Genomic DNA, 70,744 nt, shown 5'->3' with positions numbered 1-70,744 from the left:
TCCTTGGTGTGAGTCCTCCCAGAGTCCACCATAAGCCCCACCAAACAGCCGGGTGGGCTCTAGTGCTGGGTCGCCTCAGGCCAAACAACCAACGGGGGGGAACCCAGCATCACCCATCAGCATACAAGCAGATTCAAGTTTTACTGAGCTCTGCCCACCTGAGTAACACCCAGCTCTACTCACCACCAGTCCCTTCCATCAGGAAGCTTGCACAAGCCTCTTAGATAGCCTCATCCACGAGAGGGCAGACAGCAGAAGCAAGAAGAACTACAATTCTGCAGCCTGTGGAACAAAAACCACATTCACAGAAAGATAGACAAAATGAAAAGGCAGAGGAATTTGTACAAGATGAAGGAAGAAGATAAAACCCCAGAAAAACAACTAAATGAAGTAGAGAGAGGAAACGTTCCAGAAAAATAATTCAGAATGATGATAGTGAAGATGCTCTGGGACCTCCGAAAAAGAATGGAGGCAAAGATCGGGAAGATGCAAGAAATGTTTAACAAAGACCTAGAAGAATTAAAGAACAAACAAAAAGAGATGAACAATACTATAACTGAAATGAAAAATACACTAGAAGGAATCAATAGAAGAGTAACTGAGGCAGAAGAACGGATAAGTGATCTGGAAGACAGAATGATGGAATTCACTGCTGTGGAACAGAATAAAGAAAAAAGAATGAAAAAAAAAGAAGAAGACAGCCTAAGAGACCTCTGGGACAACATTAAATGCACCAACATTCACATTATAGTGGTCCCAGAAGGAGAAGGAGAGAGAAAGGACCTGAGAAAATACTTGAAGATATTATAGTCGAAAACTTCCCTAACATGGGAAAGGAAATAGTCATCCAAGTCCAGGAAGCTCAGAGAGTCCCAGGGAGGATAAACCCAAGGGCAAACATGCCAAGACACATAGTGATCAAATTGACAAAAATTAAAGACAAAGAAAAATTGTTGAAAGCAACAAGGGAAAAACCACAAATAACATTCAAGGGAACTCCCATAAGGTTAACAGCTGATTTCTCAGCAGGAACTCTACAAGCCAGAAGGGAGTGGCATGATATACTTAAAGTGATGAAAGGGAAGAACCTACAACCAAGATTACTCTACCTGGCAAGGATCTCATTCAGATTCGACGGAGAAATCAAAAGCTTTACAGACAAGCAAAATCTAAGAGAATTCACCACCACCAAACCAGCTCTACAACAAATGCTAAAGGAACTTCTCTAAGTGGGAAACACAAGAGAAGAAAAGGACCTAGAAAAACACACCCATATCAATTAAGAAAATAGTAATAGAAACATACATATCGATAATTACCTTAAACGTGAATGGATTAAATGTTCCAACCAAAAGACACAGGCTCACTGAATGGATACAAAAACAAAACCCATCTATATGCTGTCTACAAGAGACCCACTTCAGACCTAGGGACACATATAGACTGAAAGGGAGGGGATGGAAAAAGATATTCCATGTAAATTGAAATCAAAAGAAAGCTGGAGTAACAATACTCATATCAGATAGAATAGACTTTAAAATAAAGATTGTTACAAGAGACAAAGAAGGACACTTCACAGTGATCAAGAGATCAATCCAAGAAGAAGATATAACAATTATAAATATATATGCACCCAACATAGGAGCACCTCAATACAGAAGGCAACTGCTAACAGCTATAAAAGAAGAAATCAACAGTAACACAATAATAGAGGGGGACTTTAACACCTCAGTTATACCAATGGACAGATCATCCAGACAGAAAATTAATAAGGAAACACAAGCTTTAAGTGATGCAGTAGACCAGAGAGATTTAAGTGATATTTATAGGACATTCCATCCAAAAACAGCAGATTACACTTTCTTCTCAAGTGCACATGGAACATACTCCAGGATAGATCACATTTTGGATCACAAATCAAGTCTCAGTAAATTTAAGAAAATTGAAATCATATCAGGCAACTTGTCTGACCACAACACTATGAGATTAGAAATCAATCACAGGGAAAAAATCATAAAAAACACAAACACATGGAGGCTAAACAATACATTACTAAATAACCAAGAGATCACTGAAAAAATCAAAGAGGAAATCAAAAAATACCTAGAGGGCTTCCCTGGTGGTGCAGTTGTTGAGAGTCCACCTGCCGATGCAGGGGACACGGGTTTGTGCCCCAGTCCAGGAAGGTCCCACATGCCGCGGAGCGGCTGGGCCCCTGAGCCATGGCCGCTGAGCCTGCACGTCCGGAGTCTGTGCTCCGCAATGGGAGGGGCCACAGCGGTGAGAGGCCTGCAAACCGCAAAAAAAAAAAAACCTAGAGATTATTTACAATGAAAACACGATGACCCAAAACCTGTGGGATGCAGCAAAAGCAGTTCTAAGAGGGAAGTTTATAGCAATACGATCCTACCTCAAGAAACAAGAAAAATCTCAAATAAACAATCTAACCTTACACCTAAAGGAAATAGAGAAAGAAGAACAAACTAAACCTAAAGTTAGTAGAAGAAAAGAAATCATAAATATCAGAGCAGAAATAAATGAAATAGAAACAAAGAAAACAATAGCAAAGATCCATAAAACTAAAAGCTGGTTCTTTGAGATGATAAACAAAATTGATAAGCCATTAGCCAGACTCAACAAGAAAAGAAGGGAGAGGACTCAAATCAATAAAATTAGAAATGAAAAAGGAGACATTACAATGGACACCATAGAAATACAAAGCATCCTAAGAGACTACTACAAGCAACTCTATGCCAATAAAATGGACAACCTGGAAGAAATGGACAAATGCTTAGAAAGGTATAAACTTCCAAGACTGAACCAGGAAGAAATAGAAAATATGAACAAACCAATCACAAGTAATGAAACTGAAACTATGATTAAAAATCTTCTAACAGGGGCTTCCCTGGTGGCGCAGCGGTTAAGAGTCCGCCTGCCGATGCAGGGGATACGGGTTCGTGCCCCGGTCCGGGAGGATCCCACATGCCGCGGAGCAGCTGGGCCCGTGAGCCATGGCCGCTGAGCCTGCGCGTCCGGAGCCTGTGTTCCGCAACGGGAGAGGCCACAACAGTGAGAGGCCCGCGTACCGCAAAAAAAAAAAAAAAAATCTTCTAACAAACAAAAGTCCAGGACCAGATGGCTTCACAGGTGAATTCTATCAAACATTTAGAGAAGAGCTAACACCCATCCTTCTCAAACTCTTCCAAAAAATTTCAGAGGAAGGAATACTCCCAAACTCATTCTATGAAGCTGCCACCATCACCCTGATACCAAAACCAGACAAAGATACTACAAAAAAAGAAAATTACAAATCACTGATGAATATAGATGCAAAAATCCTCAACAAAATACTAGCAAACAGAATCCAACAGCACACTAAAAGGATCATACACCATGATCAAATGGGATTTATCCCAGGGATGCAAAGATTCTTCAATATATGCAAATCAATCAATGTGATACACCATATTAACAAACTGAAGAATAAAAACCATATGATCATCTCAATAGATACAGAAAAAGCTTTTGACAAAATTCAACACCCATTTATGATAAAAACTCTCCAGAAGGTGGGCATAGAGGGAACCTATCTCAACATAATAAAGGCCATATATGACAAACCCACAGCAAACATCATTTTCAGTGGTGAAAAACTGAAAGCATTTCCTCTAAGATCAGGAAAAATACAAGGATGTCCACTCTTGCCAGTATTATTCAACAGAGTTTTGGAAGTCCTAGCCACAGCAATCAGAGAAGAAAAAGAAATAAAAGGAATGAAAATTGGAAAGGAAGCAGTAAAACTGTCACTGTTTACAGATGACATGATACTATACATAGAGAATCCTAAAGATGCCACCAGAAAACTACTAGAGCTAATCAATGAATTTGGTAAAGTTGCAGGATACAAAATCAATGCACAGAAATCTCTTGCATTCCTATACACTAACAACGAAAGATCAGAAAGAGAAATTAAGGAAACAATCCCATTCACCATTGCAGCAAAAAGAATAAACTACCTAGGAATAAATCTACCTAAGGAGGTAAAAGACCTGTACTCAGAAAACTATAAGACACTGATGAAAGAAATTAAAGATGACACAAACAGATGGAGAGATATACCATGTTCTTGGATTTGAAGAATCAATATTGTGAAAATGACTATACTACCCAAAGCAATCTACAGATTCAATGCAATCCCTATCGAATTACCAGTGGCATTTTTTACAGAACTAGAACCAAAAATCTTAAAATTTGTATGGAGACACAAAAGACTCCGAATAGCCAAAACAGTCTTGAGGGAAAAAAATGGAGCTGGAGGACTCAGACTCCCTGACATCAGACTATACTACAATGCTACAGCAATCAAGACAATATGGTACTGGCACAAAAACAGAAATATAGATCAGTGGAACAGGATAGAAAGCCCAGAGATAAACCCCCACACCTATGGTCAACTAATCTATGACAAAGGAGGCAAGGATATACAATGGAGGAAAAATCTTCTCTTCAATAAGTGGTGCTGGGAAAACTGGACAGCTACATGTAAAAGAATGAAATTAGAACACTCCCTAACACCATACACAAAAATAAACTCAAAATGGATTAGAGACCTAAATGTAAGACCAGACAGTATAAAACTCTTAGAGGAAAACATAAGAAGAACACTCTTTAACATAAATCACAGCAAGATTTTTTCTGATCCACCTCCTAGAGTAATGGAAATAAAAACAAAAATAAACAAATGGGACCTAATGAAACTTAAAAGCTTTTGCAAAGCAAAGGAAACTACAAACAAGAAGAAAAGACAACCCAACCCTCAGAATGGGAGAATATATTTACAAATGAATCAACTGACAAACGATTACCCTCCAAAATATATAAACAGCTCAAGCAGCTCAATATTAAAAAAAAACAAACAACCCAATCCAAAAATGGGCAGAAGACCTAAAGAGACATCTGTCCAAAGAAGACATACAGATGGCCAAGTAGAACATGAAAAGCTGCTCAACCTCAGTAATTATTAGAGAAATGCAAATCAAAACTACAATGAGGTATCACCGCACACAAGTTAGAATGGTCATCATCAGAAAATCTACAAACAACAAATGCTGGAGAGGGTGTGGAGAAAAGGGAACCCTCTTGCACTGTTGGTAGGAATGTAAATAGATACAGCCACTATGGAGAACAGTATGGAGTTTCCTTAAAAAACTAAAAATAGTATTACCATATGACCCAGCAATCCCACTACTGAGCATATACCCAGAGAAAACCATAATTCAAAAAGACACACACATCCCAATGTTTACTGCAGCACTACTTACAATAGCCAGGTCATGGAAGCAACCTAAATGCACATTGACACATGAGCAGATAAAGAAGATGTGGTACATATATACAATGGAATATTACTCAGGCAAAAAAAAGAACGAAATTGGGTCATTTGTAGAGATGTGGATGGATTTGGAGACTGTCATACAGAATGAAGTAAGTCAGAAAGAGAAAAACAAATATCGTATATTAACGCATATATCTGGAACCTAGAAAAATGGTATAGATGAACCGGTTTGCTGGGCAGAAATAGAGACACAGATGTGGAGAACAAACGTATGGACGCCAAGCGGGGAGAGCGGTGGTGGTGGTGGTGGTGGTGTGATGAATTGGGAGACTGGGATTGACATATTTACACTAATATGTATAAAATAGATAACTAATAAGAACCTGCTGTATAAAAAATAAATAAAATAAGATTCAAAAATTCAAAGAAAATACTTTATTGCTAAAAAAATGTCATTTGAGCCTTCAGCAGGTTGTAGTAGTAACATCAAAGATCACTGATCACAGATCACTATAACAAATATAATAATAATAGAAAAATATGATATATTGTGAGAATTAGTAAAATGTGACACAGAGACACAAAGTGAGTAAATGCTGTTGGAAAAAATGGTGCTGGCAGACTTGCTTGACGCGGGTTTGCCACAAATTTTCAATTTGTAAAAAACTGCAATAAAGCGAAGCACAATAAAACAATAAAACTCACTTCTAAAAGTGAGTCCCTCAAAATTTGCCATTATATTAGGTATAGGACAGAAAATGGTATAATATTGGGAATGAAATCATTAACATCTAAAATAAATTTTATAGTCATATTTCTTTTTAAGTCTTTTAAGCTCTTACACCATTTTGAAGAAATCATTAACTATGCATTGCTAGCATGGTTCATGCAAGAAAGTCATCTTGGAATCCAACCAGCAAACCTAGAGGCCTGGCCTTACATCAAAAGATTGACCTAAACACGTACTTCTAGCTATTTTAAGTTGAAATGTTTAAAGTAAATATGTACTGTTTTTTAATGATTTCTTGCTTTAACTGAACTTTTTTTTTTTTTTTTTTTTTTTTTTCTTTTTGCGGTATGTGGGCCTCTCACTGCTGTGGCCTCTCCCGTTGTGGAGCACAGGCTCCGGACACGCAGGCCCAGCGGCCATGGCTCACGGGCCCAGCTGCTCCGCTGCATATGGGATCCTCCCAGACCGGGGCACGAACCCGTATCCCCTGCATCGGCAGGCGGACTCTCAACCACTGCGCCACCAGGGAGGCCCTAACTGAACTTTTGAGATAACCTGCTTTCCACTAGTCCCAATCAATCCCATTGAATGAGAGGTCTTCCAGTGTTCAACCATTTTTCAAATGAGAAAACTGAGGTTCAGGAGGTAAGGCGACTTCACAAATCTCCAAAGCAAGTGGCAGAGCTAGAATCCACCTCCAGACTCCCAAACTCTCCACTGTTACTCCATGTGGTGGCTCTCCTTCCTCTTGGGAGCTCTGACACTGCTGAGCCAGACACAGGCCACCATCTCTGTATCTGATGGAGAAGCCAGTGTGGCTTTCAGAGGCTTATTACAAACAAACAATGAGTTGCAAATGTTCCCATGGAAGTTGATCATTTGGCAAATGCTTTAGTTTATGGAGGTATTTAACTGTATGAAAAATGGAGCCAAGCCGCACAGCCCTGGCTGCATGTCAGTTCTGCCCAGAGCCCTTAGCAGAGGCTCCCCCTCAGTGCAGCTGGTGTCCTGTGCCTGCAGGGCTGTGGCTGCCAGACCTTGGGAGATGCTCTTGAGTCCCAGGCTCCCTCTCACTGACACAGAACTTTCTTTACAGTTTACAAACAGATTTCTGACATGTTACTTTTCTTTTTTGGCATGGCTTGCAGGATATCAGTTCAGTTCCCAGACCAGATGTTTCATCTCAACATTTCAGGCTAAAGTGCCCTTATCACCAGGGCCACGGCAGTGAAAGCTCAGAATCCTAATGACTAGGCCACCACGGAACTCCGCCTGACGTGTTATCTTGGTTGAGCCTCTCAACCGTCTTTAAGGTCAGTGGGACAGATTTTACCTCTTTTTACAGAAAATTGAGCTGAGAGAGGTTAAGTAAGTTCCCTAAGTCCCATGGCTACTATGTGTCAGGGATAGAGCTGAGGTATAAACCCAGGTGCGTGCGTTCAGCTCCGTGTTCCTTCTGCCACACCACATGACCTTCTCCTGCTGCCCTGCCAAATCCCATCACCCCAAAGCCTGGTGCCTCTTTAGTGGAACAGCTTGGTGTCCCAGTGAGGGAACACCTTTGAAGGCGAGCAGCCTCAGTTTGAGTCAGGGCTCTGACTCTTATCAGCCTGAGCTGCAGTTTTCTCATCTTTTGCATGGGAAAGGATAACCATACCAACTCACACAGGAGTGGTGAGGATAATGCGTGCATTTGGTGAAAGCCACGATCACAGTGTCTGGCTCACAGTAGGGCTTCAGTCCCCACCCATTGTCTGTACCTGAGTGTTGATGTCTGTGCTCTGCACCGGTGCCTTTCATTCCACCCTCACAATGGGCTATGTGTAGGGCCTTCCAGCCTGGCTGGGAATTTCCCAAGAGCAGGGACCATGTCCCTTTTATGAAAAATACTTGGAAGTGGGCTTTGCTGTCCGATCCCAGCCTGCCCCGAGGGCTCCAGTCATCATCACTACTCATTGGCACACAGACGCTGATCATTTGGAACTTCCTGCTCTCATTCCCATCCCTAGCCCCAGTCTTCCAGCATGCTTGAAAGCCTCTGCAACCCCCATGATTTGCTTGACCTGTTTAGGTACAATCCAGTCACATTTCATTTTCTTATTTCATCTCAACATTTCAGGCTAAAGTGCCCTTATCACCAGGAATTCCAGAATCTTCCTTTCCTCTCTCATTCCCTGCTATTCCACTGTACTCAATTGCCTAGCAACCTGGGCGCTACTCAGTCCAAAGAGATTAGAGTGTGAGAAAAGTCAACGTATAAGAAAGATCAGAGTCATGCAAGATAAACCAGGACGGGTTGCCTGGAAACAGAGAACTTTCATCAGGATTTAGAATGTACGAGAACTTTGGCAGGTAGATGTGTTGGCAATGGGGAAGGGAGGACCCCTGAAGTATGGGATCAGTAGCCAAGGGGTGGAAAAAAGCAGCGCCTCTGGCTCAGAATGCAGTGACTTCACTTGATAAATTCCAGTCTGGTAAGGCTTTCAGAAAATGGGTGAGCTCATTCAATGCTGATATTGTTCCAAATTGGTATAGTCCTTGAGAGCCATAAAATATGTTCATGTCTTTGACAAGTAATCCTGACCATGAAAATTTATGCTTTAAGGAAATAATTCAATGGAACACCAAATGCTCTTTGAACAATAGTGTTCATAGAGACATTCTATATAGTAGAGAACATTTGGAAGAAATCAACAGTGCAACAGTAGGAGCTGGTTAAATAAAATATGAAATGTCTAGATAATGAAGTGTTAGGAAGATATTAAAAGTGATCATTAAAGTTTGTACTATTCAATTCTGAATTAACAATTCAGCAAATATGGATGGAGGGTGCTGTATTAGTTTGTTAGGGCTGCTGTAACTAAGTACCACAGACTGGGTTGCTTAAACACCAGAAATTTATTTTCCCGCAGTTCTGGAGGCTGGAAGTCTGAGATCAAGGTGTCAGCAGGGTTGGTTTCTTCTGAGCCCTCTCTCCTTGGCTCGTAGATGTGTCTTCTCCCTTTGTCTGCACATGATCTTCCCTCTGTGTGTGTCTGTGTCCTAATTTCCTCTTATAAGGACACCAGTCCTATTGGATTAGGCCCGTCCTAATGACTTCTTTTTAACTTAATTAATTACCTCTTTAAATATCCTATTTCCATATACAGTCACATTCTGAGGTATAGTGAATTAAGACTTCAACATATGAATACTGGGGGGACATGATGGCTTTTTCTGTATCTGAGACTGCACCTTGGGTTTGGGGGACTGATATGAAAAAGACACAGTCTCTGGTTGCCAAACATCTATAGGCAAGAAAAAGTCTGGCTTTGATGGAAGGATAGAACTCTGACAAGGCAAGAGGGTGGGGTGGGCAGGGAACAATTAGGGCAAAGGCGGGGAAACAGAGCACAGTTTGCACTTGACCTCTGTGAAGTTATTCTTGGGTGCTGTACACACAGGACTCAAAGGCTATAATCGCAAAGTGATTTTATCTTGTCTCCTACTTCCCTTTCAAATTTATTCAGCTGGGAAATTTCCCCCTCTGCTCCTGCACAAAAACTCACACAGTCTTAGGACTTTCTGGTTCCTCTTAGGTAATAAGCCTTTTGGGTCATGTTAAGTTCTTATACTCTGTCCCAGTTTAGAAATTAATAATTTAAATAATCAAATTGATTAAATAAAAGCTTCCAACTTAAGTTACAGCCCCTTGTCTGGCTGGGCCACTTGCTGCAGATGGGCTATCTGGGGCAGGGAGCTGGGTGATGTTAACCTTTTCCCTCTATTCATCCTCCTTCTCTCTGCCTCTGTTTCTGGCCCCTTCTGGATTGGGGTTGAGGGAGGGAGAAGAAGACAGACTATTCCTATATGCATATTATCTCCATGGCTAGAACAGGATCCTCTTGGCTGGGGAAGATTTTTGCCAGGTGTGGACTGGTCAGCCAAGAGCAGGGAGAATAGGACCCAAGACCTCTCAGCTGCCAAAGGGGTGATGCAGCCCGGTTTGTGGTTTCTCAAATCTTAACTTCAATCAGCTCCGATCATTAATGATCTTATGACTGCAGCTGGCTCTTTTGAGAACCTCTCAGGCCAAGAAACAAAGTCAACTCCAACGGAAACTGCAATGCAAATTGAGCTTCTGGGACCATATTTAACTTTACATTCTCCATGGAAGTGGTAGGAGAGATCAGAGGCAGTGAACCTCATGGAAGAGAAACAAGGTCAGAGCTTGTCTGGGGTCTCACAGTGGAGAGGTGCTGTGTCCTGGATCTGCAGACCTCTGGCCCTAGAGGTGTTGCATTACTTGCTTGAATGAGGCAGTGTGATGTTAAAAACATAGGCTTTGGGGCCACATAGATGATTCTATCTCTATATTAATTAACTCTGTGGCCTTGAATAAGTCACTTAGCTTCTCAGTTTTATCTAGTTTTCAGAGTTGTCATGAGGAGTACAACATATAAAATACACAAAAACATCTACCTGGTACCTGGTATATGAAAGGTCATAAATTAATTTTATTTGTTTCCCCTCCTCTCATTAATGCTGAAATGCAGCCTTTTCCTGAGTCAGTGAAAGACTACAGTCATGAGATGTGGTTGGGCTGATTCCCCAGGATGTGGGACCTTGTTGAGAGTTTCCAGGACCTGAGGGTAACCCAGGTAACAACATGGGGAAGGATATAGTTAGAGCTGTCCAGGCAGCAAGCATACTCGGACAATCTGTTTCCCTTCCTGAATCTCGAGCTACTCCTAGTGCCCTGATCTCACCCAGCCCCAGGCCCAGAAGGCTCACTCTCTAGGCAAATGGATTCCTAATAGCCATTGGCCGAGACTTCAGGGTTGTGGTCCTCATGGTCTCACTGGGAGAGGTCCACTTCCTGCCTTTCTCCATTGGCCACCAGCCAAGTGGCCAGTTTCCCATCAGGCTGTGGCTGTTCCTCCTGTGGGCCCAGTTTGGTAGGGACACAGTCTCCACTCTTCCTGTTTCCATGAGCAAGGGCTTCTCTGGGGTATCACTCCTGGTTTCTCTCATTCCACCCGAGGAACAAGGGATCAACTTACTCGATGAATGATTTTGAGGAAGGAACTGAATATAAGTAGGGAGTCCTCCTGGATTCTGTCTTGAGATCTGCACTCTGAACTGTTCTGTCTACTCTGTGTGAGCTTAGAGAGCATGACCTGGATCTTCAGAACAGGCTTATTTCTGGGTAGGGAGTGGGGTGTGGTGGGGGGACGGAGAGTGGGACAAAGTATAATTTCCAAAAACGTTAAAAAACATTACTTCTATACAAATATGGAAGAATATATGTCAAAGCTCTGTTTAACTCATTAATAAGAAAATGTTGAAGCTGGGTCTTAAAAGCATTTGATGAAATTTATATAGTTAGAAAAGGAATGCTGAAATAAGTTTATTAAATTAGATGCAAAATATCCTCCCATGCGATAAAATGATAGTCTTTGCAGTCATCTTCTCTATCAAACAGATATCGCTTGGGTCTCTATCAGACAAAAATCTACATATTAACATGTAATATTAATGAATGTTAACAAATCTGGACCCTAATACATAGTCAATAAAAGTCAAGCAAAGACTAATTTCTCTTGGAGAATTAAATAAATCTTGGTGGGGCTGTTAGACAGTGATCCAGTATAATATTGAGACAACAAGTAGTCATGTTTTTGCATTATTTCCAAGATTTTGATAACTCTGGGTAATTCTTTGTTTGTTTGTTTGTTTGTTTATTTATTTTTGGCTGCATTGGGTCTTCGTTGCTGCGCGCGGGCTTTCTCTAGTTGCAGCCAGCTGGGGCTACTCTTCGTTGCGGTGCATGGGCTTCTCATTGCAGTGGTTTCTCTTGTTGCAGAGCACAGCCTCTAGGTGCGTGGACTTCAGTAGTTGTGACTCGTGGGCTCTAGAGCTCAAGCTCAGTAGTTGTGGCATATGGGCTTAGTTGCTCCACTGCATGTGGGATCTTCCCAGACCAGGGTTTGAACCCGTGTCTCCTGCATTGGCAGGTGGATTCTTTTTTTTTTTGTGGTACACAGGCCTCTCACTGTTGTGGCCTCTCCCATTGCAGAGCACAGGCTCCGGACGCGCAGGCTCAGCGGCCATGGCTCACGGGCCCAGCCGCTCCACGGCATGTGGGATCTTCCTGGACCAGGGCACAAACCTGTGTCCCCTGCATTGGCAGGTGGACTCTCAACCACTGCGCCACCAGGGAAGCCCAGGCAGGTGGATTCTTAACCACTGCATCATCAGGGAATTCCTGGGTAATTCTTAATAAGGGATAAATTCAGTACCGGGGAGGGGATATTAGCAAGCACAGCACATCTGAATATTTTGTTAAAATATGTTTTTTTTACTATCTCCATCTTTGTGATTACTGGGTCTATCTCTCCTTTGCTTTTTTTTGTTTTTGTTTTTTAATATTTATTTATTTATTTAGTGTGTGCCAGGTCTTAGTTGAGGCACTTGGGATATTTGTTGTGGCGTGCAGGATCTTTACTTGTGGCATGTGGGATCTAGTTCCCTAACCAGGGATTGAACCACCAGGGAAGTCCCCTCTCCTTTCGTTTTGTTTTTTCACTTGGGTAGAGAAAAGAGGGGTGTTATTTGTTGAGCCTCCCAAACTCCAGTGGGCATCCTCTCCCTTTGGTGAATCCCATCTCTGCCGTAGGAGCTGCTCCAGGGTAACTCTGGTTGGGTGATGGCCCAGATCTCTTTTTCCTTCTGACTGTCAGGTTAGGAGGCACCATCAATTCAACTCTCATACTGTGAAAGCACGGGAGGAAACAGACTTATTCATTTTTCTGCTATGAATTTGCCAAGATGTCAGTTTAATAAACAAAATAAATATCTCTTGTCAGTGTTTTCTTTGGGAAGAACTTTGGGAAGAGGCAGGCTTCTGAGGATAACTCCTGGATTTAGGGCCCCCTAGACAGAGAATTGCAGAGGGCCTGTGTGCCCTCTTCTTTAACCCCCCCACCCTTCCACCCTTATACTGGGCCTCTGAATATGTTTAGGAGGAAATGAGATTGGGTGAATAGCCATATCAATAAACACTCAGTGAATGCCTATTGTTTGACAATCACAAAGATAGGACCAAGATGTATAGACTAAAACGACCAAAATGTATAGTCTCAGTCCTTCACAAGTCCATGGTCTTCTAGGAGAAAAATGTATAGACAAACAAATTACAAATGCAATGTGGTAAACATGGCAATGGAAGCATGTGTGTGGTGTAGGCTTTTGCTAGGGTAGAGAAAAAATATAGACTGTGCAAGAAGACACACCTAGGTTCCAATTTCCGCTCTACCATTTAGTTGAATGTCTTGGACAACTTATTTATAAAATGAGGTCCGTGCCCTCCTTACTGGTTTTGTGAGTTTTGGAAATAATAATTTAAATCGCTAAATGTAGTAAGTAGCACCTAGTTGGCACTCAATAAATTATAACTATTAATAAGGGGCATTTTAAAAATTCTTTCTTTCTTTCCTTCTTTTTCTTCCTTTCTTTCCTTCTTTCTTTTTTCCTTCCTTCCTTCCTTCCTTCCTTCCTTCCTTCCTTCCTTTCTTTCTTTTCTTTCTTCCTTTCTTTCCTTTCTTTCTTTCTTTCTTTCTTTCTTTCTTTCTTTCTTTCTTTCTTTCTTTCTTTCTTTCTTTCTTTCTTTCTTCTTAGCTACAAAAAATAACTCATGGTAGAATTGCCCTTTGTAATGTATAAGGCACATTCTTTTTTTAAAGATCAATCTCAATTACTTTTTAAAAAGATTTTTCTTAATTTTATTTTTTTAATTTTTACTTTAGGCTGTGTTCAGTCTTCATTGCTGCGCGTGGGCTTTCTCTAGTTGTGGCAAGCCGGGACTACCCTTCATTGCGGTACACTAGCTTCTCTCATTCAGTGGCTTCTCTTGTTCCATATGTGATGGAGGGGCTCAGTGGCAGAAGACGGCTGGGAGCTTTCGGAGAAGTTCTGAGAAAGGTCAAATAGTTGGACATTGGCTGGATCTGCTGCTGGACTAAGAGAGGAGGAAAGCTGGGGAAGATGGCCTAGAGGTTGTCCAGCTCGAAGGCTCCCTGAGGCATGTGCAGAAACCCTCTCAGGCAGCAAGACTGGGAAAGTGCCGCATTGTGGGGAGTGGCCTGAGTCCTGGCCCCAGCACTGCCACTAATCTATGCTACTCATTCATACAACTTCCGGTGCCGCAATGTCTTCACTTGTAAAATGGGGACAAATAATTCCAGCCCTAACCATTTCATAGTATTCTGAACAAGGAACAAGAACCAACTGCAGTTAACAGATATAAAAGAGCACTGAAAATTGTAACAAATTCTGAAGGACTAGGAGAGAATTTTGTGTGTTTTTGTTTTTAATTGATTAATTAATTTTTAGAACACTAACCCACTAGTGTGGCAATATGTCATTTATTGTGGACTTGGAGCTCTCTGATCCTGGGTGCTCCGGGTGTATGTCCCCATCTAGACTACATGGTGGCAGAGAAGACTAAAAATCATACTTTTCCATTTTTCTCCCACCCCGTCCCACCCCCTCATTCCCCCATCCCCCACCTCCAGCTGCTCAGCAGGGCAGCTGTGCCACAGCATCTGCTGAGTGGCTGACTGGTTGATAGCTTGACTGCATGTATGTGGTAATAACCAGTTTTTCTACGGATTCATAGTCACTGCCCTTTTTCGGGGGGCCTGGGGCGGGGGTTGGGTACAAGTGAGCAGCCAGTTTCCATGACAGCGAAAGTTAGAACAGAATGGTACATGCTTCATTTGCAACAACATGGATTTAGGCTAGACGTTAGATAGATTAGGTTAGCTCGAAGGCCCAAGGAAAGAAAAGGGAGAGACTGTGATGTTTTGAGAATTCTCTTCTAAGATTTTTTTTTGATCTTTTTTTTCTGAAGCATTTTACAGTAGATTACAGATATTATGATTTTTCATCCTTTGTTACTTCAGTTTGCATCTCTAAAAATTTAGGGCATTTTTGATGATGAAGGTGGGGTGTGTGTGTGTGTGTGTGCAAGTGCAGGCAGCTAATTTTGAGAGGATTTGGACACCGCCCTACACAGAGTCAGGAGAATGGACCATATATATTCTCCTCACATCCCTCCTGGATTTCAGTGGCTGCCACCTCATGCTCAGCCTGGGTTTCCCCAAGCTCTCAGGGACGGGAGGCACCTGGAGCTGGAGACGGGAGCAGACAGGGAAAGCTGACTCAAGGGAAAGTCCCCTGTTTCTCTGTCTCCCATCACAGCCTTTCCCTGAGGCACTAAGTATCCATTGCCAGTGACTCCATAATTATCTCTCACTGAGAAACCTGAACAAAATCGAGTGCTGAGTGTGGTACCCAAATTGCAAATCAATGAATTCTGAATTAAATATTGATTTGCCCCATTTTCTTTCAGGGAAGATTCTTTAGAGTAATTGCCTTGCTTGTTTTGTTTTTTTTACCTTTAAATTATCATTCTGATCTTGAAACACTCTAGTGCTGAAAGACTAATAATCCCGTAAGGCAGAGCCCCATCCTCTCCACTGCCATCCCACCCTCCTCCTGACCCACCTCCCTCCCCCTCTGGTAACTTTCCTCTTCAAAAATGGAATGTCAGGAAGTGGGAGATGTGGCTCATTACGAAGGACTGTGCACATCAGCCCACAAGGCTGTGCTGGGCAAAGGGCAGCCGCCCCCACCCCCAGGGGCCCCTGGCATGGACACCTAGTCCCAGAAGGAAGAGCAAGGCATCATCCCTGTAATGTATAAGATGTAATATATAAACTCTAAAATCCTTTAGGGGCATTTGTCCAGAGAAGAAGAAGCTGGACAGTTTGGGGCTTTGGAGGAAGAGAAATTGGCTGCTTGCTGTGGAACTTACCTCAGAATCTATTTGGCTTCACCAGCTCCTGCAACTTGGGGTTTTGGTTTGCATCCTCAGTGCTTGGATTGGCTGTGAGTGAAATCCCGAGAAAGACTCCTGGCGACTGAGGTGTTGACAATGGAGCCTCTGGAATCAGTGACGTTTGAAGATGTAGCAATCAACTTCACCCAGGAAGAGTGGGCCCTGCTGGACACATCCCAGAAAACCCTGTCCAGAAATGTGATGCTGGAAAACATCACCCACCTGGTCTCCGTAGGGTATCAGATCAGCAAATCAGATGTGATTTTCCAGCTAGAACAAGGAAAAGAGCTGTGGAGTGAAGCAACAGGATGCCTCCAAGGCCAGAGTCCAGACGGTGAAAGTCTGCTTAGACAACAAGAAATGATATTCATGCAAAGTGTCTACAGGAAGCACATATCTGCCACCATGCCAATGGTTCCTCACATGCAAGGGGATCCTGTTGGATGGACTGATTTGAGTGATGAATTTACTCCTAGATCTTCACCTAAACATTTATCAATTCACTTAAGGAGGAAACGTAATGTCAGCAAACAGTGTGGAAATTCACTTAGTCAAGGGTCATTCCTTGACGGACAGGATCACATTCACACTAGAGGTAAATCATGTGAATGTCCCCTGTGTGGGAAAGCCTTTAGTAATTCCTCTAGACTCAGAAGACACAAGATGATTCATACTGGAGAGAAACCATATAAATGTCATCTCTGTGGAAGTGGCTTTTTGCAAAGTTCTGACCTTAGAAATCACAAGCGGATCCACACTGGAGAGAAACCATATAAATGTCATGTGTGTGGGAAAGTCTTCAGTCACAGTTCCTACCTGAAAGAACATGAGAAAACTCACACAGGAGAGAAGCCATATAAATGCCATCTATGTGAGAAAACTTTTAATCAAATCTCTTACCTTAGAAAACATAAGAAAGTCCATTCCAGAGAGAAGCACTATGAATGTCATCAGTGTGGGAAAGCCTTTAGTCAGAGCTCTGGACTTAGTCAGCACAAGAGAATCCACACTGGAGAGAAACCACACGTATGTCTTCTGTGTGGTAAGGCCTTCAGTCAGAGTTCTGAATTGACTCGGCACAAAAGGACCCACACAGGAGAGAAACCCTATAAATGTCAGCAGTGTGGGAATGCTTTCAGTCAATATGCAAATCTGAGAAGACATGAGAGAACCCACACTGGAGAGCAGCCCTATGAATGTCAGTGGTGTGGGAAATGCTTCAGTCAGGGCTCTTTCCTTAGACGACATAAGGGAACTTATCACTGGAGAGAAAGTCAGGAGGGCCCTCAGTAGACGTTCTGACCTGAGGTGACATGGCATCATACATGTGACGAATGTGGATGGAACACTAGCCATAGCTGTAGCATTTAACCACACCAAGGTTCACACCCACTAAAGCAACTCTGTCTGAAATCAACATGGACACTTGTTCAGGCATCACACTCCTCAGTCCAGACAGGCATCACCTGTGGACGTGGATTCATATGTGCCCTGTCTCTGTGACAAAGCCTTTAGTCATTGGCCTGACCTCAGGTAACTTAGCAGAACTCACTCTGTAAATACAGTATGGGTGTTTTTAGCAACAGCTCCCAACTCTAAAGACCCTAGAGTGGTGGTCCCCAGCCTTCCTGGCACCAGGGACCACTTTCGTGGAAGACAATTTTTCCATGGATGGGGGCCACGGGGATGGTTCAGGTGGTGATGCGAGCTATGGGGGGCAGCAGATGAACCTTTGCTTGCTTGCCCGCCGCTCACCTCCTGCTGTGCAGCCTAGTTCCTAACAGGCCACAGACCAGTACTGGTCCATGGTCTGGGGGTTGGGGACCCCTGCCCCAGAGGGCTTGAGCAGAGGATAACCAACCCCTAGTTCTTCTTTGATGATTATGGTCAACATGAGCCAACTCCCAGTGGAGAACCACTAAGACTATAATAACTGTTAATAAACATTCAGCCAAGCACCAGGCTTGATGTGCACAAGAAACTCAGCGAAAGAATAAACACTAAATCAAGAACAAAGATGAAGACTCTTGAGAAATAGGAAAGTTTGCTGAGCAACACCGAAGCAAACTTATAAATAATTCATACTGGAGAAGTGATTCAATGTAAGGTCATGAGAAATTCTTTATTCATAGAGCAACCTCTCTGGTACATGCGTGCTCAGACTGTACATCACACCTTCAGTGTTCTGAAGGAAGGGAAGTTTTCAGTGGTCACTTATTTCTTAGTCAACATTCAATTCTCACACTGAGGATGCAGCAATCCTAAAAATCAAAATGGAGCTATAGCTAGATTTTATATCAGAAAAAAATGACTTGAGTATGGGGAAGAAGGAGCCTCTAAAAGAATCTTTTAACACACATTCAGGCAAATTGTGATCTGCGGAAATACCTCTTCATGAAAATGTGGCATAAAAAGGAGAGTGAAGTGATCTAGCAATATAGAATGTAGAGTTTGGAAGAAATTAAAAATTGTGTATAGAATAATAGTTGCAAATATTCAAACAATAAAGTCTGTAGCTAAAGGAAAAAAAATAAAATCCTTTAGGATAACTGACAATATATATCAAAAACATAAATATGTTTAAACTATTTTTTCCCTAGTAATTCTCTATTTTGATAATCAAACCCAAGGTAATAATCCTAAATACACATGCACAAAAGCTTGTTGCAAGAGCAAGGCATCATCCCCAAGGCCAAATAAGAGATGCAAACTAAGCCTCAAGGGGGCTTAACTTCAGTGAGATCCACCTAGACTGCTCTCTTCACACTCCTTCAGGAAGTCTTTCTTGATCTGTCCCTCCTAAATCTCAGGGTTCTCATCTTCAGATGTGGACCTGCCAGAGCTGGAGGAAAATATTCAGGAAGTCCTGAGCCTTAAAAAGATTATGGTGCTTTCTCAACTGCCCCGACACCCTGATATAGCAGAAAATGAAACATGAATTAAAGCAAGAAACTCCCAAAGAGTTCTGACTTTCCCATAATGCTAACTAGAATGTCAAGCATGAAGTCATTCGAACTGTTTTTCCTGTGTCTGCTTTACTGGGTGTCCCGTAAGCATTGGAGCACTGGGTATGGTGAGAGGGTCAGCTTGTTTCTGAGCAGAGGCTGGAATCCCTGCACCGTTGCCTGGTGGCCTGCGATCCTGGGGGCTTCCCCAGCCTCCCTGGAGAAGCTGCCAGTCCCAGGCTCTAGGCAACAGGGAGAGCTCCACCACCTCCAGATCCACTTTCTCTCCCCGTGTGTGTCAGCAGTTTCCTGGGCCTCCAGCACTTCCAGTCAGCCACTGGCTCTGGCTGCAGAAAAAGAAAACAGTCAGGTCTCTATTCCTAGAGGACCGGTCTGGAGGCGAGGCTGTTCCAGGATGAGCATGTTAGCAGAGAAATTTAATTACTGCCCTCTCACCAGGCCGAAGGTTCTGTGTTCGCACAGTGCTTCCCTCTTGAGCCCTCAATGTTGGTTATGAGCAGGTCTGAGTGTCAAGGCGCAGGTGTGGAGAATGGGAAGATGGTGCCAGCCCAGGGGCTTTCAAAGTTCCCCCAGGAGGAGAATCCAGCCTATGTGCTTCCTCCTGCCCTGTTTCATTCACCTTTGCTGGAAATTCCTCAGACTTCAGAATGGGCCAAATCTGGGTTTGCATGGCAGCGAATGCATTCATTCACTAAACTCTTATTGAGTACCAGGACTCAGGTAAAAGAATATGGAGATAAAATAACACAGCCTGTGATCTTAGACACCTGGCTAGGGAGACAGACGCATATGCAATTACAATATAGCGTGGTAAGCGCTGTGATAGGTTTATCCACTGATGCTCGTAAGAGGGACACCAATCCCCATGTGGGGTCAGGTGGGGTGGAGGTACTGGGGGTCAGGGCTGATTCTGAGCTGATTCTTATGAATGGGTTAGACAAACAGAAAAGATTGGGGGACGTGGATGGGTGTTCCAAGGTTCCAAGAAGAGGAAATGGCATGGAGTGAAAAAAGGGAGATTTTCAGGAGCTATGCGTTGTCTGGAATGAAGTGCCTGGTGCTGAGAGATGATGGGACATGCAGGTAGGCTTGGGGGGTGAGTCACACTGTAGGACCAGGCATCGAGGTTCTGTGATCTTAGGAAGTCTATTAAATGGGACCAAGTGGGACCAGCTTTGTGGGGATTTGGGAAGGTAATGAATAAATGAGCACTATATAAAGCACTATACAGATTGCCAACAAACACATGAAAGGATGCTCAACATCACTAATCATTAGAGAAATGCAAATCAAAACTACAATGAGGTATCACCTCACACCAGTCAGAATGGCCATCATCAAAAAATCTGTAAACAACAAATGCCTCCATACTGTTCTCCATAGTGGCTGTATCAATTTACATTCCCACCAACAGTGCAAGAGGGTGTGGAGAAAAGGGAACCCTCTTGCACTGTTGGTGGGAATGTAAATTGATACAGCCACTATGGAGAACAGTATGGAGGTTCCTTAAAAAACTAAAAATAAAACTACCATATGACCCAGCAATCCCACTCCTGGGCATATACCCTGAGAAAACCATAACTCAAAAAGAGTCATGTACCACAATGTTCATTGCAGCTCTATTTACAATAGCCAGGACACAGAAGCAACCTACATTTTCCATCGACAGATGAATGGATAAAGAAGATGTGGCACATATATACAATGGAATATTATGCAGCCATAAAAAGAAATGAAATTTAGTTATTTGTAGTGAGGTGGATGGACCTAGAGTCTGTCATACGGAGTGAAGTAAGTCAGAAAGAGAAAAACAAATACCGTATGCTAACACACATATATGGAACCTAAAGAAAAAAAAAAGAAAAAAAATGGTTCTGAAGAACCTAGGGGCAGGACAGGAGTAAAGATGCAGACGTAGAGAATGGACTTGAGGATACGGGGAGTGGGAAGGGGAAGCTGGGACAAAGTGAGAGAGTGGCATGGACATATATACACTCGCAAATGTAAAATAGATAGCTAGTGGGAAGCAGCCACATAGCACAGGGAGAGCAGTTTGGTGCTTTGTGACCACCTAGAGGGGTGGAATAGGGAGGGTGGGAGGGAGACACAAGAGGGAGGAGATATGGGGATACATGTATATGTATAGCTGATTCACTTTGTTATAAAGCAGAAACTAACACACCATTGTAAAGCAATTATACTCCAATAAAGATGTTAAAAAACACTATATAAAGTGCTTAACACAGTGTCTAGTATGTGGTTAGCCATGTATATATTTTAGTTGCTATTATTATTGATGAGTTGTATGACCTTGCAAAAGGTATTTTAACAGCTAACTCTCATCTTTAGTTTTCACTTCTGTAAAATGGAATTTAAAAATTCTATTCAGTTGTCAGCAGAGAGGGGGACTGTCTTCTTGACTTGGACCCCCAGGTGCTACAGCAGTGCCCGGTATACAGATGCTGGTTTCTCTTCCTGATGCGGGTTTTTCTTCCTTCCCTTGCTTTTCCTTCTGCCAGCTCCACTTAGGGCCTAAACACTTGAAAACGGTGGCAGCTATTCGTTTTCCTTTCAGTTCAGCGTACATTTTGCTTTATACTCACCTTCCAAAAATAGATCTGATTCTAAGTTCATCCATCTTTCCACTAAACTCCAGTTGCCATGACATATTTTTAGTCTAACAATGACGTATAGGTTTTTGCCTAACAAATTAGCAATGCATTTAAAAAAAATCCAGTGGAGGTAGGAATACAAAGAAATGGGCCCATTTTTATGTTGCTGGTGTAATGTTTAAGATGTAATACATTAACTCTAAAATCCTTTAGGATAAGCTGACAATATATATCAAAAACAAAAATATGTTTAAGCTATTTTTTTCCTCAGTAATTCTCGATTTTGACAATCAAACCCAAGGTAATAATCCTAAATATACACACACAAAAGCTAGTTGCCCAAATATTCAATCTACTCGTTGCTGCATTATTGTTAGGGAAAGACTGGAAACAATCTGTATGATCAATCCTAAGGGAATGGTTAACTAAATTATGACAGAGCCATCTACCCAAACTTGTGCAATTATGAGGGCCCTATAGCAGTAAAATTCACGGAGGCTGAAATTAGAATGGTGGTTCCTAGGAGCTGTGCGGGGGAGGGAATAGGGAGTTATTGTTAAATGGGTATGGAGTTTTAGTTTGGGAAGATGAAAAGAATCTGGAGATGAATGGAGTTGATGATTGTACGACAATGTGAATGTCCTCAATGCTATTGAACTATACACTTAAAATGGTTAAAACAGTCAATTTTATGTTATGTAGACCTTACACAATAAAAAAAAATGTGCATAGATCTTCCGTGGTGGTGCAGTGGTTGAGAGTCCGCCTGCCGATGCAGGGGACATGGTTCGTGCCCTGGCCCGGGAGGATCCCACATGCCACGGAGCGGCTGGGCCCGTGAGCCACGGCCGCTGAGCCTGCGCGACCGGAGCCTGTGCTCCGCAACGGGAGAGGCCACAACAGTGAGAGGCCCGTGTACTGCAAAAAAAAAAAAAAAAAAAAAAAGAAAGAAAAAAAAGAAAAAAAAAAGAAAAATTGTGCATTGAAAAAAACTAAAAAGACGTTAAAAATTCTCTTTCCTAAAACCCAATTCATTTAAGTAGAACTTGTTTGGAGTTTGGAGTATGAAATAGTGAATGAGGACAAGGAGAAAACTTGTTCATTCATTTGTTCTTTCGTATCATGAAACGCACACCTATGCACCAAGCACCGTGCTCCGAACAGGGCGCACAGTGGGACAAACATGACAGAGCTGGATGCTGACCTATTTTCTCCTCAATAATGATCAGAACTAGGGGAATGGCAGTTCTAGGGGAGCCAGTTAAACTATCGGAGATAATATAAACTGTGATGTCTCATGTGCCCTGATTTTGCATGTTGGGGCTGGAGAGGGGACTAGGTCCCAGGTGGACGAGGTGGGCATGGACATTTCCAACAAACCCCTCTGTATTGTCCCATTTCCAAGAAAACTCTGCTTCTGGAAGATGGCAGCTTCCAGCTCACTTAGCTTTAGGTTTTGAGTGCAGGTGAGATACATGAATGTTACTCTAGAGGGTTTCTGGGTTGGTGTCGTTGTCCCACAGCCATGAGGAGGGCATGGTCAGTGTTCATGACTTAGCCAGAGTTGGGGAGAAGGGATGAGGCAGTGCTCTCCCACAGGCCTCGCTCCTGTTCACCAATGCTGCTAGAAAACATTTTAGAACGTGCCCAGACTCTGGGATGGGGTTAGATACAATAAAAGCACGGGGCAAGTAGTGCTAATATCACAACTGAGAGGGACTGGGGGTAGCTTAATGCTCCAGACAGCCAATGAGTTTGGTGTCTACTATGTGTCAGGCACAGGGGTTACAGAGGCCACATAGAAAAAGGGTTCAGGGCACAGAGAGTAAAGCTGGGCCATCTAGTTCAAGTCCTGGATCTGGCACTTCCGGCTTAGTCACCCTGGGCAAATTATTTCACCAACTCTGTGACTCAGTTTCCTCATCTGCAAAGTGAGGCCAATAAGAACATCTACTCTGTGGGTCGTTATGAGGATTAAATGAGTTTACATTTGCAAAATGCTTAAACTAATGTGTGGTGCCTGGTAAGCACTCTGCAAGTTTCTATTAAATGAGATTCAATAAATTACCAGCCCCGTGGAGCAAGAAATTTTTTTTTCTTTTTTTTTGTGGTACGCGGGCCTTTCACTGCTGTGGCCTCTCCCTGTGCTCCAGACGCACAGGCTCAGCGGCCATAGCTCACGGGCCCAGCTGCTCCGCGGCATGTGGGACCTTCCCAGACCGGGACACGAACTCATGTCCCCTAGCATCAGCAGGCAGACTCTCAACCACTGCGCCACCAGGGAAGCCCGCAAGTTCTCAAAGCCTGAACAGACTCACACCTATTAGCAGTCCTGGCCTCTCAGTGAGGAGTTCTCCATGTCCTCTCTTTCCCTCCCCTCCCTGCTGAGATTCACTTTGCCTCCTCCCATCTAGGCAGGAAGCTTTTCTCCAGATCAGTGAATAAAGTGGGTGTTGGGGGCTGCGGTGCCCCCAGAGGCTGGGAACAGGGTGAAGCCAGGCTGCCTGCTTGGGCTGGCATCCCTTGGCCCTCCTGACTGGCTCCTGGCAGGGGCACGCCGACAGCAGGAGGATGCAGAGGGGGATGGAGTCCGATTCCTGTAATCGCTGTATTACCAGCCCCCCTCACTCCCCCCCCTCTTTCCCTTAATGGTGATTGTTATACTTATTAGAGGCGCAGCTGCCAATGGTTATTGATTCTCCCTGCTGTAGCATTTTAATCAGGGATTTGCAGCTATTATTAGTAATACAAGCCTCTGTGGATCCCAGGACAGAGGCAGAGCTGGGCACTGGGACCTTTTCAGTCAGGCAGGCGGGATCCCCAGGGTTCCAGAGTCATGCAGAGCACTTAACCCAGAAACATCCTGACTCAGTCTGGTGGCAGGGAAGTGGGGGATGGGGCCACCCTGGGCTTCCAGTCATAGATGCTGGTAGGCAGTTCTTTCCAGCCGGGGCCTGGCTGTGCCTGGCTCTGCTGGATATGCCACCAGCGCCCTCCCCTAATCAGAGGGCTCTCTCTTCCCTGCCTCCCTCCATGGCCATGCAGCTTCCTCACCCACACTCCTCCCAGATGGCGTGGGGGGTGAACTGAATAGTGTCTGGGTGTCTGCAGAGCCAGGAAGAAGCAGTGATGGGGGTGAGGGGTGTGTGGCCACGACACCCTGACCATTTCCCAGGGTTAGAGGTGAGGGTGAGAGTGAATGAACGTTTGTTGTACTCCCACTATGTGTCAGGCATAGCCTTAGGAGCTTTGCCCATGGTATTCCCTTTAAGCCTCACATCAGCCTTTCCAATGGCACATTATTAAAGCCATTTTATAGAGGAAACTAAGCTCGGAGAATCAGAGTGACTTGCCAAAGGTCACTCAGCTAGGAAAGGGCAGAGCTGGGATCAGACTCAGGTCTTGTACTTTGTAGGTGAGGAACACTCCGCTTCAGAGATAGGTGGTGGCAGAATCTTCTAGATCTTTGATGATGCCAGTCCTGCACAGCTCGACCCTGTCCTGTCCAGGCACTGAGGATGCTCAGTGAGCTTCAGGCTTATCATACACTTGAGCCCAGGAGAGTGAAACCTGTCCCATGTGAGAGCCACCTGCCTAGGCTCGGAGGTTGGGCAACAGCCCTGAGTGGCCGGGAAGAGCCCCCATGGCCCCTGCCCTGGGCTTCAGCTCTGGCTCCTGGTGTGCACCCGAGTGCCCCTCCCCCACTGGTGTGCTGAGGGGAAGGCCATTCTGGTTGGCTGAAGCCTTTGTCCATTACTGCCCTGAGAGTTCTCATGGTCCCAGGGTCCTGCTGCAGGCTGGCACCTGGCACTCTCTCACTACCCAGGATGCCATCCTCTCTCCTGGCTGAATTTGTACAAACAATTACCCTGCTCTGTGAAGCTCTTGTAGCAAGTGTAGCGGGGGAGAGTGGCCAATAAAAGTCAAGTGAAAATCCAATAAATCCAAAAATATTAAACATTATGAAAATGGATTTCCTACACCCGCAAACAATGGATGTCTAACGTGAACATGTTTCAGTTCTCCTGAAAATATTAAGCAGGTTAGGTGTTAGCAGTTAAAAATGATTGCAGGCCTTTGTGGTTGACACTGGTGAAATCTGAGTTCTTCTGGTGGCCCACCCACTGGCCTGCTTGTGGCAGAGGGACCAGGAGGACAGTGTCCTAGACACACTGCTGCTGAGTGTCTGTCCTAGGAACGTCATAGAAATCCTATAGTGGGGATTTGTCCCTCCACAGAGTTGTGCTCTAGGGATCTTTTGACACCCAGGCTCCTCTACTTTCAGAGAGGACAGGACGGGGGAGGCAACATAAATGCCTCCAGGGGCACTCCCTCCACCCCGACCCGGGAGGGGCTCCCTTTCCTCCTCAGGGTGCAGGAGAGTTCCAGCTCTCCTCTCTGTTTCCCTAGCTTTCCTTTCCCTTCCCCTTTCCCTGTGTCCTCTGAGTTGCCTCAGGGCCTAGTGCAAGGCTGGTTTTGCTGTTATCTCTGAGGTCACACTGGGAGAGCTGCAGGGGGGGCTCCAGTGCTTTCAGCAGGATGGCCCACATCCCTGTTACTGCGGCTCCCTCTCCAGCAGGGGCGGCCCCGGCCACAGCCAGACTTCCCAGCCCCAGACCCCAAGGCTGGGTCTCTTTTGGCATTGGAGCCAGCCCTATTTATTTATTTATTTATTTTTGGCTGTGTTGGCTCTTCGTTGCTGTGCGCGGGCTTTCCCTAGCTGTGGCCAACTGGGGGCTGCTCTTCATTGCGGTGCACGGGCTTCTCATTGTGGTGGCTTCTCTTGTTGCAGAGCATGGGCTCTAGGTGTGTGGGCTTCAGTAGTTGCAGCACGCAGGCTCAGTAGTTGCAGCACATGGGCCCTAGAGGGCAGGCTCAGTAGTTGTGACGCAGGGGCTCAGTTGCTCCGTGGCATGTTGGATCTTCCTGGAGCAGGGCTCAAACCCGTGTCCCATGCATTGGCAGGCAGATTCTTAACCACCGCGCCACCAGGGAAGTCCCTTTTTTAAAAAAAATTGGTTGACCATTTTTTCTGCCACTCCCACCACCCCCATCTTTCAGAGAACCACATGGCGCTCTGGGCCTAGCTCCCTACCCAAGGGGCCTCTGGTGCTGATTGTCCCCAGCCCCCAGCTCCCAACCTGTGTGCTGCTCAGGGCCCCTTCCATTCAGGCCCAGCCACCACCAGCCCCACCAGCTCACCAAGCTTCCCCGTGCTCTTGCCCACTGACCTCCATCACTCCCTGCTTGAGCTCGCAGATGCAGCCACCCAGCCGCCCAACATGCTCTTGGTGAGGAAGTATTCCTCCCTAGGAGGATGCAGCTTGGGCAAGTGGAGGAGTAGGGCTGGAACCCCGCTGATTAGCTGTCTGTCATGTAGCAAACATATCACGCTTCTGAGCCTTAGATTTTTCTTATCTGTAAAATGGAGATACAGATGATTGAAGGTATGGATCAGATTAGATAGTGGGGGCTTCCCTGGTGACGCAGTGGTTGAGAGTCCGCCTGCCGATGCAGGGGATACGGGTTCGTGCCCCGGTCTGGGAGGATCCCACATGCCGCGGAGCGGCTGGGCCCGTGAGCCATGGCCGCTGAGCCTGCGCGTCCGGAGCCTGTGCTCCGCAACGGGAGAGGCCACAACAGTGAGAGGCCCGCGTACCGCAAAAAAAAAAAAAAAAATTAGATAGTGGGTATACACTGCCTAACCCAACATCTGGCACACAGGGGGAGTTCATCGGTCTTAGTTCTCCATTTCCCTTTCCTTTTTTTAGCTTATTTGTGCCCTTCTAGCATCTGGTTGGAGTGGGGATGCGATAGGCCTGGGAGTCAGTCAGCACCTGGTAGGCTGATGCTGGCTGGAGCTGCCATCACCTTGGCCTCACCTATGCCACCTGAGGCTTCAGGCCTCCTTTCCTGCTTCCCACTTCCAAGGTGTGATATATCTGGATCCACATAGCCTCAGTGGCTCCTAAGGCACCCTGGGACTTGGAGAATGAGTCACAGAAGTTGATAGCATGGAAATGAGAGAAGCTCATTTGAGCTATGATCTCAGTATGATAACGCGCATGATGAAACCTGGAAATAAGTCAGAGAGGCAGGTTGCTCTGATCCTTGCCCTTACCAATTGGGATTCCAATACAAAGGGTCTCTATAACCTCTCCCCCCACTCCCTTCCCCCCGCTGACATGCTGCTCCTAGGCTGTTCCTGTGGCATCAGAGGGAAGTTGGAGGTCTCCTGGGAAGGTAACCTTTCAGGAAAGGGGAGTCTGAGACGCACCCTCCAAGAATTGTCCTGCAGTCCCTCAGAGGCCCCAAAATAGCCCCATGTCTTGGTCACCATGACTGCTTGATGGGCCCCAAAGGGAGTTCAAAGAGGGAGGATTTAGGGCACGTCACACTTCTCTTAAAGCACAATAACAATCACTTCTGTTTGACAAGCTCTATGTGCCAGAAAATGGTAAGTGCTATGTGTGTGTACATTGCTTAACTTAACCCTCATAACAACCCCGAGAGGGAGTGGTATTCCCATTGCACAGATGAAAAAAGTGAAACACAAGAAAAATAACTTACCTTGTAGTAGAACTAAGTGTCAAGCCCAGATTCATCTCTTAAGTTAACCAAACTGGGCCTTGTTCTGGGGCAGCGTTCTAAGGCATCTTTTCTCCCTATTTCCCACTGGTGAGGAGAGCAGGGGCAAAGTATGCATTAGAGGGGCTCCAGCAGGAAAGAGGTGGCATAGACACCCTGGCATGGGTTGCGGGACGCCAGCAAGGGAAGGTGAAACACCCTGAAGGAATGGGGGAGGGCCTTCCCTGGGACCTGGAGAGCATTGCAGCGGCAGGAGGAGGCTGCCGGACAGAGGAGGGCTGAGGGCCGCGGAGTAAACTAGGGGACACGAGGACGGCACAGTCTCCTCCTGCGCCAGGTCTCCAACAGCTGATCCCACTGGAGGCTGGAGGTCTAGGGAGCCTGGCTGGTGCAGGCTTAGAAGTCAGTCTTCCAGATACAGGGCTCAGAGCAGGGCCGAGGAGGGTGGAGGGTGTGGGAGCTGGGGCGGAGGGGCGAATGGAGGCTATTCAAAGCAAGGTGCCTCTGAAACTTTCTGAGAAACTGGCACTGCCTTGATGCTCCAGGAGCCTGATAAGGGTCAGGCTGGGAAGCACGCAGTGTTATTCTGCCTGGGTCCAGGGCAGCAGCTTCTACCTGATGTCCTGGGTGTGAGAGCGAGGGTGGAAGGCTCCCGTTCCTCCCCTCAGGGACACAGGGGATTTGAACAGGGGCCTACCTGGAGATGGGGAGGGCACCAAGTAGAGATGGAGAGGAGTCAGGGAGAAGACAGCCCCCCTGAAGGAAGGGGTGGAAAGACGGACTGGCGAAGGCCAGCTGCCCAGGAGGGCCCCCTCATGCGTCTTACCTTCAGAAACATACTTTCGCTGCCAGCAGCCTCTTATTCTTTCCATAAATACGTACTGTGCTGTGTGTAAGGCCTGTCCCTGCCACGCAGAAGTTGTACTAAACAGCTGCCGCTGCGGGAGTGAGGAGCGGCCATGGCAGTTCACACACTGCCTCCCGGATTCAGGCTTCCAGCTGACTTCAGCCCACGGCACCCTCCTCCCTTGAGCTTCCATGTCTTACACTGTTAGCATTACTGCCTCAGCTATGGCCTCCAGAGTAAACTCTCCAGCACAGGCTCATGTTTGACTTGTCAGCATAACCCTATACCTAGGAGTAAGGGAAGCACAAAGCGTGGAACACTCAGGTTAGAGAAGCTCTGTTAGCCTACTGCTCTAGAAAAGAGTGTTCAATTACCCAACCGATAATGCAGTCATTTTTTTTCTGTTGGGCAGGCGAGACCAATAATGCCAGCTGCCCCAGCCCCAGGCCCCCTCCCCCTGTGCCCAGCTTCCTTTCACTTTAGCTGCTTGCAAGGGTGGCTCCCACGAGTTTCTGTTTCTTTGATTCCCCCCTTATCCAGCAGCTGCTGGGGAGTGAGAGGACAGTGGCAACCTGCTGGCATCCCTATAGTCCTGTGGGTACATGGGAGGGATGCAGTACATTCCAGAGGCCTGGACAAATGGAATGCAAAGGCTGGAGAAGAGAAGGTTGAGGCCTTACTCATCACATCTATGGGCTGTGGAGCCTGCCACACTGCAGGCTTAGTTCCCAGAGGGATTGGCTGCCATTCTACTGTACCTTGGACCCTGGGATGGAGTCCTGATTGGATTGAATCCAAGGAGATGTGTCTTTCCCTCTGCTAGCTGCTGGCCCCAGCATCTCCTAAGCCTGAAGGAGTGAGGTTGAATGGGAGCTTGAATCTCTGCCAGGAGAATCTGGGGCTAGGCCCATTTCTGGGGCACTGGGGCACTGGAACAGGGACCAGGACTCGGCTGCCAGATGAGCTACTCCTGAGTACACCAAAGAGCTTTCAAACCCATGAACTTGAAGGGAATAGATGATCCTTTGGAAGCTTGATCTTTCACCTTCCCCTCTCAGCTGTCCCTCTGTGGCATTTGTGTCATAGAACTTAGGCCCTGGTTCGAGAGGCAGACAGGTGAATGGAGATGGCTGAGAGAAGGACCTAGCTCCCCACCACTCCCATCCAGCCCCTGAGTGCTTCTCCTGTTTCTCAGTTGCTCTGCCATAATATTTCTCTCCCTGCTCAGCCCCACTGGTCTCAGCTGCCCTGAGCAGCTCTCTTGCCTCCTCGTCCATCATCCTGGCTGCGGGGCACCAGAGTACATCTCACAGAGAAACCTTCCTGCCCTAGGCCTCCGAGGAGAAGGGCTCAGCTGTCAGAGAAGAGAGAGGTTTCCAAAGGAGTCAGAGCACTGGGCCCTCCCGGATTGATCGGCTATGAATTACAGACTTCATGTCCCAGTCAGTCCTGGTGCTGCAGAGCCAGTTGGGGTGTCCGTGCCTCTCTTCTGGAGTCAGCCTCTTCTGTTGGGCATCCCTTTAGCATGCATTCATTGACTTTAGGTTCATTCCTGATTGATATTACTTGTTGGTTGTTTTTTTCTTTTTTTTTTGGCTGCCTTGGGTCTTCGTTGCTGCATGCAGACTTTCTCTATTTGTGGCGAGCAGGGGCTACTCTTTGTCGCAGTGCATGGGCTTCTCATTGTGGTGGCTTCTCTTGTTGCGGAGCATGGGCTCTAGGCACGCGGGCTTCAGTAGTTGTGGTGCACAGGCTCGGTCGTTATGGCCCGTGGGTTCTAGAGGGCAGGCTCAGTAGTTGTGGTGCACAGGCTTAGTTGCTCCGAGGCATGTGGAATCTTCCAGGACCAGGGCTCGAACCCGTGTCCCCTGCATTGACAGGCAGATTCTTAACCACTGCACCACCAGGGAAGTCCCTTGTTGGCTGCTTTTTTAATGGATGGAGATTTTGTGCACGTGCTCCCGCAATAGACTGGGGGCTCTCTGAGCATGAGGGCTGTGCTTCTCCCATATGCTACATAGCCCATAGAGGGGTGGACTGCCAGTTGGTGCTCAATACCAGCAGTCACTGTGATTGATAAGGGGGTGGCAGAATGAAGAGTGGTTGTCTCCAGGAAGACCCCAGAGGTGAGGGGAGAGGCAGCAGTGAGCTCAGACTGCCCACACAGGGGTCACCAGGGCCAACGTCACTTCCACGCTGAACAGGGTGTTAGCTGTCAGTGATGCTCTGCTCTGAGTGAAGCCTGACCCGACTACCGCCCACTTTACCCTCCATCTCTTTTCTTCCCTTCTGGGTTGCCAGTCTCTCCTGCTGCTCTCACCTCTCTGGCTTCTCTTTTGTCTGCGCACCCACCTGGCCTGGGGCTCCTCCCATTGGGCAGTGCTCTCTGCCCCCTGGCTGCCTTTCTCACGGCTCATGTGCTTAGTAATCCATCTCATACCCTCTCCTGGATTCAGCTGCCCCTCTGCTGGAGAGTCCCACTCCCCATAACTATTGCAGGCTCTTCCTTTAATGGCTCCTGGGACTTCTCCTGTCCCACCACTGTTCTCAACTCAGAACTCACTTCATTTTATTTTATTACCCTATTCTATTCTATTCTATTTGGTTGTGCTGGGTCTTAGTTGCGGCAGGCGGCCTCATTAGTTGTGGCACATAGCCTCCTTAGTTGTGGCACATAGGCTCCTTAGTTGTGGCATGTGAACTCTTGGTTGCGGCATGCATGCGGGATCAAGTTCCCATGCCCAGGGATCGAGCCCGGGCCCCCTGCACTGGGAGCACAGAGTCGTATCCACTGCGTCACCAGGGAAGTCCCAGAACTCACTTCTGATTCTCATGACGTTGGCCTTCTAACCAGTCTCCCTCCCCCAGACTCCAGGCTTGTCCCCCTCAAAACTGCCTTTCACAGAACTTCTGAGATACCAGCCTGACCCTTCTGATCCCCCACGTGCCACCCAGCAGGGGCTCCTTTCATAAGCCTCTCCTGCCCCTGCTTCCTCTGCTCACAACGTCTGCTCCAGAATCACCATGCTCAGCACCACCGCGTGCCCTGGGTACAGGCCTGTAATGCATCACCCCCACCCCCCCTCCAGCCCTTGATCCCATGATCCCACTTGGCCTCAGGCTTCCTGCTCTGGCATCACTATCTTCTCCTTCAGTACACCTTCCGCCTTCCATGGTCTCTGCCCCACCTTGGTGCTGTGTGCCACCACTGCTGCCACGGTTACTGCTTTTTACTTTAACGGTTTATTCATGTATCCATGCACCACCCCCCTCCACCCCCGGTATCTCATATCCACAGCACCCGAAGTCCCTAGCACATAAAAGCAATGACTCTAAATTGCTGAATGAGTGAAATGACCTGAATGAAGGAATGGTTAGCAGTGGATGGGTCCTGTGGGCAAAGGCTCACAGGTGAGGATTAAGAGAATGGGGGACCCAAGAGGCAGGTCAGAGGAGCAGCCTTTGAGGAAAATGAGAAAACAGTGCCAGATTCAGCCATGGGGGTGGGGGTGAGGGAGTGTGGGGGACGGACAGATGGAGGCTTTGAATATACAAAACACCCTTTACCTACCTGCTCCTGTCAGCACCTTCGCAAAGTGAGGAAAATAAACCTGTTTTCCTTATGACAAAGCCTGATTTGATGATAAACCCTCTCAGTTTCCCAGGAGGTGGCAATGGCTCTGAGGGGCGGGAAGGAAGCAGGAGAAGGTAAAGGAAGGGGGTGGGGGAGAGACAGAGTGAGAGAGAGAGAGAGAGAAAAGAGGAAAGAGGCAGAAGGCAGGGGAGGAGGGGAGGGGAGGAGAGGAAGAGCGCTGGGTACGTGTGCTGGTTACTAAGGTGGTAGAAAGCGCTGCAGGTTCTGCAGGAAGGACTTGCCGTGCTGAAGAAAGCAGGCAGCCTGCTAAAGCAGCTATGTCCGGGTTCCTGCAGCCAAGCTAGAAGGAAGGAGCCAGGAAGGAGCCAGGAAGGAGCCAGGAAGGAGAGGGCTGACCAGGGTCTGGAGACTCTGCTTGGCCCTGAAGCAGCAGGGTGAGGAGGAGAGAGGGCCTGAACACTAGGCTCTGCCAGGGTCACAGGTCACCCCAGAGCCTCTCCAGAAGGTGAAGAGGTGCTTCTGCTCCCCAGGGGGTATCTCACCCACTGAGGTCATAGCCACCTTCCTTGAGGAGTTGTTGACCTGGTCTACCTTGCTCGGGGCTGCACCCAACCCAGTCCTGGCATCGAAAGACAGACGCTGATGAAAGCTTCCAGGAGTCCCTGTCCCTGAGGGAGGTCAGCTCCTTGGAGAAGGCTGGGCCTGAGCAGTGTGTGGCAGTCAGGGAGCAGGTGTGCCCCTAAAACTGTCCTCTCTTGGCACTAAGGGCAGCAAGACAGCCTGCTGCAGGGGTGAGACAACCTGCTCTGGAGGTCAGGAGGATCTAAGCCCCATCTTCTCAAGTCTCTGTTAAGGAAACGAAAGGACTTGTGGCATCTTGGAGTCCCAGACTGCTCGCACCTTAGAGATCATCTAAGTCAGTCCTCTCGTGGCCAGAGGAAGGGAACAGAGAAGTGACTTGACTGAGGCTACACAGCAGGCGAGTGTCCCAGCAGGAGCCCTTTTCACCTGTGTTCCAATCTCAACAGTGCCCTGAGCACTGGGCCTCTCCTGAGGCCCACTTCAAGTCTCTAGACTTGTTCAAAAGGAGCTGACATCAGACTCTAAAAGCTTTGGGACATAGTGAAGCTCTTAACACAAGGTCTTCTTGAGAGGATAACCAAGGGGAAATTACACTGTGTGAAAGCCAACCCAACTTCCTTAAAGTACTCTGTTCCCCTCTATTCAAAGTGCCACAGCTCCTGGGAGCTACTCATGCCCCCTTTGCTCTTTAAGCTCCAGCCCACTGAGATTTCCTGCTCTCAACCCTCCCCTGGTGTCTCTCTTTTTGCTCCACTTCTGTTGCCCATTTCCACCCATGACCCTCCCCAGGCCTGGTAGCCAAGCAACAGATCCTTCCTCCCTAAAATGTTATACTGGCTCTGGTCAATGTCATCGCCAGTGAATCACGCTTCCTTCCCCACCTTCCTTGTGTTTTTAGCATCACTAACAGAGAGACAAGCAGGTAAGGGTGTTTGAGTTCCTTGGAAAAGGACGCATCGCATTTCCAGTAAAATCCTGCAAGACCTTCATGTTCAGGGCCTGCTGCTTCCCCCTACCTCACACCCTGGTAGGGGGAAGCAGCTCTGGCTGCTTGCATGGGTCTCCTCTCTCCTCTTTAAATCTGCTTGTTTCTGCTCAGGGCCTTTGCTTCTTCTCTCCCTTCTGCCTGGAGAGCATTCCCCTCATATTTGGAATGGCTGCTGCCTTCTTGTCATGAAAGTCCCAGCTCAACCATCACCACCTCCAAGAGGCTTTCCTTAATTACCCTTTCTAATGTTGCAGGTGCTATCACCAGTCTCTGTGACATCACCTTCATTTTGCTGCATGTGTCTGAATTATATTGTTGATCTGGTTGTTTGCTTATTCCATTACTGCCTGCCTCCCCCATTGAGAACAGGGACCTTGTCTGTCTATTTATTATAACGTCCCTGATGCTTGGTACTTAATAAAGACTTGTTCAAAGAATCAATGAAGGACACTGGAGATGGTGACGGTTGAGGGAGGGCCTTGTTCTATGTGAATCTCTTGGTTTATGAGCCCTTGCAGACTCAGATGCCCCTTCTCCAGCCTGCTCAGAAAACTGAGGCTCAGGATCCATGTGAGTCAAGAATTAGGGGATCCCCATCATTCTCTGTGATGGAGGGGCCGTGGCCGCCTGCTCTGTTCAGGTGGTTGTGTCTCCCTTCTCCAGTGTTGATGTCTCTGCCATGTTTATTGCTGCTTCTTCGCCGGCTGTCATGGAGGTTACTTGGAAAACACCATTCCCCCACCCACCAGATCTCAGCCTGGGTGTGGGGTGGTAGGAACTTGCTTGGTGATGGCTACAAACAAACAAACACTTTCCCCTTCCCATTCTTCTTCCAGTATTCCAGGCAGGAGCTGAGAGAGCATTTCCTGGGCTCTGAGGAAAAATAGAGGCAGTACATTTGGCGCTGTACCGCTTGTCCCCTAAGCTGCGATGTGCAAGAATGGCAGGGGCAGAGAGGCAAGGCAGGGGCCAGGCCAGGCCACCTCTCTAGGATGTTCTGTCCCCATCAGGAAGAGACTGTGGCATGAGGGGCTCCTTGAGGAGCTGAAACCTGGTCTGGAACACACCGCCCTCGGACTGTTGTGATTCTGTTTACCAACACACGGGAAGGAGCCTATTGTATTCAGGGTGAAAGAAGCGGGAAGAAATCGGTGAATAGGAGATCAGGAGCCAAGAAGTTGGGCTCAGAGACAATGGGTAGGAAGGTGGGGCGGGTGTGGGAAGGGAGATCTAGACTGGAAAGGCTTGAAGGAGAAATCCAGGTGTGCGGGTGCCACCACTGGGGTAGGGAGGGGACAGAAAAGGAGCTATTTAAGGTCAGATTTCTGCAGAAGTCTGCCTCCCTCCCCATGCCATGTGTGGTGCTCCAAGGACAATGGTGCTTCAAGGACAAAGGACGACCCTGCCTGAAAAAGTGTCAGCGTCACACCCCCTACTGGACTCTTAATCGCCCTCCCCACCATGTTGCGATGGTTACGAAATTCCTGAGCCCACCTGAGGGACGCCCACCTGGGCAACTGGGACCTGTCCCAAATAAGGAAAGGCATATGCCCCGTCCCACTCCCACCCTATAGAAGGAAGGTATATGTGCCTCGACAGATCAGTAAACGAAATTTTCACCTTGGACCATTCCTTTGTTTTCTGGCTATAAAAACTGATCAATAGCACATGTTCGGGGCTCGACTCTCCCAGACTCCTAGGAAGTCGGCCTGCTGTTCTGGCAGCGAGCTTCCCTCTAATAGAGTCTATCTTCTTTACGTTCTTCTGCCTTATGTCTGACAGTTCTTTTCCAGCCTGCGTTTGGACCACGACACCATGGAGCTGGCCGCATGGTGTTTATTGGGTGGGTTCCTGTGGGAAGCATGAGGTGACCCATGACTTACCAGGAATGTCAGGCATCCAGCACCAATCCAAGAGGGCTAGAGGGTTTTGCAGTCAGGCCAAGTTTGAATTTCCATTCAAACTTGCCTCTTACTTGCTGCATAACTTGGACAAGGAACTCCTTGACCTTGGACAAGGAACTTAACCTCTTGGGGTTCTTCTATAAAATTGGGGCAGTGCTCACTTCATCAAGCTTCTATGGGGAATAAATGTAACCATGGGTGCAATGCAAAGGGCTCGCCAAGGCCAGGCAACGGTGTCCTGCAAATGGTGGCTGGGTAGCCTTCTGCAGCTTGGACCTCTGGCTCTTACTGAAAACCAGGGGAGGTTTTACCTGCACTAGGTAAAGACCTGCCTGGACACAGGGGCTTGGACTGAAGGTCTGTGAGCAATCTCAAGGCCTTTGGAATACTGAATTTCTTCCCATCTTTCGCTACCTCCCATAATCGCTGTAGGGATGATGTTCTGATCTGCTGACTTTAAAATGGACCATATTTTCAGACTGACTTGTTCAAAGGGGTACCAGCATCTGCCTGGGCAAGGTGACTTTAACCCAACTATACAGATGATCTGGAAGACTTGAATTCCTACAGACTACATTTTTTTTTTTCTCCTCTGCTGGGTGTTTTAGCTTGAAATATCTGTGTAACTGCTTAACACCTTCCTACTTTGCAGAGCGTTCTGGGCATGGGGCCTGTGGGCATCTCTCTAGCCTGGCATTTTTCATGCATGACTAGGGTCCCACCTCTCCTCTGCCCATGCCAATCCCCACCTCCCCTATCCCCCAGCACTTTCCCGAAGGTCACAGTCTCACCTGCTATCATTTGTCCCCAAGGTTCAAACCTACCATCATGCCTGTCTCCCAGGACATGGCTCCATGGGGATTTCTTAGATCCCCAAGAGAGGTGCTGCTCTCCTTTTAGGCACTGGGCTCCAGGAGCCTGTCCTTGGATGCAGGGTCCCCTCTGGGGGAGGGAAACACCTCTCCTGAGACTGCGTTTCGGTTATCCTTTGATGAATGGTTATCCTAGGTGGGTGGACAACTGACCATGGGCAACGTGTGATTCAAGAGCTGTTGCCTAGGGCCTCCCTGGTGGCGCAGTGGTTGAGAGTCCGCCTGCCGATGCAGGGGATACGGGTTCGTGCCCCGGTCTGGGAGGATCCCATATGCCGCGGAGCGGCTGGGCCCGTGAGCCATGGCCTCTGGGCCTGCGCGTCCGGAGCCTGTGCTCCGCAACGGGAGAGGCCACAACAGTGAGAGGCCCACATACCGCAAAAAGAAAAAAAAAAAAAAAAAAAGAGCTGTTGCCTCTTGTGTCAAGAGGGGTCAGGATGGATGTCCCTGTCCCAGGTTCCTGGGCCTAAGTGGGAGGAGAGCTTGGATTGTTTCCTCTTCTGCAGGACCAGAGAGGGGCTCAGGAAGGCCTGCAGCTAAGCCAGTTTTTGGGTCAAAGTGCAGTTGATCTGGGATCAGAAACCTTGAGTTGGGGGCCAGACACATTCTGTGTGGTGTGTATTTTCTGTCCTTATTCCCCTTTGTTTTCCTTTGTTCTCCTTTACCATTAGGTGTCTCTGTCTACATTGGCCTGTGCTACTGGGAATAGTGGGGGAGGGTTTGGTCTTTGTTCTTAGACTAGAAAAGTAATGGGGGGGGGAGATACACCACGCCCACCAGGCTTCTTCATGCTCTGAGCCACAGAAGTAGGCTGAGGGGCCCCAGGTGGAAGGCAGACAGAGTGTGGTGCTGGCATGACTTTTGCCGCATGTTGCACAGCAAGTCAGGGCCTCAGGTGGTCAGACTCAGGGCTCTAGACTCTCATCCCAGTTGCTCGCTCCCTGAATTGTGGTTCCTTTGCAGGTGGTTGCAGCAGAGAACACTTTGTGTTTCCTCCTTTGTGTGAACTGTGTGTTAGATACACACCAGAGACGAGGATTCAGGGCAATGGGGCTGGGACCAGCAGTGCCAGGAAAAGGCTAAGAACTATTTGCTCTGGTGCCTGGGGCACAGCAGTGGGTATGGGAAAGGAACCAGATTGCAGAGGGGAGGAAAGAAGAGAGCAGATGTAGCGCGTTCTGCATGCACGTACTGGACAGTGTGCACACGCATGTCCCGGCCACAGGTTTGGCCACGCCTGGTAGGGATGAACAGGCTGGTCTGAAGATAAGAAGGGGGTCTGAGTTTGGGGGGTTGTGCAGTGAGACAGGAAGGAGGTGGTCCCCTGGCTGCTTTGTCACTCTTGGAGGAGAAGGGAGACATGGGAGCCGTGGGGAAAGAAGCCAGCATCCCCCCTCCTCATGGAGACCCTCCTTTAAGCTGCTGGCAACCACAGGAGGGAGGTCTGTGGGATGGTGAGATGTTGGCTGCCGGGGGATGTGAAGCTGGCCCAGCTGAGAAAGATGACCTTGAAAGAGAGGAGAGGCCAAATTGAGTTGGTGTCTAGTGTGGGGGAGAGGGGAGGGGCAGGCAGGAGGAAAGAGAAAGCTGAGACATCCAGACAGTGGACGGGGCAGGGCAGAGCCTCGTGCACCTCCTGTCTGTCTGCCTCCCTCCTTCTGGCCGGAAGCAAGAAGGACACAGATGGGGGCGTGTGGGTGCTGGGCTGTCCATGTGCCTGCTGGGGTGGGGGCAGAGATGGGGGGCAGTGTGTCCTTGAGTCCTGGGGTTTTCCTGAGCTGAGATTCACAGAAGCTGCCTTCTCCTCGTTACCTCCTGTGCACCATCAGGATGCAGGCCCACAGCCCTGTGGGTGGCACACATTTTGCCATTCTGAGAGATGCTCTCGCTGTTCCTTGCTTTTCAAAGAGCTCTTGGGGATTGGGGAGGGGGATACTAATCCATTGCTCCAGCAGCTGGTGATGGGATTTCCATTTCTCTTGCAGGAATTCCCAAGAAATGATGGTTGTCTCCCCCCATCTCCCTTGTGCTTCTATACGTTAAGTCAACTTTCTCTTGAACAAATCACTTAGCCTCCCATTTTCTATCTGTAAAGTAGAGATAATAATACCGTCTGCAGAGTTATTGGGACCATAAATTCAATCCCGTATATCAAAGAGATCTGTAAAGTGAAAATTTACAGCATAAGCATAAGAGATTATTATTCAGGGAGGAAATTCAAGGGAAAAGGAAGCAGCAAGGCAAGGTCAGGGCGAGGAAACACTCCCTGGCTCCTGAATGGATTTAGCTCCAGCCCCTCCAGCAGCCCCTCCTTCCCTACATTCCCTACCAGCCTCTTCCTGCCCTGGGCCTGGCTGTGGAGCTGAGGATGGGAAGGTGGACGGGCAGTCACTGCAAACTTACCCTGGCCTCTTTGCCCCCTCCCACAAAGTCACAGAACTGGTCAGGGCGCATGCCTGGAGCTAGAACCATCCTGAGGCCATGGGGTGCAACGGGGTTGGGGGGTGCTCCCCTTTGCTCGGGGCTGGCAGGAGGGCCACCAGGGAGCCACCCAAGAGCAAGGGTCCTCACCAAGGTTGCCAAGGTGGAGCACAGGTGCTGAGTGCCATTAAGGACCTGGATGAGTGAGGCTAGAAAAGACTGGCTCTTTGAAGAGGTGGATTTAAACCCCACCTAGCACTGCCCGCTGCATCAGCAGTGAGGCTCCTTCCCCACCTGACTGGACCCCCACAGCCCACTCCTCTCTGCTCTCCCTTTTTTCCTCAGGGCTGGTTCACACCCGTCTTTACCTTTCCACCAGACAGGAGACCCTCAGTCTGGATAAAGAGGTGCTCTCTCTTTCCCCTGCCAGGTGTCCGACCCTAACTTCTTTAGGTCCCTGAGAAGAGCCCCAGCTCCTTCAGTCAAGATATAAGAGCTGCTGGGAGCCACTTGGATTTCTCTTCCTTCCCCACTCCCTGGATCATGGGACAGATGCACTATTTATAATTTCTTCAGGGAGGCGGCCAACAAAGGCGTTCTTTCTATTCCTTGGGTTTCCCTAGCCAAAAATGGGGCATTAGTTAGGAGACAGCTGCAAAGGCAGCAGGCCCTTGGGGAAATCCTACCCAGCACAGCAGCCATGGCCTCAGGAAAGGAACCTGCCTACTTTGGCTGGCCTTGAAAGTAGTGTCTACATTGAAGTGTGCTGTGAGAGCCAGCCTCCATAACCTATGCTTAGAGGGACCTGGGTTTGAATCCTGGCTCTGCCACTTGTTAGCTGTGTGAATTTGGGTACCTCCCTTTCATGAACTTGTTTTCTCATCCACAATGTGGAGATAAACATCTCTACTATCTAGAGTGGTGGTTGGGAGTAAGTGAGTTGATGTGCATAAAAACTTCTCATACAGTGTCTGGCAAATTCCAGGAGTCCAGAAATTGTGAGTCCCCTTCTCCCACAATAGAACAGGGGTCAGATGACTTTCTGTATTTAGCACATATTAACCTTGGGGCATATGGGTATGATGTGGCTTCTAGCACACGGGAGCCCCAGTTCTGGAAAATTTCTTCTGTTCTTTTCATTGGATTGTTTCAAATCAGGGTTTCTTGCACTTGTGGATCTTGAGGTTTCCAACTGTTGCATGCCTAGGCCTGGTCATAATCAAATAAAGTGGGATATGGAAGAGGATGGGACTGGGGAATGAGAGAGAGCGTGCATGTGAGAGAGATAGAGAGAGAGAGCAAGAGAGAGACAGAAACAGAGAGAGAGAGAGACAGACAGACAGAGAGGGAGCCTGCTGGGTCCTGGAATCCTTGGGTCCTTGGGGAGAGGGAGGGTGGACACAGCAGCAACTGCACCAGGCCCCTCTCACCGCCTTTGAGACTTCCCACTCCTAGTTTGCAGCCTGTGTGTGGAGTCTTCTCTAGTTCTCAATTTCTTCATCTGAAGAATGTGTATAATGATCCCTGACTGGCCTGCTTACAGGACTGTCCTGAGCATCCACAGTACTTGGAGAGGTCTAGACAGTGGTGGGGGAGGCAGATGAATGGGTTCCCTTCCAGGTGGGCCCCAAGACACACCTGTTCATCCAGACTTCGGGATCACCTGGGGCCTGGAGTGGTTGCCTTGGCTAACTCCTATTCCTTCAGCTTTCAGCTTAGACATTGATTCTTCAAGGTCTCCTGGACCCTTAAACTGTGTCCCCCTCCTGTAAGTTCTCATAGCGTTTTGCATATTCCTTTTACAGTATTTATCATGAGTTGAATAGTGTGGTTATTTGTGTGATTATTTGTTTCACACATGTCTTCCACACTCGACTTTAAGCTCCATGAAGAAAAGGAGTATGTCTATTGCATACCATCTGCACATAGCAGGTAGGTGCTCAATAAAATCCTTGCTGAATGAATACATGAATTGCCGGCCTCACCCTTCTTCTATGCCCCAGTCAACACCTGATGCCAAGCACCCATCTATTACACCCCCCCTTGCCCAACATGTCCTTATAAAAAGGAGAAAGATGACACCTCTCCTCCCATTATAATTCAAGGGGCAAGTTGGCTAGATCATAGTTGCCCTTCCTCCCATTCGCCCAGTACAGCAGGCCCAGCCCAGGATCCAAGAAAGTTGCAGGTGAGTAATTGCTATATTTATTTATTTATCTTTGCACAAGGCTGCCCTCTGGTGGTTAAACATCGAGAGAGCATGGCTAGGAACCAGCTGGCTGAGCCATCCGCTCTCAGAAGCTAGTCACTGACCAGGAATAGGTAAGCGCTACAAGGAGGCATCCAGATGAAGATTCATGTCAGTTCTCCATCCTTATGAATGGCTCCCTCCAAATGTAACAGGAAGCCCTGGCATAGGAAAAGTAAGAAAATTTTAAAAGCCCCACAGAAACCCCACCCTACCCCCAGTGGGGTGGCCTGGAAGTAGGGGGAGGGGTAGTTTAAATAGCTCTTCTTTTTCCTCAGTGGTGTGCTGGCAAATGCTTCACAACAGGCTCTCTCTCTTTCTCAAAAACATCCTAATGTGTAGTGTTTACCGATGTGCGTGGTATAAATACTCCCACCATGGCCAATTTCAAACTACCAATGTGATGTCACTGAAAGCAGAGTTGGGAAGAGATGGGCAGTAGCAGCATGTCATTATATAGTAGTTCCACCACACACGTACCATGGACGTAAAAAAGTTCAAGAACATGGTTAATAGTAAAACATAGTAAAATAATTGGGAGGTGATGAGTTTGAGTATTTAGTACATTTGTTTTCAACGTAATATATTTAATTGTGAGTTTATATAATTTAGTTTTTAATAATGGCTGTATTTAACACCTGGCTTGCAAAATTCTGGGAAATTTTAATAATCGGTTCTTGCAAGCCTAGTAGTAAGAGCTGGCTCCAGCACACCACTGCTTCTCCCCACTTCCTCCTTCTCTTTCTGTTCCTCCTCTTCCTCTTACATGATTTTCTTGGCATTCTGTACGGGTAGGAGGGATGGGGGATATGGGAAAGAGTTTTGCTGCAGACGTCGCTGTTCTCTGAGCCAGGAGCCATAAGGTGCTCAGGAAAGAGGATGGAGAAATACAAATCTGGCTCCTGGAGGAGATTTCCGTGTGTGGGTTGGGGGAGGGGTGTGTCTGGAGTTTTGCAATTGGATCTTGAGGATGCTTAGTGCCTGGATGAAAGACCACTGACAGGGATCGGGCCCTATGGCCCAGGAGGCCCGTGCCCTTGGTGGTCCTCCAAGGGCTCTTACTTGGGAGCCGTGGAAGGGGTGAGCTAGGTGAAGCGGCCTGTGGGGAGCCGAGGCAGACAGAAGTAGGCACTGGGGAAGAGGCTCAGGTTGATGGGATTGCCGTCCAGGCGGATGTCTTCCAGCTGCCTCCGGGTGTGCTTGTGCTTCTCAGCGTCACAGAAGGTGTCCTTCTGCATGGTCTTTATCATGTTATTCTGGAAAGAACACACTGACAGCTGCAAGCCTCCTCCGCCTGGAGATTCTGCCCTCAGGCCGCACTGAAGGCAGGCTCAGTCCGCTCTCCCTACCAGCTCGCCTCCCCTTTACAACTGGAGAAACCGAGGCACAGAAAGCCAACACCCCATACAAGGAAAGAGGAGAGGAGACCCATCGAGGACAGATGGAGAGAGAGGGCAGATTGAGAGGGATGAAGGCAAGACGGGAGACAGAGGGTAAGGGAAGGGGGAAAAGGAACAAGCAACTGGGTGAGATGGGATAAGGACATGGAGGGGAAGTGTTTCAAAGAGTGGGAAGGGGAAGCAATCAAACTGAGTCTGTGGACAGTGGTCTGAACAAGACCTACCAATCCTTGTCTCCAATGAGCTCTCAGTGACGTAGACCCACTGCTGCCTAAGGGGGCGGGCTCCCTGCAATCTGACCCCCACTTTCCGTGCTGTTCAATGCTCTTGCTCTTGGGGAGGCAGCTCACCTGCAGGTGTAGTGAGCGCAGGCTCAGGGGCAGGGACCTGGGGATGGAGTCCAGCAGGTTATCGGCCAGGTAGAGGAACTGCAGCTTCTCCAGCGCCTGGGGAGGAGGCAAAGGGTGCGGGAGGCTGGTGGGTGCTGTGGGGCCATTGGCAGTGATGGGTGCCTGATGTGACCCCGTTCGCTCACTCAGGGCCTCAGCCAGGTGCCAGGGTCCACACTGGGTGCTGTGGGGGAGGCCCATTTCCTCCCACTGGATGCAGAAGGAAAAGCTGCCATCACTGAGGCACCAGCAGCTGGGGGAGTGGGAAGGCACTCGGCAGTGTCAGCGGGGACTCTGGGAAGAGCAGGCAAGGGGCAGGGGTGGGTGGGAGGCAGGACGCAGGACATTTCAGCCCAGCCTCAGCATCTCTGCTATCAGAAGGGACTTTCCCAAGTGAAAAGTCTCCAGATGCTAAATCTGGAGCAGCTATGGAGAGCATGGTCGGGAAATACTCGGACTAGCGTAATGAGAGCCACAGGCACAATGGAAGCAAATTGCATGTGTGAGTGTGACAGAGCTGGGGTGTCAATCTCATCCACACCCCTCTTCATCTCCTCGCTGGAACTGTCCCCAGGACTCTTCCTGGCCCTGCTGAGTGGGCAGCTCAGGGGGCCATATTTGTGCCATGTGTTTAGCCCTTCCCATCAAAACTGGCCAGCCAGTGACCAGATTTTCTCTCTTGAGAACTTGCTCCTAGAAAGACAGTGATTAGTCAGTTAGTGATGGGTTTTGGAAATAAAAGAATATGTAGAGAGAGAACTGGAGCCAGTACCACTGCAAGTCCAGTCACATGTAAGTCAAAGTTTTAGGGGAGCAGAAACTGTGTGCGAGGATGTTGGTGCACAGGGAGGTGACTGGGCAGTTGCACAGAAAGAAGCCGAGAGACCAGGTGCCCCACAGAGGGAGAGGGGGAGCAGATGATGGTTTAGATGAGGAAAATGGGGTTTGATTTTCACGCTCCAGAACAGGGTTGGATCAGAGATATCCCGTGAGGGCCATGGGTGTGTGTGTGTGTGTGTGTGTGTGTGTGTGTGTGTGTGTGTGGTTGTGGGCATAGGTGGCAGGTGGCAGATGGGGGACTTAAGGCCCTGGCTCACCCTGAAGGCTTCAGGCTGTATCCCTGAGCTCTGGAGCCGGTTCAGGCGGACGTCCAGGACCTCGATGCCAGTGGGCAGCACAGGTAGCGCTGCCAGCTTGTTCTCAGGGAGGATCAGATCCTGCAGAGCAGGCAGCAGGAGGAGGGCATCGTCATCGATGGAGGAGATGAAATTGCTCGAGAGGTCGATCCTCTTCAGTCTTGCTAAGAGGTGCAGGGCAGGACACAGAGAGGTGAGGGACACACCATCTTCCCTTGCTCCTGCTGGAGCTGCCTGTGCCCTGCTCCCTGCCTCTCAGGATAGGGGATGCTAGCCAGCTCTCCACCTGCACCAGGTCCAAACCAGAGGGAGTAACTTTATAAACCTGGAAAAGCCCTCAGATTCTGTAATACCTTTCCCTGGAGTTCTGTCCTATGTGGATTGGCTTGGAAGAAGCTTTTTGAGGGTAAGACCCAACAGGCTCAGGAATCCCTGGATCCATCCCACTCCTACCCGTTAGTTTACACAAAAGAACAACGAGGCCCAGGAAGGCTGTCAGTACTTAGTGGAAGAATCTGGATTAGAGACAAGAGTTACCATGGTCTTGTCCGGAGGCCAGGATGGCAGAGAGCTACAGTTACTGGGACAGCCTGAAAACGTAGGCTTGATCATACCTTCTCCTCCCCTGCTTCCCATAGCTTCGGGGAGAACATACTAGAACAGGTCACTTCTGCCATCTAAAAATCTTCAAGGAAAGGAATTAAAGAGACTGGGGCTATTTCTGTTTGATAGCTGGAGAGACTGAAAGCCAACAAGGAAAGGCACTTGGTCTGGTGACTGTTCAATGTGGCTGGGTGGCAAGGGAAAGGACCCTGGGGGTTCCCTCTGCCCACCCACTCTTTTCTGTTGCCAGGACATTACATACTCAGCCCTTTGAAGTCTCCAGCCCGAATTCGGCTGATACGGTTGAAGCGGGCGTACAGGTAAGCGGTTGTCTGGGGAAGAGGAGGGATGTCCTCTAGGTCAGCGTCATCACAGTACACAGAGGAACCAAGGCACACGCAGATCAGACAGGTTGGCAGGCCTGGCCCAGGTGGAAGACAGAACAAAGGGAGACCCCCCTCCTCAGTCAGACTCCCTTCAGCCTCTGGGACCAATAGCCCCGGCCCCAGGGAGTGTCTGAGCCGTGGCTGTCTGTGTCTTCTTGGGTTGCTGCCCAGACCGACTGTCACAATGTACCCAGGAGTGCTGTGGGCCACTGCCAGCCTGGCACTCAGCCCTTGACCTAAGAGAAGCAGATCCACCCTCAGTTATTACCCATTACAATCCAAGCCCATTAGTGCCTTTATCAGATCCTGGTCCTGTGTAGGTTTTTCTGGGCCTATGTAGGTGTTTCTAGGACATCTATCAGTCTCTTTTCCATAGGGCTCCTCTCTGGTTCTGAAAGGTGCAACGAAGATGAAATAAAGCCAGATTCAGTGGAATGGCCAATGGCTGCCGGCTCTTCCATCTGCCTTGTGGGCGAGGAGTTAGACATGTTCCGTGTGGCTCCAAAAAGCATAATAGAGCCAAGGTGGAGTGTACACTGCCTGCCCAGGACTCATTTCCCCTTCTTATGGTTATTAGCATCTCAGTTTTCTATTGGAAAACATCCCTCCCCTGTTCTCAGTCCATGACCAGGGGTCATGAGACTTAGGCCAGGCCATTGAGCTCAGACTGGCTTTACAAAGTTGGGAAGGTTTTACTGAATACTGCAGGAGGTTCCCATCCCTTGTTATGAGAAAGGACAGAGATTACGGGAGATCACTGCTCGTGCAGCTCAAGGGGGAACTCTGTTGGTAGTGACACAGACCCAAGATTAAGAGATAGCTCTTCACCAGTCGTGACCAGACAGTGTACTTATCCCCAGGCCTTGAATGGCAGGTCCAGCTGAGGCCCTTTATGGTCTCTTTAAGCCTGGGAGGTCATGGATTCCTGACAGAAGTGTTTTCTCTACAGATGCCCCATTACCCTATACCCACCCAAGGCAAACATCTCAAGAGGAGAACAGGGACCGAGAGCAAGCAAGTCAGGAGCTAACTGCGTCCTCCTCTGCCTCAGTTCTGATCCCCAGCAGAGTGCCAACCCCCTACCGGCGGGTATGCCCGCATCTCAGAGTCTCCAGGAGGGCCTCAAGGAGAGGGAAAAGCTGCTAACGAGGGAATTCAAGCTGAAAAGCAGTATGACTGCTTCATTCGCCCCCATGCCAAATGACAGCCACAAAGTTATTTATTCTTCTCTACAGGCCTTTAATTGTCACTAATCTAATTACCACTCAACCTGCTCCCCCAGCGATGCTATTAATTAAGGTAGGTGGCTTTTCTAGGCACAGCGGAGTTCTTGCATTTCTTTGCTTCCTATCCAGTTTGTGCACTCAGGAAGAAGCATTAGGAACAGCCAGACTCTCCCTTTGTTTTTTGTTTTTTGTTTTTTTCTCCCCTGCAGCTGTTTCCCCTTCTCTCCCTGATCCTCCACTCCGTAGCTCTGACTACACTCCTCTTTGGCACCCCTGGTGCTGGGTCATGGCTGCCGGCCCATGACCTGTGGCTATTGAGACCTGTGCCTGTGAACTTACCATGGTTGGTCAGGGAAACCAGCAGGCCCAGCGTCGTAGGCCTGGCCATTGTGGGGTTTGAAGGGGGTGTCCTTGGAGCCTTTGTGCTCTGAGTGAAACTTGTCCTGGTTGGAGAAGCCAGGCTGGTCCCTTTAACCTGGAGACACAGTATACAGTAAGCCAGCTTTGAGGGACTGAGAGGGACTTCACTTTAGATTCTGGGAACATCAGCAACCAATTTCAAGCTTGCAAAGAGTCACTGTGGAGAACGAGGGAGGGATGGCAGAAAGAGTGAGCAAGGCAAGGACCTTCTGAGCGTCTGGTCCCTCATTATGACATGGATGAGGAAACTGAGGTCCAGATAGGGGAGGGACTGAGCTCAAGGGGCCATCTGGTGGCAGAGCCAGAACCACATCTCCAGACCCCCGAGGCTGGGCTTTTCCCTTTTGCCCGCACAGACCAAGGTCAGACAGCAGATGAGTGCAGGCTTCAGGTCAGTCCCTGCAAAGGCCAGAAAGGGCTGAGAAAAGAACTTCAGACCTGAAGATAGTCTAAGAAGAGACAGGTTGTAACATTCCTTTTTTCAAGGGAGAATGTGAGGACATTGCTGTTGTCCCAGTGAGATACACCTTATGGTCTTGAAGGCAGAGGGAAGGAGGGATGTATGACTTCTAAGGGAAGTCCCACAAGATTTACTACAAACAGACAAAGAACTTGAAGTTTTGTGTCCTCTTTCTTAGTATTATCTAAATGACAAGTTCCTGTGGAGGGACAAGAATTTCCACCTCCTAGAGAAAGTTGGAGGCTTGAGATACCTGCATTATGGAACAGGTAGAGAGGGACCAGGCCTCAGGCTCCCAGTTTCTTGCAGGGAATGCAATGGGTCTGCTGCATGCCCCTCACCTTGGGGAGCTGGTCCCTGTCGTCTGTGAGTTCATCATAGTTGCTCAGGTCAATGACCTGATCGTAGTTGTCCAGGCTCAGGACATAGTCCTCCAGAGGCAGAACTGCATAAGAATCACTTTCCCCGTGCGGCTGGTCTCCTTCCCTCTCCCTCTCCGTCTTTGGGAGAGATGCTGTCCTTGCTTCCTGCAGCATCAGGGCCAGCAGGCTGAGTAAGGCCAGGAGCTTCATGGAAGTCCTGGCAGGTGGGGGATGGGATGAGAATGGGGCCGAATCACTTAGGTATCCAGTCCTGGGGGAATAGCCCACAAACTCACCCCACTTCCCACCCCAACACTTGCAGACTCTTAAGCCATTTGCCACACACTTAGTGCCTTCATTGCATGTGCAGGCTCCTTCAAGGCTGGGGCTACATCTAGGGGGATATCTCCTGCCAGCCCCCCTCACTGCTCGCCACTTCAGTCTCTTCACATGCTCAACCACACACTGATATTCACTCACTCAGGAATGTGCAGGCACCTGGCAAAGGCTCATTTACTTATCTCAACACAGACACACTCATGCATGTCCCCTTGTCTACATACCTCCCTACTAACTAGGCACACACTTGTGAATTTACACAGATGTTCTCTTATACAACCACCCACTCAGAGTACAACCATTAGCCACTAAACTAGATTTAGAGAAACTTCACCATTAAGGAATCCTGTGGTTTTTAAAAAGATCATTCATTCATTCATTCATGCCTTTGCTTGACAAACATTTATGAGATATCTTAATAGTCCCAGGCACTGGATTTGTCTCTGGGGGCACAGAAATAAAGAAGGCATGCCTAGTTCCAGGAATGACTAGTCCATTTAGAGAACATAGGCTTAAAAATTGATTACAGTGTAAAAAAGCATGTTAGTTTTAAAATCTATTTATAAATGCAGCTTTTTAGAAACAAATGATTATGGAAACAAAAGAGCTCTTTGTGTTTGGTTGTACACACCTGGAAAATTCCTTAGGTTTCTGTGTACAGGTGAATTCAAATGTTCATGCAAGTTCATCCACATATGCACAGATGGGTCAAGGAATGTGTGCAGTGTGGGTGTGAGGTACCCAATGTATTTCTGATAATGCAGCTCTCCCCAAAGCCAGCTACACAAGTCTCTAGTAGACTCTCCCTCTTTTTTTCCTTCATTTTTAAAAATTGAAGTATAGATTTACAATGCTGTGCCAATCTCTGCTGTACAGCACAGTGACTCAATTATAAAAAATATGGGGCTCCCCTGGTGGCACAGTGGTTAAGAATCTGCCTGCCAATGCAGGGCACACGGGTTCGAGCCCTGGTCCGGGAAGATCCCACATGCCGCGGAGCAACTAAGCCCGTGCGCCACAACTGCCGAGCCAGCGTGCTGAAACTACTGAAGCCCGTGCACCTAGAGCCCGTGCTCCACAACAAGAGAAGCCACCGCAATGAGAAGCCCGCGCACCGCAACGAAGAGCAGCCCTTGCTCACCACAACTAGAGAAAGCCTGCGCGCAGCAACGAAGACTCAATGCAGCAAAAAAAAAAATAATATATATATATATATATATATGGAAAGCTTCATGAATTTGCGTGTCACCCTTGTGCACGGGCCATGCTAATCTTCTCTGTAGCGTTCCAATTTTAGTATGTGTGCTGCCAAAGCGAGCACGCTCCCTTTCTTAATTTTTGCTGGGCAAGGGGGTAAAGCCCCCATCCTAGCAAGAGGTGTCTCTTCATCTTACCTCCCATACGTTACTCCAAACCAAATTATATAATCAAAAAAATCTCCAAGCTAAAGCCCTAAGACAGTTTACTTCCTCCCTCCAACCTCAATCGCCTGTCTCAACCCAGACACCCAACCCCACTGCACCCATGCCCTCCTCCCCACAAGCACTCTCCCTCCTTTGCATACCAACGGGCCCAACACCTCAAAGCCTTGACGCTTACCCCTGTAGACTCTCTTGGTTCCAAATGGAGGCTCACAGCTTCCAGAGAGGTGGAGACTCTGATGGAGAAGTCATGACCCACGGAGGGGTCTGGGTAGACTGTTGCCTGGGGAGGGCAGGGGAGCCAGCCAAGGCAGGCGTGTAGCCAATCAGACTTCTCTTTTTCCTGACGTCCAGCTGTTTCTTCTCCTCTTTCCTCAGCGGGTCCCTCATCCCACTCCTTTGCTTGGTTTGAAAGAATTTTTTTCTCCCTCCCTCCACCTCTTCTACTCTCAGCCCCCTATATGTACCCCTCCCCACCTCGCATCATCTTTTCCTCTCTTTCTCTGTCTGCTACGTCTCTCTTTGTCTGGCCCACTGTCTTTGAGGGGGCAGGTGGTTCCCACCTCCTGAGGGGAGACCAACCCCTCAGATTCTGTACTCTCCAAGAAGAGAAGGCAGCAGTGGGGGTACATGGAAGGATGGGGCTTGGCTTTCCAGCTTTTTTCTCCAGCCAGAGAGTGATAAGGCTTTGGTTTCATAGATGGAATCCAAAGATTAAAAGAGGCTCAGCTGAGGTACTCCGACCAGCACCACTACCCACCACCTGGACCTCTAATACAGGACCATAACTGAACAAAGATCACCACAGGGAAAGAGATTCAAAGAGAAGGTGAATGGGGGATGGAGCAGGATTTGATAGCCAACTTCAAGCTCTCTGACGATGATGGGGAGGAAGATATAGGAAGTTCTCCCAATCTATAAGATTGGGCCCTAGAAAAAGACTTCCCTTTCATAAACACCAGGAGGCACTGTGTGGGGTCCTCAGGGGGCTGAGGAGAATCCCCCCCACTCCATGGTCCCCTACCAAAGATGTATGTGTCAGGAGAGACTCTCCTTTCCCTGGTGCCTTAGGTTGCTGCAGGGCAAGTCCTTGCTGAAGGCACGGGTAAGGGGCTAAGACATCGTCCCCAGGAGTCTGTCAGCCTGCATACATGTTTGCCCAGGTTCATAGGTGATGCTCCTCCCTACTTCCTCCCACTAACCAGATACCGAATCCCAGCTGCATGGTTCTCCTTAGGATCATTTAATCCAAACCTTTCATAGTGCATGTGGGGAAACCGAGGCCCAGCAAGGTGAGGTGACTTGCCCAAGGTCACACAGAGCCAGGGCCAGGTCCTAGATTTCCTGATTCTCAGGCCAGAGAGTTCTCCTTCATTCATATGACCCTCCCCTTCTTTGCCTCACCCCTGAGGTCCTGAGGCCATGTGTCTCCGTGCCCTCAGAAGAGATGGCCTTGGCAGAACTCATCTCTGCCCTGGCACAACAGGTGAAGGGGCAGTGCTCAGCCTGCGGTGCTCCTGGGCACCAGCTGGTGTGGAGGGGGCTTCCCCAGTTCAAGAACCTTGTCATCAGAGCAACACTTGTTCCTGTGCCCCAGACAGCCCCCCACGTGTGGAGAGACACGCAGGGCTCTGCTGGTGTAGGGAGAGAGCCCCTGGAGCCAGGAAGGTGCCCAGGAAGCAGAATGCATATGTGGCGGGCTGTCCTCTACTTTCTCTCTACAGCCTAGGCTCTGCAGCCAGAAACCAGCGCCCCCGCCCCGCCCCCCAGTCAGCCTGGACCTCACCCCTCCCCACCCCACACCACTTATTCCCTGCGAAGAATGCAGATGTGACTGTTCGTTCACTCCCCCCTGCTGTCTGCTCCCACTCTCCTTCCCTGCTTTCTCGGTGACGCACACCCGCCAGCCCTCCTGCTCTCTGGGCTCTATCGCTGTGGCCCCTGCAATCGGTCTTCTCCCACGCACTCGGCCAGCTTGGCCAGATTTGCGGTCACGCCACGCATGCGCCGGCTCCCCCCCTCCGCACCCTCCCCCAGCCCCCGCCCCCAGAACCCCAAAGGAGCACCTTCTGATTTAGGCTGCACGTCTTAGACCCTCTCCCAGCTTCTGCTCTCGGTTTCACAAACACACCGGCACACACTCTGGTTACCATGGATTTCAGGGAGGGTCCATGGGATGTGTGTGTGTGTGTGTGTGTGTGTGACCTACGTGGGAACCGTCTAACGATCATGCTGTTGTCCCAGGCAGCTCAGCTCCCAGAGAGCCCGGAAAAGGTGGCGGGAGGTGCGGGAGCTGGTCTAATCCGAACCTCATTAGGAGAAGCAGGAGGCATGATGATGGAACAGAGGTGGCAGGCCCTGGGGACAGAAGTCTGGCCAGCTGACCCTGTTGCTTCCCTGTTCGTGGGCAGAGAGAGAGGCAGGGGTGGAAGTTTCAGGAACCCTCCTGCTTTTTGGACAGCAAGGGTCTATTCCCTGCTGAGGGCTTGTAGCTACATAACTCCATGACTGGAACTCATTTCCTCTCTCAGGCACACACACACACACACACACCCCTCACAGGGTAGACTCCATGTCGTCCAATCTTTTTCTCATGCTGCTTCTCTTCTTTCCTGTTTGTGTGCTTTTTCCTCCTTCTCCCACCTGGCAAAATCTGATTCAAACCTTAAGATCCAGCTCAAATGATAGGGGCCATTCTGGTTTCTCCCATGCAGAAGTAGAGGCCCTCTCCACTATGCTTTCTGTACCCAACATTATTGCAGACACATAAGACATGCAATTACTAATTCATGGATTTTTCCCTTTATGAATTCCTCAGTGGTATGGGGTATATATTACTTATCCTTGAATTCTTAGTTGGGAACCTTGCACATGGTTGATATATGCTGAAAACTTGCTGAATTGAACTGAAGCAGGAATTCAGGGGGCAGGGTGGGAGGGGTGGGACAGCATCTGGCAGTTTTCATTCAAAAGAAGATGGTGTAGTCTGGGAGGATCACAGGGTTGGTTCTGGAACAAACCTGCCACCTGAAGAGAGATTCCAGGGTACCCTGTTTTTGCCCTTCTGTGAACATCTGCATAGCATGTAGACCATTCCAGATGATGTGGCTGGCTGATACCCCTCTGCCATTGTTTTGTGTATCTTACACTACCTGTCCTCAAGTAGTCTGTTAGCTTTTCCTGGTCAGGAATGGTGTCTGTTTTGTGTCTTTCAGTACTGAGCATTTGGGAGACCTCAACAGTTCGGTATCTGCGGGTTAAAAAGAACTTGGAGATTTAGGCTTAAAATGTAGCTGTCAGATTTCTTGTCTGACTTTAGGGATTATTTTTGTAACAATTGTGAGTTTGGGGGAAATTCACCAAAAACACTTTTGGAATCATTTTCCTAGAGCTTCTTAAGGATAGGATCCTTTCTCCACCAGTCTTCTCAGAGCAAGGAAGGTGGGAGGCAGGGGGAGAGGGGTGGCAAAGTGACTTTAAGGTACTATTCTCTTCTGTTTACACTGTCAAGTTCAAGCAGGATATTTTTCATATAACTTTATTTTCTCTGCTGTGAAGCGTGCTGGAATGTCAAAGTTGTTGCACAAAGTTAATATGGTCTTCAAGAAAGAATAGATATATGTACAGAGTACACATACACACACCTTCCTATACACCTGTATGTTCATATGTCAGCAGCACTGAGAGAATTAACTTGTATATGAAGGAGGGGGCTTCCTTAAGCCCAAGGGAAAACAGCACATTGTATGTGGGAGGGTGGTGCTGTAAAGCCAATTTAATTTCCTCTGGTTTACAGATACAGGGAGCAATGGAGGAAGCAGAAATATTCTAGATGCGGCAATAGGATGACGGTGATTTTGTTGCTGTTGAAACAAAACACTTCAGGTTGGCAGGAGCTGTGGAATGACCCCTCCTCCCCGGGGAGCCCCAGGAGCTGTGCTCCCCTGAGGGCCTCATCAGAGGGGCTGAGGACGCAAGGTGGGAATAAGGTGCAGAAGGGGCTTATCCAGGCCATAGCACCAGGTTGCTTACAGACACAATAATATCTTGACTCAAAGCAGGAGCCTTGGAGAAACCAGCTGCAGCCTCGAAGAAACCAGCTGCAGCCTTGAAGAATGAAGCAGTTGTATGCGAGCATGGGGGAAGGAGGCTGTAATGAAATTGGCCCATATTCTGTAAATTAGCAAAAGGGAAAAATAAGAGTATAATGGGAATTTCTTGAAGTTAGGGACCTAGCTTAATCCAATTTCTTAAACATCTCTGGAACTTTTTTCAACCTCACTTGGGAGTGGGCACTGTATCCCACTCATTTCTAGGACATATGCTCCCACCCCCACCAACATACACTCAGAGGCTGTAGAGGGTCAGCATCCCCTAGAGGGAGTTAAGGGGAAGATGAAGTTGAGTCAGCCCTGTGGAACCCAGGCTTCCCTTAGAGGCCTGTCGCACTGCTCACCTGGGCCAGACAGGGTGGGGTGGGAACTCTGGGGGGAGGACAGTCCACACAGGGAATAAATTATTGCAAGGGAAAGGGATAATATTTAGGACTCGTCCTGCATTAGAACATGGTCTAAAGGATGGAGCTGCATACAGGAACATGAGCGCCAGAGGGTCCTTGGAGGGGTATCTTATCCACCTCCTTGGTGTACCACATGAAAGCTGAGAGCAGAGGGGACCCATAAGGTAAGAGCAGATCGGAACAAACTGTATCCTCAACTGGTTTCCTGAAGGTTCCCACTTGTGTTCACTCATGATGGGAATCAGATCCCCCACCTTGGGGCCTCCGTACCTTTGTGCCCTTTAGATCCCAGAGGAGAGAGAGACCATGCACATCGCCCATGGCTCTCCAAGTTGGAACCTGAGGCCAACTCCTTGATCTTGGAAAATCACACCAGAGAGATGAGCAGGAACACAGGAGCCAGCTGTGGCCAGCACCAGCCACCAGGTGTCACTGCTGTGTCTGTCTTAGAAGGGGAGGCCAATCTGCACAAGGGGAAGAGGCTTCTGGGAGATTTCCAGGTGCGCCACCCCTTCTTGAGCAGTTTCTCCGGAACTGCTTCCCGGGAGTGGAAAGAATTGGGCCATCCTCACTGATAGAGAACAGATGGCGGGGCGGGGTTGGTGGCTCTGTACGATCCACTGTGGAGGCCGTGTTCCCCAGGGCATCAGGCCTCTTATCCAGAGTGGCCAAGGGGGCAGCAGGATCCATCTGCACCCACACGGGGCCCAGCCTGGGTCTCTGACTCCCACCCCTCTCCCACCAGCTGATTCCTAGTTTTTTGAGCCATTCTTCTGGAATACTTCTCCCTGCTCTTACTCTTGGAACAGAGAGGACCAGCCAGGAGGCTGTGTGCTGAGAAGGAGGGCCCCATCTCATCCCTATGAAGAGACAGCCGGATGCAGGCCCTTGTGTGAATCTCTGACCCTCTGCCCTCCTTCAGCCGTTCCCTTGCACTTCCTTTCCGGAGAACACGAGCTGGCACAGAGCTGGTGCATTGTCTGGTGCCAGTGAATGGGGTGGTGGAGCAGCAGTTTTGGAAGATGGGATCCTCGGCCAGGGAGACACGGGTTTCTCAGCCTCTTTGGGCCAGAGCTGCCCACCATGGAGGAGTTTCCAGTAGGACTTCCCAAACCTCACCTCTAGGCTGCCCCTGACCATCTTCTGCTTGCTTTGGCCAGGACAAGATCCAGATGTCTGTTCATAGCCCAGACTTACCCAGGAGTGATGAGGGGAGGAGGAGAGAGAAGAGAATAGGAAGTCTTTAGACACACCTCTGTGCTTCTGGGGCCAGAAGTTTGGATGTGCAGTGGGTGTCTTTGAGCTGGGTGGACCAAATCAAGCCTTTGGAAGTCTTGCTCTAGAAGCTGCAGGGGCAGCAGAGTACGTGGCTTGTCCTTGCTTCAGGAGGGTGGGATAGGAAAGGCAAAGCTGAGAGCAAGAAAAAGAGACAGAGAAAACAAATGGTGGGCAGAGGCACCTGGGCCACTGCATTCAAGTGTGGCCAGAGGAGCTCCAGGGGCAGAGTAAGGCCTAGATGACCACAGATTGCAGCAGGCGGAAGCACATCATGAGGTCCAGTGGGATGGGCGGCTTCAGGTAGTTTCCATCCAGCCGCAGGTAGCGGAGGTGTGGCACATTCTCCAGATCCGAGGAGAAGTCGTGGAAGGCAACTATATCGTTGGGGCAAATCTGGGTCCCATTGATTTCTATGGAGAAAAAGGGGAGAAGTCAGCAGGAGAGATGGGCAGGGGGTCAGGCCTGACAGGGCTGGAGGCAAAGACAAAGAGGAAGAAGAGGGTAGACGGGGACAAGGACTCTAGAGTTTTCCTCTCTGGAACTGGCTGACCAGTTCTTGGGAATGTGTGACCATGAATGAGTCGACCCTAACCTCCAGGCTCCGTTTACCCATTTGTGAAACAAATTAAGTTGGAATTGATCAACAATTGTTATTGAACATTTACTCAGGAGAGTCACAGAGGAAGTAAACTTTCAGCTGAACCTTCAAAGATAGGATTACAGCAGGTAGAGACCTGGGGATGGTGTTCTGATGCTGTGACCTATTTGAATGATATTGTGGAGGCCAAAAAGCTCATGGCAGAGTTTGGGACCAGTAAATAGTACAATGTGATATACTAGGAAGACTAAGCTGGAGAGGTAAGTTGTGGCCACCAGTTATGGTAGGCTTTCAAATATTTCACTAAGGATGGGGTCTTTGATTTCCAGTCTGAGGAATGGCACTGAGCAGGACTGTTGTTATGAGATGGATGGTGGGATATATGAACCATAGTGTCCTGGAGTGTTAAACCTGGAAGGGTCCTATGATCAGGTTTATACTATAGAAAGATGAATCTGGCTACAGTGTGGAGAAACAATAGGGAGAAGCAAGATCTGAAGCCAGCAGGTGGATGGGTTACTCTGGAGGTTTTCCTGTGAACAGGATGTGAGACGTGAGGATGAGCAGAAGATGGTTACATTAACTGAAATAGGGATGACAGGAAGAGGAAAGGGGGCCTGGGAAGGGCATGGGGCCCTAGGATATGACGAATCGGTTGATTCTGAAGTTGATTACTGATTCTGGAGAAAGTAAGCTGGAAAGGTAAGTTATGGCCAAATTGTGGTAGGCTTCCAAATGGAAAATGAGTTTCCATTTTCTCCTTCACCTCTTCTTAGATGACATGAGGTATGTCATCTTCTAAATGGAGCTTTTTATTCTCCCTAAGCCTTGCTTCTTTTATCTTCTGTGGGTTGCTGTTGTGGTTGCTCTTTGTCTCCTCCTTCCTCTTCCTCGTCTTCCCTCTCTCCCCTTTCTTCTCTCTTCAACACTGGAGTAGCAGAAAGAGCCCTGACATAGATGGATTTTCTTCCTATGACCTTTGTGACTTTGGACTTTACCACCCTGATGCTCAGTTCTCAAATCTGTGAAATGGTGAGAGTGGGTGTGATCTTTCTGTCTTCAACCTCAGAAGGCTGGATAATACACTCCCCCACCCCCACCCCCACCCCTCAGCCTGTTCTTCCACAGTGTGGTAGAAACTTGTCAGCCATGTATTAATCAAGGTATCCTTTCTGTCTAGATTTGTGGCCTATACAGCCTCCTGGGGGTAATGTGTTCCATTAGTTTGCTACCTGCAGGGTAAAATTAGACAGTAGTTTTCCCTTTTCCTGAATTGTTTCTTACAAGACTTTAAGAAGCCTTCCCCTACCTTTGTGTAATTATCTCAGATGAGTGAATAAGCCTCTTCTCCCACCTGCTTGTTTCACTATTATAGAAATTCAAAAATCCCCCTCTCATCCTTTGGCTTGAAAACTAAGGATTCCTAATATTATTTTAGGAGTGCTTCTCTTTCCTCGTGATGTCCTTTATCCGCACAGCTGCTGCATTCCTTGTGTGAATGTGGCCTGATTTTGTCCACGGACCAGATAATATTCTCTCTTTTGTTTTCAAACTGTTCTGATGATGCTCTACTCAGACCTGACATTTTTTTTTTTTTTTTTTGCGGTACGCGGGCCTCTCACTGTTGTGGCCTCTCCTGTTGCGGAGCACAGGCTCCGGACACGCAGGCTCAGCGGCCATGGCTCATGGGCCCAGCCGCTCTGCGGCATGTGGGATCTTCCCAGACCGGGGCATGAACCCGTGTCCCCTGCATCGGCAGGCAGACTCTCAACCACTGCGCCACCAGGGAAGCCCTGACATTTTTGATTGAAGTAAAACTGTGACTTCGAGCCTCTTTTCTGGCCTGCAATTTTTTATCCCAAGCCCGGGACCCTGTAAATGTAGCTTAGGCAAATTCTGCCTTAAGTGTACTATCTTATATGACTAAATCTTCCAGTCTTCCAGATAGATTCAGAAAGCACCTGCATATGGACATGTTCTTCTGGCTGCACATTTTTACCAGTTGTATACTCTGAGTATATAGTTGCCTCTCTGTGTATGCTTTTTACACTCTTTAAAACCTAGGCTTAGGCTTGGGAAGAAGCCTCTTTCCTCACAGCTGCCAGTTTCTGCAGTGGACAGGCCCAGGACATTTCAGAGTCAGCATTTAAATGTCACCATTCTGCTTTTAGGAGAATGTCCAGGGCTATAGTCCATGTCTACCTTACCTATAGGTCTGGAGGGCAAAGGAGCTGGGGCTGATGGGAAGGAGTGGAGGGAGAAAAGCTATTACCCTCCAAGCATGGTATTCTGGGCACTTTATCCATATTAAACTATTAAATCTTCATGTCAACTTTGTGCCATTCTCATTTTACAAATGAGGAAACTTCCCAGAGAGGTCAGATATCCTTTTAAGGTCACATAGATAGTAAGTGGAAAGACCAAGGTTCGAAGACCAGGGCCCCATTGGGTGCCCTTTGCACCCCCCACCATGAGGCTCATGAGAAAGTGTTGAGGCAGAAGAGACTCCAGCTTCCCCCCCTCAGTGGCTGCAGCCCAGCCCTGCCCCCACTCACGCTCGATGCTGTTGTTGTTGAGGTACAGGTGCTCCAGCTTGTTGCTGATGGCAGGCACATTGCTGATCTTGTTGTGCGACAGGTGGAGCACGAGGAGGTTGGAGATGTTAAAGGAGTTTTTGGGGAGGCCCCTGTCTGAGAGCTTGTTGTAGTTGAGGCGAATGAAGGCCAGGTTGGGGAAGCCCTTGAAGTATCCACTGGGGATGGTCTCGATTTTGTTGCTGTCCAGGTAGAGCTGGTGAATGGCCACGGGGATCTTGGGTGGCATCTTTCTCAAGATGTTGTGGGCCAGGTTGAGCTGCATGAGGTTTTTAAGGCCCTGGAAGGTGTCGGGCTTGAAGACGCCGTCGCTTAGCCTGTTGTGTTGGAGATCCAGGAGCAGCAGTTTCTCCAGCTTGCTGAAGACGCCGGGTGGGATTCTGGAGATATGGTTCTGGCTTAGCCTCAGCTGCTCCAAGCTCTGGGGCAGAGCGGAGGGCACCTCTTCAAGGTGGTTCTTTTCCATGTAGAGGAACACCAGGCTGGGTAGTTTCTCTAGCACTTTCTTGTCCACCTTGCGAATTCGGTTGTTGTCCAGGTTGATCCACCTCAGGCCCGTGGCGTTCTTGAAGGACTCCACTGGGAGCTCAGTTATGAAGTTGTTCTGGAGATAGAGGTAATGGATGCGGGATGGGATGAGGGGGACCTTTCGAAGATTGCGGCTGTCACAGTAGAGGGCAGATGGGAAATCAGGGGGACAGTAGCACTCCCGGGGACAGTCAGGGAAGATAGACGGAGGGCCTGGTGGGAGGGGAGGAGGCAGGTCTGTAGGCTCCGCTGGCTCATGGGGCTGAGGAAAGCTGGGTGTGGGCCTGAGTCTGGGTCTGGTCTGGGGCCTTGGTCTGGGTCTTGGTCGTCTTGTTGGCTGGCCTTGGGCCTCTGAGGCCAAGAGGAGGAGAAGTGGGAGGAGCCAGCAGAGGGATGACCTCATGATCCAGGTGACGCCCCTGTGGGGAGGAATACAGGAAGTCATCAGCCTACTGGGCCTCAGTAATGAGAGGACATGTCTTTGCAGCTAGAGTTGGTCAGGATGGGCTCCAGGGGCAGCTGTGGGAGGGACCTGTGGAAGCATCTCCTTGTTTGCCTGTATCCAGCAGGTGAGAAAATAACCAGGGCTGGAGGGTCTGGATGCCTCTCCCAGAGGCCTAGCCACTGAATATGTTAAGCCTGCTCTGGAGAGTGTGAGCCATTCTGGCAGAAAGCACATTGGGCTGTGAATCAGGAGTCCCGGGGTTTCCTGGAGAAGACCCTTAACCTCTCTAGCCCTCGGTCTCCCCATCTGCATCATGAGAAAATCATCCCTCTACTTATACTCCCCTTATAGGAGAGATGTTAGAATATGTGAGCCATAGAGTCCTGGGGTGTTACATCTGCAGGGTCCTTACAGATCCCATAACTCGGTGGTTTTCAAACTGTGCCCCCATTTCTGTGGGGTCCTCCTCAGAGAGGGAGACCAAAGGGATGGCCCTGGGGTACCCCCAACCCACCCCTGTGCCAACCTGAGCAGCTCTGTGTTTTTTTATTTAAAAAAAAATTTTTTTTAGGTATGCGGGCCTCTCACTGTTGTGGCCTCTCCCGTTGCGGTGCACAGGCTCCAGACACGCAGGCTCAGCGGCCATGGCTCATGGGCCCAGCCGCTCCACGGCATGTGGGATTTTCCCAGACCAGGGCACGAACCCGTGTCCCCTGCATCAGCAGGCGGACTCTAAACCACTGCGCCACCAGGGAAGCCCACTCTGTGTTTTTTAAATCTGTTATGTATATTGAGGTTTAGCCAAAGCATTCATTTGAAAAAAAATAGTTGCATTGCTAAAAATGTTTTGAAATCCACCAATCAAGTCCAGACTTGACTATTTATAAAAATTGAGTACTGGAGGAAAGAAGTAGCTTGTGAAGGCCAGGAAGCTATGTAACAGCAGATCCAGGACAAAACCCCAGGTCTCCATGGCTCACAGAGCTCTTGGGAAGGAAGTGCTGCAGATACTCTTGTGTCTGCCCTTGATCGCCCCTCACCCCCAGCGCTCAGCTCAGAGAATGCTGGTCTTTGCCAGCAGGATACACACCAAGAATTTCTCCCCAGATGTGGAGGTTCCTGGGGAAATAAACAAGGAAGGAACTGAAATCTATGGGGAATACAACAAACTAGTGAATATAACAAAAAGGAAGCAGACTCATAGGTATATAGAACAAACTAGTGATTACTAGTGGGGAGAGAGAAGCAGGAAGGGGCAATACAGAGGTAGGGGATTAAGAGATAAACTATTATGTATAAAATAAACTAGGATATATTGTACAACACGCAGAATATAGCCAATATTTTATAATAACTATAAATGGAGTATAACCTTTAAAAATTGTGAATCACTGTATTGTACACCTGTAATTTATATAATATTGTACATCAACTATACTTCAATTAGAAAAAAGGCTGTGGGGGTCATTTCTTCTGACCTGGTATTGCTGCTTTCCATATCCATTCGAGTTGGTGGGATTGAGGTGGGATATAAAGAAGAACTTCCTGCCTCAGAGACATAGTGGAATAGGTTGCTAAAGGATGTTTTCAGGTTGCCCTTCCCCTTGGTCCTGATGACACCTCAGACAGGGCCATGTAGTTTGAGTTGAATTAGGCTGGGGAAATTGCGGTAGACCCAAGTCTGCAGATGGAAATTGGCTTCTCCCATAGACTTGCTCCCCTGGCCTGGCTGGGTTACCTGTACTTTCCCCTCCCAGGGCCATCATCCCTGTGACAGCCCCTCTGGTCTCCCTCCAGGGTCTCTGTTTCCACATTGCTTCCAATGTCCCTCCTTGCTGCTGCTTCACAGTTGTGGTGGTCTGTGCCTTTCCTTCCTGGGGTCTGGGACACATTGGAGATGCAGGTTCTTTGGGGTGCCCTGCAAGAGAGTGGGCTGGAGTGTACCTCCAGCTGCATCTGGACCCTGTGAAGCCTCTCTTCCAGGCTTCCCCTCTCTTTCCTTGGAGCCCACATCTTTCCTTGTGTGACCCAGTGCCGGCTTCTTGCTGGCTTTGCTCAAAGGAAGACGATAGAAGCCCCTCACCAGCTACTTAGTCCTGAGTCTGATGCTCGGGAGGAGCTGAATGAGACAAGAAACAGGAAAGAGGGCAGAGCCCACCCTGGAGGGGCAGAGGGCGTCTCCCCACACCTTTCACACATGCCCCCTGGACACCCAGCCTGCACACTCTCACACACACACCACTCCTCTCCCCGCACCACACACATAAGCAAACACACGCCCCCCTGTCGTCTGTGTGCATGAGTGAGTCCTCATAGAGGAAACTGAGTATGGGAAGGAAGGAGAGGAAGAAGGAAGGAAGACAGATGAGGAGGGAGGAGGGAGGAGACTGCCCTGCAGCTTCTGTTGCTTCTTCACCTCCCTCTAAGGTGGTCTCTTCCCAGGCAGACCTCTCCAAGGGGTCCCGGAGTACCATGTCCCCTGGGCCTCCCATCACAAAGGAACTTGCAGTTAGATTCTTGTCTTTATCTCCAGCTGAGGATGTAACAGTCCTGGGGATACACCAAAGGGACTGAGAGGAAAAGACATTCATTGTAAAACTAAACTTGAGTCTTGTTGCCGGACCCCACACCACTTGTAACTGGTGAACCATGAATTAATATGTTACAAATTATTTTCTTGAAAATAGCACAACCATATTGCACATAGATTTTAAACAGGTGGTTAAAACATTAGTGTACTAAAATCAAACATTTTAAGAGCCCCAATTTTTGTGACCTTGAATATTTTTGCTTTGGCGTTTTTTATTTCCTGATCCCCCAGAAGCCTGACAATAAGCAGGAGATCTCTCGTGGTGTGAGAAGCCCTGCCCTGGGGAGGCTTCCCAGGCTGGCTGGGCCCTCTTTCCCTGCACTGCCTTCGTCACCAAGAGCATCTACCTGGTACTGGGCCCTGAGGGAAGCAAGTAAAGCTCGTCCAGAGTGGAAGCCTGCTCTGTGAGGCACTGTGACTCAGGCAGCTGGCCCTCGCTCAGGGGTGTTTCTTGGCAGTTCAGGGCCTGGGCAGCACTTGGCCTCATTGTCAGGGGTGACAGAATCACAGGTTAGTCACAGCTCCACCTGGCAGGGCTGCCCCCCACTCCTTCCATCCACGTGAACACAGGACTTCCTCATCCCCACCTCCTATGCCAGACCTTTTGGGAACTTCTCTTATCTTCCCATGGGTCCTCTGACCCTTCTACACTCTAGACCTCTGGGGCTGGCCAAGCTCCTCTCAGAGCTGAGAGGAGATTCCCAAGGAGAAGCTCCTGGGCCTGTTCCATGGAGAAACTGGATCTGTTCAATTCCCTTTCTCTTAGCCGGTGGCTGAACCATTCTGTGTGTGTGTGTGTGTGTGTGTGTGTGTGTTCGCACGTGCACACACTTCCTTCTTTAGGAAATAGTGCTCATTTCTAAGGCTTTTCTCATCAGGCAGTGCCCCGTCCTGCTGGAGCCTGGGCAGCCCCCAGAGTCTAAGTCTCCAAACCAGAATTTGTGACAGACTGGAGGTCCTTGGACTCCAAGAGGAGCCATAGTCTTCCTCACAAAGCCCAGAGTCACACCTTCTTATGTTCCTGTCTTCCAGAACCTTCTGTCCAGTCATAACAGTGCCTTAGGCTGTGTCGTAAGTGTGTGTGAGTTTTAAATTTCGTATGCCTTTGCAAGCACGCCTCCCAGCTTTCTGCCAGGCTGTGCTCACTGCTTGCTCAATGAACACATGTGGTCCACCTAGAACCACTGACCTCCTCCTGCAGCCTGTTCACCAGCACTGGTTCTCAAAAAGCTGCTCGTTTGTGCGGGGAAAGCAATTGCTTTGACCAACCCCAAATTCACTCCCTCACTTAAGAACATTTTCTTTTTTCCTTTTTAATAAATTTATTTATCTTTTGGCTGCGTTGGGTCCTCGTTGCTGCACGCAGGCTTTCTCTAGTTGTGGCGAGCGGGGGCTGCTCTTCGTTGCGGTGCGCGGGCTTCTCATTGCGGTGGCTTCTCTTGTTGCGGAGCACGGACTCTAGGCACGCGGGCTCAGTAGTTGTGGCTCGCGGGCTTAGTTGCTCCGCGGCATGTGGGATCTTCCCGGACCAGGGCTCGAACCCATGTCCCCTGCACTGGCAGGTGGATTCTTAACCACTGTGCCACCAGGGAAGCCCTAAGAACATTTTCTAAGAGAATTTTAAATTCAAATTTCAGTTCCAAGTATTAGAGATTTGGGCTTGAATCCTGGCTCTGAACCTCTTCCTCAAGCCCCAGGATCCTCAACTGTGTGAGGATCAAATGAGATCACACACATTAAGGCATGTTGTAGAGCATAAAATCTCTACAGATGACAGTGGTTTCATTTATTCATTTATTTGTTTATAAAAGAGCATATTCTCTAGAGAGACTCTGACCTATTTATTTATTTTTTTTAGGCCGTGCTGTGTGGCACGTGGGATCTTAGTTCCCCAACCAGGGACTGAGCCCATGCCCTCTGCACTGGGAGCACAGTGTCAACCTCTGGACCACCAGGGAAGTCCGAGAGACTCTGATTTTTAAAGTGAGACAGCCCTGTCCCTGCTTAGCTCATAAATTCATTCATTTAAGGTTCAAACTCTCAGGACCCTTGTAATGTTTAGCCTCAGGACTGGGGGCAGGGTTGAGGTCCACATGGGTTTGCCAAGTCATTAGGGCAAGTTTACGGGTAATTGGCTTTGTATGGAGAGAGTCTAGGACTGGGGCTGGGCTGGGAGTGAGGTTGGGTGTGTCTCCCCAGGTTAAAGAAGGATGACTCCACGCTACTTCCTGGTGTTCTTCTTTCTTGTCAGATTTCCCATCTAGCTTGTCACCCCTGAGCCTCCATGGCTTAACACAGCCAGTGACCCTACCATGGAGGATGGGGTTGCCCCTGGACACACCCATGGACATTGGGATGACCCTCTTTCTTTGTTCCCTTCCTTCTGTCCTAAACTCAGACTTCTGAAAGCCATCCTGTTCCCTTTATCTCTTCCCGAAGCCCAGAAGAGAGTTGGAAGCTAGGCGAATCAGGTGGTCTCTGATCAGCTGTTAGCAGAGGAGTGAGGCAGCCCCAGCCAGGCTGCCTGAGACTCTTCCAAGGCCTCCAAGTAGGGCTTGTGGGGTCCTGAGGTAAGGAAAGGGTTGACATGGAGGCATGATAAATTCAGCACATCACTGATGCACTGTCCCTTTCCTGGGGAGTGAAATCAGAGTAAGGGTGAGCCTGATTGGGGCAGAGGCAGGGAGCGCATCACGGTGCATATTAGACAGGGGACGTGGGGTCACAGCCCCGTCTACCTCGACCTAGTGGCGTGACCCTGTTCTCGCCTCAGTTTCCTTATCTGTAAAATGGAGATAACGAAGTCTTCCCTATCCCTATCTTCCTCATCCAGTTGTTTTCAGAAGTAAGTGTGATAAGCAACTTTAAAATGTGCAACAGATCAGAAAGTGCTAAAAATCAATAGAACACTATTATGGAGAGACAATCTGTCTCCCCAGTGTCTACCACCAGGCAAAGTGTAAACACAGTGGTTTTTTGGCCTCAGGCCACTAGTCCAGAAGAGCAAGTTTTCCATTCCAAGGGCCTGGGGAAGAAACAAGCGTGAGAATGGCTCTAGTCCTCTGACAGCCTGTCAACTCACCATATCCTTCTCTCTGCCTCCATCCCCTATCATCTCCAAGCCCTGAAAAAAGCATACAAGAATCTGTCTGATGCACTGGGTGCTTGTAGATGTGGGTCTCAACCCTACAACTCCTCAGCTGTTTAGCTGGGTACTCTTGAGAAATCTCTTTCCTCTACTAAGCTTCAGTTTCCTCATCTGTAAAATGGGCATACTAACACCTTCTTATCAGATTATTTTGAAGGTTAAGTGAGGAAATGTGTGAAAAGTGAGTGCTCAGTGAATGTTAAGCTATTATTGACATTGTTTCAAAGTAATGGGGTCTCTTTCCCTCCAGCTTGGCCAGAGGACAGCCCTGCCCTCCACTGAAAGGCTGATCTTTGCAGGTGGGCACAGGGATTTCCTGCAGCTCTCCTACACAGAGCAATTTCCTCCTCTTTGGGGCCTGTGAGACGACAGTTGGGTCTCAGAACCAACAAATTAGAGAGAACACAGATGCCCCCGGCCATTCGGGGAACATTCACTCTGTCCCTCCAATTCAGTAACCCCCACCCCTAGCCTTTCTGAAGCAGGTGAGGGGATGCTGACCAGGGACGGTGCACTCTCCTGTCCTCAGCAGGCTGTGGAGTCCCACTGTGACCCATGACTTCCCATCCCAACCTGTTGCACCTGGCTTTTCTGCCCCTTCCAGCTTCTCCCACAGGCCCAATAAATAGGGTGAGCCCGTCAGAACAGACAGCTGTGGGGCAGGGGAGGGGGGGATCTAGAAGGGATGGAGGGGAGCCCCACGCATGCCCCTGGGGGCCCAGGGCAGGCAGATTAGCAGGTAAGAGGAAACATAAACTCTTTGGAACTATCTTGGGGGAACTTTCTTTCTGGAATGTTCCCCCAGGACATACCTGTCAGTGCTGACAAGGAGAAGGGAGGGTGAGAGCTCACAGGAGGTCTTCCCTGTTCCCTCAGGTGCTTGCTTCTACTCCGCAAAAGAGGGTGGCCCACTTGGGACACTCTGGAGCTCCTCCATCAGACAGTCCACGTCCAGGAAGCCACACAGCCCTTCTGCGCAGCTAACTGCCAGAATCCTGGGCTCTTCAATTCCACACAGGTCTCCTTCAGGCCCCTGGTTCAGGTTCTCAAGCCCTAGCTGACCCTCATGTCCTAAGACAACAATAGATTCCTGGGTCTTGATCCAGTGGGTCTGGAGCAAGGGGTCCAGACATCTAGATTTTTAGTAAGCGCCCCTCTCCCCCTCCCCTGCACTCAGGGCATTTGGAAGATCAACCATATTTGGAGACCCTGCTCTAGCCCGTGCCCTGCCTGCCTTGGGATAGCACTCTGTGTTGTCAAAGAGGAATGAGTTGGGGAGATGGAGAGGGACCACCCTATTTGGAAACAAGCCCCATTCAGGTGGTCACTTCAGTTTCCCCCCTCCCTGACTGATTAAGGAACTACTGTCTTTTTTCCTCTCCCACAGGGACCCCTTACCAATGTGGGATAATTTTGTAGTGGCTTTAAAGAGAAATCTTTTCTAGCTGCCTGCAGAAAAAAGAAGTGAATTGCCCCCAGAGCTGGGAATTAGCACCTCCAAAGTCAGAGCTATTAGGAAGACACCGTGCAGGTTGGAAACCTGCTTTTCTCTCTCCCACTCAATTAAGTTCTAAAGGACGAAGAAATCCTTCCAGCTCCTGCTGTTGTTCATCCCCTTCCTACTCCGCCTGGACTCAGGACACATGATTTCTTTTGGCTCTGCCATCTCAGTGGGGAAACACACTTTCTCTTTTCTCTTACAGTTGGGGAGGCGTGTGAGAGGGCAAGAGACAAGATGCAGTGTGTGCGCGCGTGCCTGCGTGTGTCCCTGCCAGTGTCTCATCACTATGTGCTCTAGCCCTGCATGTCATAATGCAGAAGAGTGGAGGTGAATGGACAGGATGCCTTCACATTGTGTGTGTATTCGTGGGTGTGCATGTGGAGTGAGAGTGCAGCCTCTGTGTGACACGTGTGTGTGCCTGTGACAAAACGTGAAAGGTGCAGAGAAATGGGTTCTAGAGTAGGGTTTCTATGGGAACTCAATCTGTAGAAATACTGTGTGCAGCCTAACTCTGCGCTACAACAAACATCTGTACCAAGAAAGTTTAGCTTTTGCAACAAGCAAATCCATGGGTACAGAATGATGCAGAGAAGGAAGAGGGTGGAGAAGAAATGAGGAAGACTAATTTGAGCTCCTTCAAAAGGAGAAGAATTTGGTGGAAGGAAGGAAGGAAGGAAGGGAGGGAGGGAGGGAGGGAGGGAGGAAGGAAGGAGAGCATACAGACTAGATCAATAACCTAGCTTGGATAGAGCAGGAAGAAACTGGCTGGAGGCAGGAGCCTTCCTCCCCATCTCCAGACTGGACTTACCTGCACCACCTGCCTCTCCTCTCAGCTCTGGGTTTAGTCGGCAAGGCTCCCTCCGTTTCCCCCCGCCCTTTGGTGGAGCTGTGGCAGCAGAGAGCCAGCTAGAAGTTCTGATCTCCCAGTGGTGTGTGCCTGCTTGTGTTTGCCTGGCTTTTCTTCCACCGGATCCTATTGGGGTGGGGAGGTTAGGTTGGGGGAGGGCTGGGCAAATTGTAAGGAGGGAGGGGAGGAGTGAGGAAGGGAGGGGAGAAGGGAGGGTGGAGAGAAGAGAGAGAGGGAGCTTGGGAAAGGAGGAATGACAACAATAAAGTCTTTATTTAGCAGCCAAAACTCCCAAAGACTTCATCCACACACCGTGCTCACTAACGGACCCGTTTTAATAACATTTCCTTCTGCTGTTGCTGCTTCTGGGAGGGAGATTGTTTGACCCATGTTTGGAAAACAGGCCAAATTAACAGAGGAAAAGGAACGAAAAGCGCCAGATTCTTTCATTCCTCCTCCTAACAATTGCCTTTCTTCTATTGCCCCTCACTCCCCTGCTGTTACATTCCCAAATGTGAGGGGTGTGGGATGTGTCCTCTGAGCAGCGACAATCCTTCCCTGGGTCACCTTGTCTAGGAGGTGGCTAAGGGAATGGAGTCTTGCTGCGTGTGAATTAGCACAAGAGACAGCCTTGGTTTGGCTGCCAGGATGCTCTGAGGACCAGAGAGGGAAACGTCTGGCCTGGGATCACACTGCAGAGGTAAAGGCAGAATAAAGATTTTATGTAAGACTTGAAGTCACTCTCCGTGTGAATAACGTCAGTGTCTTCTTTCAGCTTCTCCATGTATATCACACACAGGAGAGAGTTGAAGGCTGTATGGTCATCACACAAAGTACATGAGGAAACCCAAACGTCCCCTGTCCATGTCATCCCAGAAGACCCATTCAAGTAAGACCATTACCTCTAACAATTCTCCTCAGTTAAAAAACTGCAACACACTTGTAGCGAAGTGTTAAGTAACAGCCCATCGAAACTTCCTGCCACTTCAGCTGATTACTTAGAAAACTTGATGATGTTTACTTTTTCTATCATCAGGTCCCTGGAAAGCTGCTTCATTGGAAGCATTGGCTGGGAGAGCATTTTGCGATTCACTGGCTTCATATAGCCAGACCCTTAGCCTCCTCCAGAAAGAGGTGGCTCCTCCAGAGAGAGCTTCCCTTCCCAGAGTCTCGGGGACACCAATGGGTGTAGCTTCACCCCAAGGGAGGTATTTTTCTCTTTTTGGTGTGTCAAGGACAATATGAGGTGAAGGCTGGGAAAGGTGGTGGGAAGTCAAGATACCTGAGTTGCTGCTGCAGTTGCCCACTCCTAGGATGGAGCTAGGAGGCGGAATGTGGGGACAGAAAAGTGCAGGGAAGGTGAGGCAGCGGGGAGGTGGCTCTCCCATGTGGTGGATTACAGCTACATTTCCAGAGAGTCAGGACCTGCTCACACTTCCCACCCAGGTTGAAATCCCATCTCGGGGGCTCCCTGCTTATTTGATCTGCACAGTAACTGCTGCTTGATTACAAGCAGTGAGTGCTTAAAGCAAGAGAAGAAAGGGCACGATTGTTTATGATCCTTTCCACAGGGAGGCAGCTCAGGCTCCCCACCTCCCCACTGCCCTGTCTGGAGACTCTGCCAGGAAGGAGAGGTGTGGCCCTGAGCAGTCTGGGCTCAACTGCCCCGTGGTCAACAGGCCCACAGAGGCTGGATCTGGGTCAGACCCTCACCCCTCACAAACTGAGGCTCACAGCCTCGGGTGGCTGGGGGTCCGGGCAAATGCGCAACAGGGAGGAGCTGTGGGAGTCTTGTGGTAACGTACCCCTCAGCCAGCTTGGGGGTCTGGGTCGCCTGGGGTGAGTGGCTTCTGGTGGGTAGAGGCTTATGGTATAACCCGCAGCACCCACCCACTGAGGCTTGGCACAGCCTGGGTGCTCAGTAGGAGTCTGTTTCATCACATTTAAGAGGGTTGAACAAGGAAATTCTCTGTCGATCTCTTTTTTAAAAATTTTTTTTTGATGTATGGCTGTGTTGGGTCTTCATTCTGTGCGTGGGCTTTCTCTAGTTGCAGCGAGCGGGGGCCACTCTTCATCGCGGTGCGCGGGCCTCTCACCGTCGCGGTCTCTCTTGTTGCGGAGCACAGGCTCCAGACGCGCAAGCTCAGCGGCCATGGCTCACGGGCCCAGCCGCTCCGCGGCATGTGGGATCTTCCCAGACCAGGGCTCAAACCCGTGTCCCCTGCATTGACAGGCGGATTTTTAACCACTGCGCCACCAGGGAAGCCCCTCGATCTCTTTTTTAAAAATGTTATCATTGTAAAAATATGAAAAGCTAATACCTTCTCTTGATTCAAAATCCAAAAGGTACAAAAGATTGCACGAGGGAAAAGTCGTCTCCCCCTACCTGTTTCCCCGTAACCCAGTGTCCTTCAGGACACAACCAGCATACCAGTTTCTTGCGTGCTGCCCGATTTAACTTAACGCACATACAAGCAATAGGTTCAAGCAACTATGCACTTTTATTTTTACTCAGTGGGATATCTTGATGATCACTCCATATTGGTGCATAAGGCTCTCTCTCACTCTCTGCCCCATATTTGTCTGAGCCACCCCTCCTGACGGACACTGGGGCTTGTTACCCCCTCCTGACCCATTTTCAAGGTAAGCAGTGCTGGGCTTGGAGTCTCACAAACTTGGGTCCAGTTCTGGCTCTACCTCCTTTCCATGCTAACTAGGTGGCCTTGGGCTACTCATTTGCCCTCTCTGAGCCTCAGTTTTCTCATCTGTGTGTGGCAGGTATCAATTGCAGTCTACTGACTAAGTAGTTAAATTATTTTACAATTTAAACTTTCTTCTATAATTTAACTTAGTTTCTGAATCTGAGCACTCTTGTCACTGGGACAGTGGAAAACTCCACCTCAGTCCTGGGTGTCCCTCCCCTTGGGGTTGTCAGGCTGCTGAGGCCGTTAACGTTTTACCCCCAGTGCTGCAGGACACGCCC

The 70,744-nt window shown here is 48.7% G+C and overlaps 3 protein-coding genes across 3 annotated transcripts; 1 reads left to right on the top strand and 2 right to left on the bottom strand.

Moving 5' to 3' along the window:
* Positions 1–16,044: 16,044 nt before the first annotated feature.
* Positions 16,045–24,129, top strand: LOC308612443 (zinc finger protein 25-like; the record flags this gene model as incomplete). The annotated part of the gene is made up of 3 exons (XM_081224918.1): positions 16,045–16,238; positions 16,854–17,071; positions 24,077–24,129. 3 exons carry the CDS (start codon positions 16,045–16,047, stop codon positions 24,127–24,129), a joined length of 465 nt encoding a protein of 154 aa, XP_081081044.1.
* Positions 24,130–42,656: 18,527 nt separating this feature from the next.
* On the bottom strand, positions 42,657–48,163 carry OPTC (opticin; the record flags this gene model as incomplete). The annotated part of the gene is made up of 6 exons (XM_081224988.1): positions 42,657–42,827; positions 43,322–43,417; positions 44,458–44,660; positions 45,362–45,520; positions 47,051–47,186; positions 47,933–48,163. The coding sequence occupies 6 exons, from the start codon at positions 48,161–48,163 to the stop codon at positions 42,657–42,659; spliced, it is 996 nt and encodes a 331-aa protein (XP_081081114.1).
* A 5,072-nt stretch (positions 48,164–53,235) lies between these two features.
* PRELP (proline and arginine rich end leucine rich repeat protein) lies at positions 53,236–67,856 on the bottom strand. The gene is made up of 3 exons (XM_081225878.1): positions 67,723–67,856; positions 58,664–59,649; positions 53,236–55,920 (listed from the first exon to the last, which is right to left on the bottom strand). Exons 2-3 carry the CDS (start codon positions 59,631–59,633, stop codon positions 55,745–55,747), a joined length of 1,146 nt encoding a protein of 381 aa, XP_081082004.1. The 5' UTR covers positions 59,634–59,649; positions 67,723–67,856; the 3' UTR covers positions 53,236–55,744.
* Positions 67,857–70,744: the final 2,888 nt, after the last annotated feature.

This window comes from Mesoplodon bidens, assembly GCF_964165515.1.
Source record: "Mesoplodon bidens genome assembly, chromosome: 2".
NCBI lineage: Eukaryota > Metazoa > Chordata > Mammalia > Artiodactyla > Ziphiidae > Mesoplodon > Mesoplodon bidens.
The sequence above is the reverse complement of the archived record's forward strand: the minus strand, read 5'-3'. Positions and strand labels throughout refer to the sequence as shown.

What these genes read in the sequence shown, in the direction of transcription:
- PRELP (XM_081225878.1), bottom strand. Translation starts at nt 59,633, where the DNA reads ATGAGGTCATCCCTCTGCTGGCTCCTCCCACTTCTCCTCCTCTTGGCC. An exon ending in CAACAACAACAGCATCGAGC is followed by an intron (nt 55,921 to 58,663) that starts GTGAGTGGGGGC and finishes TTTTCTCCATAG; the next exon opens with AAATCAATGGGACCCAGATT.